General features: G+C 40.4%; 1 protein-coding gene across 2 annotated transcripts; it reads right to left on the bottom strand.

Annotated features, from left to right (window-relative positions):
* Positions 1-7652: 7652 nt before the first annotated feature.
* On the bottom strand, positions 7653-49471 carry ATP6V1C1 (ATPase H+ transporting V1 subunit C1). Of its 2 annotated transcripts, XM_080803016.1 has the most exons (14): positions 49308-49471; positions 33209-33379; positions 32151-32218; positions 25680-25765; positions 24954-25048; positions 23283-23374; positions 22172-22270; positions 20327-20395; positions 13236-13328; positions 13053-13146; positions 11337-11434; positions 10405-10531; positions 8995-9086; positions 7653-8128 (listed from the first exon to the last, which is right to left on the bottom strand). In XM_080803016.1, exons 2-14 carry the CDS (start codon positions 33338-33340, stop codon positions 8119-8121), a joined length of 1155 nt encoding a protein of 384 aa, XP_080659142.1. In that variant the 5' UTR covers positions 33341-33379; positions 49308-49471; the 3' UTR covers positions 7653-8118. The 2 variants fall into 2 exon arrangements, with proteins under 2 accessions (XP_080659142.1, XP_080659143.1); XM_080803017.1 differs by lacking the exon at positions 7653-8128 and having other exon boundaries at positions 8176-9086.
* Positions 49472-72089: the final 22618 nt, after the last annotated feature.

The following is a 72089-nucleotide window of genomic DNA, read 5'->3' on the forward strand; positions in this document are numbered from 1 at the left end:
ACAGTTCAGTGACTTTTGGTATATCTACAGGGTTGTCCAGTCATCACCATTATCTAACCCCAGAACATGTTTATTCTCCCAAAAAGAGACCCTGCATCCATTAGCAGCTGCTCTAAATTTCTTCCCTCTCTGCTCCCCACCAACCACTCATCTGTTCTGTGTATCTTTGGATTTGCCTAATCCTATCATCTCATGTAATGGGAATCAGACACTATGTGACCTTCTCTCTGGCTTCTTTCACTCAGCACAATGTCCTCAAGGTTTAGCCGTGTTGTGGCATGGATCAGGACTTCATTCCTTTTCATGGCTGAGTAATATTCCCTTGTAGGGACATACCATCTTTTTTTACCCATTTATTCATCATAGGTGGATGGCGACTTGGGTCTCCACTTTTCAATTATTATAAATAATTCTGCTACACACTTTCATGTACAAGCTTTTGTGTGAATCTATGTTTTCAATTCTTTTGGGGAAACACACACCCACACACTCCTTGGAATCTGCCCATCATAGCTATTATCCTGGTGGGTTTTTAATGAAGGAATTTGCCTTCTAAATAGATATAGTTAAAGGGAAACTAATTTCAATTCACATAAGCTAGAGAAACCAAGAAACAAAAGAGAAACAAAAATCAAGTAGTATAAAAAATACTAACAAAAGTGGCCGTTAGCATGTTGAACTCCCTCTTCGAGGCATGTATCTTGTCAAAAAATCTGAACACACCATGAGGTTGAACCCTCACAATATTCCTACACTGTTATCCTCACCCCTACAAATGAGGAAAAGGAGTCAGACCCAGGGTGGGAGGCTGCCTAGATCACAGTCGGACCCGACCCAGCAGACAGGGCCTGCTCCAAGGGGCCAGAAGAGAAAGGCAGACCCTTAGAGCATTCATAACAATTACCCATGGTCTAAATTCCCCCATCAAAGAAACTGCAGACAAAATTAAAAACAAACATTGAACAATATCCTTTCAGAAAACACACAGAGAGGCTAAATTAAAAAGAAGGGAACAATCCCCTTTGAACAAAGGGACTTTCTTCTGTGGGTAAATGAGGAGGAGCTCTTCAGGCTTTGTGAGCTGTGACCTGACAGGCCTCTGGCAGCGTTGCGAGGTGATAGGAAGGTTAGTAGAGAGAGGACAAGGCCAGTTAGGAGGCTCTCAAAACAAGCTGGGGAGAGAAGGGCCTGGGAAGGGGAGACAGGAGAGGAACTCCAGAAGGCCTGAGTGCCTGGCCGCAATGAGACAATGTGGGAGAGACAATGAGCACACAGCAGAGGGGGAGCCCAGGGCTCGGGGGAGGGGCTGGCTTTTTGACCACGCCCCCCTCCTTGGGCCAGCTGTCCTGCAGAGCGCTGCCACGGAGCCAAGATCCAGGCCAACACACCACCAACGAAAACAACCCGCAGACGGGTGCTATCCTTTCACATACAACTCTCCCCTTTCCAAGGTTCCCTGGAACTTGTCACTCTTCTTGCTAGAGAAGTTTCTAGCAAGAGCTTCTAGCTTGGACCGCTTCACTAGTCTATGAATTTCTTAAATTCCTAAGGGAGTCAACAGAGACCAAACAGATGTCGTTCAAGAACGCGTGCTGAGCATCTCCTTGAAGTCTCCCTACAGAGCCTGGCGAGCGAATGCCGTGCACACAATGAGTGCTCAGTGAGCACTGACTGACGGGAGAAATTACATCCCCTTCAGAACCACACAGCTGTGTTTCCAATTCTGCTGATTCAATATTTCCCATCAGAAACAGCTTTTGGTCTTTCAATATTGCAACCAGTTTACCCTCATGCACAAAAAGGCACAAAGTGTATGTGGTCGTCTCTTGTGACTGAAGTGAAAGCTGTCTGTGTAGCAATCTGAGCCCCGTCAATAGTGACTCAGAAAGCAATCCCGTCCTCGTGTCTCAGGCTGGCAGGGAAATAAAATCTGACACTCAGGGCGAACAGAAGCCAGGCTGGCTCTTCCAGTTACAGGAACACAAAAAGCCAAAGGACATGGGGCATATTGGGAACTCAAAGACAAGACAGCTCACGATTCAAACACGACCAGCTAGGCCTGTGCTGGCCAGTGCAGTAGCCACCGGCCACAGGTAGCTCTCTGCATTAATTAAAGATTAAGAACGCACTTCCTCAATCACAGCAGCCACATTTCAAGTGGACTACGGCCCCATGTGGCAGAGGCTACCACAATGGGTGGCAGAGATACAGAATGTCCATCATCATGGAAAACTGTTTTGGGCAGTGCTGAACCAGGCCAACTGTACGGTTGTATTCGGGGCTGGGGAGAGGGGTGTAAATAAAGTCTATTCTTCACTCATTGATATTACAGGTTGATTTTCTGGACAGATATCCTCAGGGATGTTTTCAGACATCTGATTTCACAGGCCAGTAACTACAGTACTTTTTCTCATTTCCCGCTTCTCACTGTGCCTTTTGACTGCTCAGCATCACACCCCCAGTAACTGAAACCATGCCTGATTCATAGTATGTGCTCAATTTGCTGAATAAATGAACACAGGTGCACAAAGATGGACAGACATATCGAGATAGCCTTACATTTTTCATTTTGTCTTTGGGGAAAATTGTCACTGGCTGGCACCAGTGTTTGGGTTCTAAACACTGCTTCTATACACACACTCACACGGGATGGATTCAGTCACAATGAATATAAGTTATCTAAAACTTTCCGAGAACTTTATATTAGTAACATTAATTTGTAACAAAATATCCCAAATCAGAATACTATCTAGTGTTTGTGGGCTTCTCTAAAGACTGTATGTTTCATAACCAACCACGAGGGGGCGTGGGGAGGTTAAACTACTTGTTTGCTTCTAAATGGCACGAGGGCGCCCTCTTGTGGTGAAATGTAGTACCCGTAAACAGAATTCCCTTTTTTTTTTTTTTTTTTAAAGATTTATTTATTTATTTATTTAACAGACAGAGATCACAAGTAGGCAGAGAGGCAGGCAGAGAGAGAGGAGAAAGCAGGCTCCCCGCGGAGCAGAGAGCCCGACGCAGGGCTCTATCCGAGGATCCTGGGATCATGACCTGAGCCAAAGGCGGAGGCTTTAACTCACTGAGCCACCCAGGCGCCCTCACAATTCCTTTTTAAAGAAACAAGTAACTTCAGGCTTCTATCAATTCATTAAAACCTGTACTGACCTGTAACTATTCTGAGAATCAGCTCAAATAGGTACCTAGTTAAATATAAAATCTGACAAGTTGTATTGGTGAAAAAGATAATTAAGAATGATCTGTCAGAGAATTATCCAGAGAGGTCATCCACATACAACTAGAAAAACCCCAAAATACATCAAAGCTGCTCTTTGGATTTGATATTCTAGAGAGATTCTGTTCATCCTCTGGTTTAAAAAAAAAATGATTTGCAAGTTCAAATCTATACAGTTTTTCCTTTTTTGGTCTAACATCAACAATAACCTTTGCTGCACCCAACTTTTTTCACTTTTGACTTAATACCCTTTTGTTTTTTCATGCAAACCATTCTTCGAAAATCTGTTCTGGTTGTTTTCCACTTTTATAAGGAAAATAAATCACACCCAAACTGGGTTTTCAAAAAAGTATAGGAATGTGATTTGGGTCACTTTTGTTTTTGCAAATTCCAATTTGATATTCTACAGCCTTGCAAGGGTAGAGGACATCTACGCTGATGAGTTTCTGCTGAGACAGAACTTTCTGGTTCTGCTGATTAATACTGTAGAATGCTTCTTTAGGTGGCAGAGCTGGAGAAGCTGATTTATTCATAATGATCCTACTGAACACTGTCTGTGTGAATGAGAAATCACTATTTGAATGAGACCTCAAGATGCTCCCAAATCCTAATCCAACGATCCTATATCTGGGGGTTCCTGGGAAGATTCTCTCAAAGGCCGTCTCATTTAACTGGCTCACCACCAACATCTGAGTCTCCTGGGTGTTTGTTAAAAATGTAGGTTATTCCTTCGATCTACACAGGACTTACAAACCACATCCCTGTGGAGCTGGGCAACGAATCTGCATTTTTATTAAATTCCCCAAGGAAGAACCACTGTAGATCTAATCAATTTCAATTTTAAACTGTCGGAAAATCTGTTCGTGTTTGCTCACGAACTTCTTCGTTTTAAATTTTCTTCTTGTATTATCTTAACCATTCCTGGTGTGGAGGATGTTGCCCTGTTTCTCCTGTTCCACTTTCTTCTCCAACTAAACCATCGCTATTCCTACTGCTGATCACTTCCATGGTTTTACCTTGTTCCCTTTTTTTCCCACAAGTCATGGGGCCCAGATCCAAAACTAGTCTAAAGGTGAATCTGCTGGTAAATAAAATAGTCCTGGTGGGCAAAAAAACCCCAGAATTACATTCATATATTAATCTAAAGCTATCCAGGTTAGAAAAATAAAGGCCCTAAATAAGTTTACATTACTGAAATGGGTAAACTTCAGATTACAGACAAGTAAATTAGGGAAGCTTTCAATGCACTTCCTTTAGAACGTAATACTGTTACAGACCTAGGATAAACCATCTTTCACTGATGTTAACAGAAAAAAAGAACCACTTTTTTTTTTTCTAGACAATAGCAAGTTTCTCATTATTAGCTATTCTATATTTGTATATGTGGTTTTTAACCTAGTGCATCTGACACTCTGATTTTTTTCAAGATTATCTTAGAGAGAGAGAAAGAGAAAGAACAGGAGTGGGTGGCAGGAAGGGGCAGAGGGAGAGGGAGAGAATGTCTTAAGCAGACTTCACGTTGAGCATGGAGCCCAGTATGGGGCTTGATCTCACAACCTCAAGGATCATGACCTGAACTGAAACCAAGAGTCAGAGACAAGTGACTGCACCGCCCAGGCACCCTGTTACTCTAAGGAAAAAAAAAGGAAAGAAAGGAAGGAAGGAAGACGGGAACGAGGAATGAGGAGAGAGAGGGAAGAGGCAAGAAGAGAGGAGAGCTAAGAGGAGAGGGCAGAGGAGAGGAGAGAGGAGAGGGCAGAGAGGCAAGAGAATTCGAGAGGGGAGAGGAGGGGTGTGATGGAAAGGAAAAGCAGAAGCAGCTGAGAATAAAAATAAAGTAAAAAAATAAACATCTAGATCAATTTATATTTTATTTCTAACATTTGGACTATTTAAATTTGAAGTGAGAGCAAAGAAAAGTTCATGTCTGCAGAGTATCTGTGATGCACAAAGTATTACTTGAAAGGTATTACTTGATATATGCTTGTTTGCAAAGCTACATGGGGGGGCGCCTGGGTGGCTCAGTGGGTTAAGCCTCTGCCTTCAGCTCAGGTCAGGATCCCAGGGTCCTGGGATCGAGCCCCACATCAGGCTCTCTGGTCAGCGGGGAGCCTGCTTCCTCCTCTTTCTCTGCCTGTGTCTCTGCCTACTTGTGTTCTGTCTGTCAAATAAATAAATTTTAAAAAAAGAAAAAAGAAAAGCTACATGGGAGTCTTCCTCCCAGACCACACAGTGTCTGCCCAAGAGCAACTTCAGGAGGCAGGAAAATGCTCCAGGTTGAGGAACTCGGGCTCCTGAAATTAGCCAGCAAGAGCTAGGCGCATCATCACCCACCACCACCAAGAACGTCTGTGCTCCTACGTTCCTGCCAAATACCAGCACAATTTAATATCTCAAGAACCACATCTAATGACTTTTCTTTTTCTATATCACAGTATTTCTTGGATTAAGTTGAAGGAAAATGTTGGCTCACTCATACAGGACCCCGTAGAGGGCAGGAGGCATGATATGGACAAAAGAGCCCAGCAGTCAGAAACCTTGGGTTTGAAGGCTTACTCTAACCAAAAATCTGTGAGATCTAAGAAAAGAAATTCACTAAGCCTCCACTAGTAGAATGGGGACCACCAGTCCCCCCAATGCAAACAACATGGGGAAGGGATGAGGCAACAGGTACTAAGAACGCTGGCAGAGTGGTTTCGAACAGACGCCCAATAAATGTCTAATGAATCTCAAAGTGACCTGAGCCCCGTCCTAGAGGAGAACCAGTAGACTCTGAACAAAGCAAGAAGAGTCGGAAGAGTCCCTTTCCAGTAACGGCAGCTCCCATCAACAATTTGTATAAAAAATCCAACATGGACTGAAGCTCAGAGATACTCAAACTGCTTTAACATTATGCTACATACACAAAGTCTACTCTACACACACATTACTTCCTTCTAACCTTCAAACTCCACAATGTCATGAATCTTGATAGTGAAAAGAAGCTGGAGGCACTCATCTAGGATTCTGAGTACATGCCTCAAGCACTCAGTCAGCACCATTTCAAAGCACTACACGTGCAGGTGGGATCTCTTTCACTCAGAACAGCAGCCCTGTTGGGCGGGCACTCTAGTTACCCCCATTCTATGAAGGAGGGCTGGGGCGTGGAGATCACAGGGCTCGTCAGCAGCAGAACTGGGCTTGGGCTCTGTTGGGTCCATGGTCAAACGAGCGAGACTGATACAAAGCGAAGGTCAAGCAAAGCTTTATTTCGCGCCAAGCATCGAGAATCAAACTGACCGGCCAGGGCCGTCTCTTGCACAGAGGCGACCCCTCCCAGCCTCACAGACTTAACTTTTATAGAGTAAAGGCCATGTGGTTGAGCCTGGCCACACACAGGTGGCCAATTGAATTACAATTCACCCTACAGTAGCTATTTGAACTAGCCTACCACTCTGGTCAGAATTGGCGCCCAAAAGGCAGGACCCACATTCTTGGGTGGTTAGGGAGGTGCTTTCCTGATTGGATGTCTCCACCTGGCTTGACTCATCCTTGTATTCTGGGCTCTGTTACCTCCCCCTGACCTGACACGTCCTGGTATATGGGCTCTGTTATCAGGGGCTAGTCAGTCATATTTTACTGGTTTCCTAGACTTGTTTCTAAGAAAGTTCCTCTGGGGAGGCAGTGTCAATCTAAGTTTACGGCATAAACAACAAAATGGCTTGCTCTGGCTAAGCAGGCCCTTACAAACTCCACAAGAGCTGGACGGCTACATCTCAGCCACTCTGCGTCCCTGAGATACTACAGTGAAAGTCCTGGCACACACTGGGATTTTAAACTTGAAGCAACCCTACCTACCCGCATTGGAACAATGTTACCATCCAGGTAAAACCCGGAGGTCACCACGCAACCCACCAGCTTGCTCTTCAATGCCAAAAACACAGCCTCCAGCCTAGATTATGCCCACTGTCCAGAGACGAGATGCAAAATACACTTGCAAAAAAAGACAGAAAACTACAATTTTCTGACACCAAAACCAAAAACCTTCAGCTACCTCTTATCCAAAGGAAAACTGAAAATAAAATCTGCATCCTCAAAATGTCTTAAATTTAGAATTCTGACAGGGAACTTGGCAGTATGTGTCAAAACTTTAAATATGCATCCCCTATGACCTATGAAGTCTACTTCCAGGGTCCCTCTTACAGAAATACTAACATGTTTCCATACTAAAGATACCTGCAGAAGGAGGTTTACTGCAGCAGTGTTTGTCAAGAGCAAAAACAAAAAATAACGTGAATATCCAGCCAGTCAGTCATCTTATGGCAGAAATACAAGATGGAAAACCATGCAGCCAGTGGGGAAAAAAGAGGAAACTCTAGACAGACTGCCATCTAGTGATTCTGGACATGCTAGCAAGCAAAACAGCCAGTGACAGAATATATGCAGTCTGATCCTACATTTATTTAAAAATAAGCTAGGTTTGCACATATGTGATATATACATAGAAAAAGGCCTGGAAGAATACATCAACTCCCTTGAGAAGAAATCGGGGGGTGGCGGGGGGCAGGAAGGATCATCTCTCATTTTTTACCTTCTAGAAGTCTGAATATGTTTGAAGTTAATTTCTTTTGAAATAACAACATAAATTTGTGAAGTAAAAAGGATTTGGGAGGCTAATTTCTAGAAGGAATAGAATAGTTCAGAAATGCCCTTAAAACAGAAACTCCCTTCTCCCATCCGCAGGCCTGGGAGTGCACAGGAAAGGGAGCACGGTCACAGAACCTCCCAGAAAAGCTCCTTCAGGATGCTAAACGCAGTCGTCCAGTTCAGAGATCTTTACAGCAAACAATGCCTCCTTTCAGACGACATCATAAATGACATACAGGTCCAAACGAAGGCTTGTCTAGTTAAAAAATCCTAGGAAGGAAACATGTAAAATCAGGACTTACACAGAACAAATGACTGAAGCCGCACGGTTTCACTACACTTTATTCGAAGTCAGCCCTACTTTCTAATTATTCGAGGGAACTCAAAATCTAGTGTCCAGACGTAAATACCCATCATGTACTGAAAAATAATCTTTACATTTGTGCTGTGACCCAAAACTGGCACGCTGACATCCTACGTGAGGCAGACACGAATGGTCGGCCCCCAGTACAGAGCAGAAGTCTGGAAGCGGCCCAGCAAGTGCGCTCTGCTCTCCTTTATTACCTCTCAACCCGGACCGTTATCTTGCAAAGTTACACACACCACAATACACCTTTGCACAGGTAATTTTATTCTCTCCTGTGGGTGTCAACAGTGCTCACAGATTGGAATTTGAAACATTCAGAAAGCACATACCTGAATATCGTCACATTTCGTTACATCATGATTCAGTAACTATTAAACAGTTATGTCTACTAAATACAGTGAACAAAATGGTACAAACGTTTACCATTCCCTTGTAAACAAGGCTTTTGTGCACAACAGTAACAAATGGAATTAATGCATACCACAATATCAATGAAGAAAGACCTTCTTTTTAAATAAACTATTCTGTTTATAAATAAACTCTGATTTTTTTTTTTAGTACACATTTACAGACCTGATCAATAAAAAGAAATAAGACATTTAAGAAGAAAATATTGAGAGATGGACCACTATGAAGAACTCACTAGGAAAAGTGGTCAGAAGCAAGCAAAGGACAACAGGGAATTAAAAGTACTGTCATACTGCAGCCTAGTTCTGTTAGATTACACCAACACAAGGACAGGATTGTCTGGGAAGGAGCTCATTTTTACTTGAATTCCAGCAAGTTGCAATCAATCTTGTAGTACACATAGGGGTAGTATTCCTGTTGACTCAGGTTTAAGCCTGGAATATCCATAGGAGCCTACAGAAAAACAGGAAAGTTATCCAAATGAGTACTTACAGAAACCAAAGAGAAGAAAAAATTAAGTATTACCATTTACCTTCTGATTGAACACCTACGCTGGCGCTAGGTGTAGATGTTTATGCTAATTTAATCCGACTTACACATTATTACTCCTATTTTGCCAATGAGGAAACACAGTGGGTAATAAAGCCAGATTTAAGCCCTCACGGACTCCAAACCCTGTATGTGTTTAACCATGACCCTATGATCCTTTTTTATACATAATGTATAAAATTACTTTTTAAATCTCAGGCTTGGGGTCTTCAGTTAACGGGGCACGTGGCTTCTTAAAATGTTGACTAGAAGAAAACCAAGTACAATTTTAATGATATCACTTACTATTTATGAATGTTTTAAGAATATACTGGTGGGAGGGGTGCCTGGGTGACTCAATTGGCTGGGTGTCTGCCTTTGGCTTGGGTTGTGATTTCGGGGTCCTGGGATCAAGCCCCGAGTTGGCTCCCAGATCAGTGGGAAGTCTGCTTCTCCCTTTTCTCTGCCTCTCTCCTACACTCATGCTCTCTCCCCCTCTCTCAAATAAAATCTTAAACGAAAAAAGAATATACTGGTAGGAAATTATGTATCAGATAGTTGAACCTCATGTATTTTCTTGACAATTACATGAAAACGTAGAAAGTAATTTCCTGCATTTTCTTCTTCTATCAAGAAGAACTGTTGTGTCATGGGTTCTAACTAATGCAAATGTAAGGTACTACCATCCTAAAAAGGAAAAAAATCAAGATTATTTGAAATAAAAACCCACTACAGTTTTAAACATCAGCAAGAGTTTGGTTATACTCTGTTTGAAAACACACTTTGCTTACACCCACTGTCTGAAATAAGATAGAAACATACCAGTATAGAAAAATGGTAGCTCCCTTTAAAATACTCCTATACTGACTTTGCTACTTGTCCCAAATACAACTGAATTCACTACTTATTATCTTCTTCTCTGAAATTTATTAACTTCGGTAAACAAGTAGGATAGTATCGCTGCTTGCTTCTTTACTTCTGCAGCTATAAACATCTGATCTATAGCAACACAATGACTGGCGTAGAAGCAAAAGCACTGCTCTAACTAGTATAAAACAGGGTAAACAATGTAAATTACCTGCTGTGTTTATCTAACAAATTAACTGAGGACCTCAAAGTAATAAAAAAATAGATTAAATAAACAATATTTACTATCCCTTTTCCATTTATCTCCTTCCAATAATTTTTTTCTGAAATTCATTCCAGTTCCTACTCCTCCAAGGCACCTAAATTAAGTGCTTACATCAATAATGGCCGCCGCGCTGCTGTCTAGATGTTTGTACAATTCGTGTAATACTTCTCTTAGTTTCTTCACTGTTTTCTTATTGGGCTGAAGGAGCATTGCTTGGAAGTTCACTGGCAAGCCATACCTTTTCAGGAAGCAAATGTTCAGTATGTAACACAAGTAAACATATAAAGAGATTTTCTTTTCAAAGCAAATATTCTTGTAGTCTTCTTTAATCAGTTAATAGAGAGAGAGGGTACATCATTTTAAGGACAAGTTCAACTAATATACAGAGAAACTCTGATCTTCTCTGGTCCTCACTGTCCACTAGAAATCTTACCTTAAAATGAGAGCCCACTGCCTTAGGATTTACTTTTAATTACTCTTCAATTTTTAATCTATGAATACCCTCAGTAATAATACGTACACCTAGGAGACACCTTCATGATAAGGAAACAATACAATTACATCTTTAAAAGTCAATGAAATTTACAGCTACAGATAAGTATTTTGAACTACTTTTAATATGAGCAAAATATACAGAGGATCACAAGATGATTGAGATTTTTAAGTATCTCAAAATAATAAACTATTTTAGGTTAATATGAAACAGAGATTTCAAATAAATCATCAGTATACTATGTACCAAACTACATGTAAAGTATGTGAAAGATCTTCTTTTAAACAAATATTAGCTAAATACTTTATAATCTACTTTTAACTTCACACCAGCAACGAACCAGGGAGTACAGCAGTAAGGATTGCTTTTTCCAAACCTGGCATCAAGGACAAGACTAATATGAAGGTAGGATACTGACAATCTCTCCCTCATGGTTGTCCTTTTGGTTTCTCTGCATCAATTTCCTATTACGACTGTTGTAACAAAGAGATCTAATGTAAAGGGATCCATAAACCCTTCATTTCCAAGTTTCTTGATCAACTTTCTTTACCTTAAAACAGACTCAACAAAAACCCTCAACGCTTTCACATGAATCCACGCAATAAACGCCTCACTGAAATTTACTTTCAGCCACCGTACAAGTGGTCCCTATAAAAAGGAAAAAGAAAATCACCACAAATTTGGTCTTGAAAATGGCCATTAGAAATAAATAAATCAAATATTTTAAAAGGAGTGACTATCCAGTAAGAATTTACAGGAGAATTAAATCACGTAATAATTCACTTTAAAAATGTTTCATACATTTCATCTTAAATAAGATTAAAAGGTTAGCCACTACACTATAACCTCAGTAGACACCAAAATTCATGGAACCTATTTCACTACACAGAAAAAGGCATAAATTTTAATGGAAGCAGTTTAAACTGATATACAATATAGATATGCCCTAGATCTGAAAACCAAAATATAAAAAACTTAGTATGCAATACATGTCAGACAATTAAAATAGAATTCAACTTATAAACAACTTCTCAGGAACAGGATAAACAGTTACGTATTAAGTTATTTAATACATATCTCTAGGTCTTAATTTTTTCATAAAATATCAGGTGTGTTGATCTAGATCCCTTAAACCTCTTCACATTCTGAACTTTTAATGATTCTATTATGTAGGATAACTTCTCTTTGAACTTAAAATATTTGGTATAATTTCCAGTACTAAATAAAAACACTCCTTTAAACAGATTTTAAAATAACTTAATACTGCCTTTCAGTACATAAAAGATATACGTGATCAGTTCAGCTGAATTATTTAGTGAACATCATTAGGTTCATTTGACGTACCAACCAATTAATTGAAGCAAAAAGGACAAGACAATGTGAAAATCTTTGGTTAAAGTATCTGTTCTTTAAAAAGGCTCTGGACCTTCTTAATAAGTTGGTTCTACTGGGCTTTACTTGGTTAGGATTAGTTTTCTCCCAACGGAGATGATATGGTTTATAAGTACTTAGGAACAATTTTAAATGGGATTTGCTTTTATTTTCTCTTGCATTACAAGAGAAATAAATTTTCACTCATCACCCCTTTCATGCAAGCTTCTAGCCTTCACAGTAATCCAGCACTCAAAGATGACAAGGAAGTTGACACCATCTTCCCTTGTCACTTTTCCACCCCCTTTCCCAATTTTGCCTCAAACATTCGAACTCTCCAGTGGTTTAAAAAGAAATTGCTTCAGTATAATATTGCAGCATTAAAAAAATTTGCCTCAAGGAAACGAAAATTCTTCCTGAAAGAACTATTACTTAGTTAAAATAATACCTCACTACATTGCATTTAAAAATTAATTCCTGGGACGCCTGGGTGGCTCAGTTGGTTAAGCGGCTGCCTTCGGCTCAGGTCATGATCCCAGCGCCCTGGGATCGAGTCCCACATCGGGCTCCTTGCTCCGCAGGGAGCCTGCTTCTCCCTCTGCCACTCTGTCTGCCTGTGCGCTCTCTCTCTCTCTCTCTGACAAATAAATAAATAAAATCTTTAAAAAAAAAAAATTAATTCCTGATACAGATTTGGATGGAGTAATTAACTGTAAGGCATGGATTTTCAAGATCTAAGTTTGCTTAGAGAAAATTCATTTTGGTTAACAGAAAAAGTAACTAAAATCAAATGTCTTACAGTAAAATCAGTTTTCTCTTTTAAATAAAAAGGAAAAAGCAATACTGTCTTTTCTTCTGCTTAACACTGATAATACTAAATATTAAGAACACATACAAACTGCTTTTTCTTGTCGGTAGAAAGCCTGTTCATTTCTTCTTTATCTGCTTTCATCTCCTCTTCATTATACTGGAAGTCACGAACGATGAATCTAAATTTGGAGTGGGGGAGAAACAAAATTGTCCACCCTGTGTATACAGGAGATCCAACAAATTAAAAAACAAAAAATAATAATCTTACTTGTTCTCCCTGGCTTTGTGTCTGAAGTCATCAACTGCCTTCCTGAACAAGGTGACATTACAGAGATAACTGTCTTGGTCCTCGGAAAGAACACTATGGGGAAAAAACCCAAAAAAGTCCATTTAAAGCTTCATATTGATTGCTCTCTTTCACACCGAGGGCAGAATTCACAAACAGGAGGAGGAGGAACAGTACGGTGTGGCAGCCCTTCCCAAACCACCTCCAGGCCAACCACCTGTACTGCCTCGGGCACTGGGGGCGCTCCATGTTTCCGATGTGTTACTTTACAATGCCTTAACAGCCCTATGCCATCTACCTCTTCCTAACCCAACGAAATCCAACATTTAATCAAGTAAAATGTCCAAACTCTCAAAACCACGCTTTCCCATCTATCAGTGCCAGGCCGGATGAGGCAAAATCAGTAACTACTTTATTCCAGAGGCTCTCTGCCTCCTCGCTAATAAGCACCTTCTTCTCTTCTGGAAACCAAATTCTCTCTACCACTCTCCAGCCCAGCCCTGCCCAGCCCACGAAGGCCTGGCTCACCCTCTCTGCACTGCCAATACCTCCTACCCCGGATCCTTCCTTCTCCACTGCCCCCAACATCTTAACTCAGAAACAGACCAAGGCAATGGTCTAAATATCCTCTGACAAAACACTTTTCTGCATCTCAGGGCTTCCTCCTAGGCTCCAGAAGAATCCCAGTGAGGTGAGAACTTCTATCCAGTCATGGGTCTCATGGACATCACCGGAAAGACTTTCCCAGACATAACTGTAGGGAAATTTGAACTGTCATATAAATTCCTATGGGGAAAAGCCGTTTGGAAAGGCAAATTGTTCTGTTCGTGCATACGAGGACTCTCGCTTGGCTCTCAAGTTACCTACAGCTACTCATGTAGAGAATCCCACAGGCGGGGCCTACAAAGCCATACACTGAATTGTTCAACAGTGATGAGGCTGGGGCAGGAGCATCACTTAATTTTGTATGGAGGGGTCTCTTTTCCCTTCTATTTTCCAAGTATTAGGGTTTTTTGTTTGTTTAGTTTTTATTTACAATGTGGTACTTCTGAAATCCCAAAAAATAATATTTTACAAACCTGAGTGCTTGTGGAATTCAAAGATACTTTACTAAATATGAGGGAGAAAAAAAAAAAAAGCAAGTTTAGTTTTTCCAAGAAGTCTAAGAACTGCCTGGTTAGCAGTCAACGCAGGTAAATTCAGGAGGCAGTGACAATACTTAATGGCAGAACGGCTATAAGAACTGAGGCCACCTGGCTCTCGGTCTACCTGTCCAGCAGCAGGACCAGCAGACGCCTCTGGGAGGACTGATCACTGTCATCGCTGACAGAGAGAAACTCAGCTACTCTGGATCTGGAACAATAAAACTTCCTTTTCAAAGAGGTGCCCTCTTGGGGCACCTGTGTGGCTCAGTCAGTTAAGTGTCCAACTCCCGATTTCGGCTCAGGTCACAATCTCAGGATTGCCGAGAACAAGCCCCCTACTGGGCTCTGAGCTGGGAGTGGAGCCTGCTTAAGAGTCTCTGGGTTCCTTCTCTCTCTTCCTCTGCCACCTCCACCCTCACTCTCTTTAAAAAAAAAAAAAAAAGGTGTCCTCTCTGGCTGGCTCTGTCAGTAAAGCTAGAGTGTATGACTCTGGATCTTGTGAGTTCAAGCCACACACTGGGTGTGGAGAGTATTTAAAAATAAATTATTTTGAAAACTTAAGAATTAGGGTGCTTGGGTGGCTCAGTTAGTTAAGCCTCTGCCTTCAGCTCATGTCATGACCCAGGGATCCTGGAATCGAGTCAGGCGTCAGGCTCCCTGCTCAGTAGGGAGTCTGCTTCTCCCTCTGCCTCTGTCTCTGCCTACTGCTTCCCCTGCTAGTGCTCTCTCTCACTCACTCACTCTCAAATAAAATCTCTAAAAAAAACCAAACCACACACACTTAAAATTTAATAAATAAATAAATAAATAAATAAAAGGTGCTCTCTCAAAACTGTTACCCTTAGTTCTTACTCCTGGTGCCTATCAAATCCAAGGCAAGGCAGCTACCAAGCGAACAAAACTCAGTAACAAATCTTTAATGATCTTCAGGTCTTCCAGGCTTACCTCTGTAAAATGCACACTGTGATCCAACAAATCCAAAGCCAATCTGACAGGTGAGTGCAGACCCCTAACAATATTCCTCCACTACCATAGTTATCTTCTAAATTCACACAGTACTTTGCCGTTTTAAAGACCACCTGAAAAGCATTTGATGTCTGACACAGCTCTGTGACAATGAGCAGCATGTCTATCATGTAGAGACCTGGGTCACAGCAAAGTTGTTTGGCTTATTCAAAACCCTTATGGTGAAGAACCCAAGATTAAAAATTCAGTCTTAGGACTAAATCCTGCTGTGCTACCTTATTAAGTAAAAATAAATGAAACCATTTGCTTTTCCTTCCTACCCCCAGAAAAAGATATTCCTTAAAACATTATAAAAAACAAACCATGAGTCCTTGGTATAATGGACTTTCAATCATTTAACATGTACTGAGCCTCTATAAATGTGACCGGTTCTTGTTACGTATTGGGAATAAAACTAAGACAACTTGGTTCACTGACCTCAAAGCATGGGTCTAATCCAGGAAACAGAAATAAATGATACAATACAGAATTGCAAATGTTACAACAGAAGATATATGTGACATATTAGGGCAAAAAGGTAACTGATACCATCTCAGGGGAGATCAAAGAGTTTCACAAAAGCAGTGATGCCAACCGGAATTGTGAAAGACAGGCAAAGGAGAAAACATGCCAGTAGAGCCCCACATGCAAATGCACACAGGTGTGGAAGAACACGGCGCATTTGGGGCTCTGCCAGAAATAGCCACAGCTGAACAGAGTACAGGGATGGGTGTGTGTGCACGCTTGTGTGCGTAATAGACTGGTACACCACAAAAGTGAAAATGGCAGCAATGCGGGAGACTGATGAGAGGGAAGAGAAGAGCGGAGATAAAGGAGACCAACTAATGGCAATTCCACCAGTCCAGGCAAGAGATGGAGAAGCAGCAGCTGTAGCTGGGGGCGGGTGGGGGGAGTTAAAGTCAGTTGAAACATAAGAAGTTGTTGGTATCTGACCATTTTTTACCTACAAAACAGCAATTTTGTATGAGTCAACCAAATGCTACTGAAGGTAGAAATAACACAGCTGTTAGACTGGGTCATGGGAGGGCAGGTGGGGAGGGAGAGGTACGAGTCCAAAATGACTGACTACCACGGTCTGGTTTGGTAACTAGGCACATGTTGCTGCCACACACTACAAGGGAGGGGGCGACCGAGGCTGAGATTCGGGGGGATAATGTCCTATCCATAGCTACCTGTGGCGCAGACATGTACAGTGCCCAGAAGGAACCCAGGTGTGGGAGTCTGAAACTATAGGGTTAGCCAGGCTACGAAAGGAGATTTCAGAGTCCCAAAGCTGCAGGCAGCGGTCAGAGCCCTGGGTGTGGCTGAAAAGGCGCTGACAGAAGAATAAGCTGTCCCACTAAGACAGAAGAGTCCACGTCTAGACTTGCCAATACTCAGGGCTACCAGATTCTCTCAAGCTCACTCAGGCAATTCAGGCGTAGAAGCCCGCAGGCTGCATTACAGATTAGTTCAGGGAGGGAATGTGCAGGAGGTCACAGGGGCAGAGATGATGGTGCCAGCAAGACAACAGCTAAAGTGATCACTTGAGAGTCCAGGCTCAGCGGGAGAGGAAGCATGGCTGGAGGAAATCAACAATGTCAGAGCAAAGGGGTGGGGACTAGAGATGTGGACAAGGTCAAAGAGCAGATTCTGGGACAGTAGAAAAGATGGAAACAGGTCTCAAGTCATGATCCCTGGGTCATGGGACTGAGTCCCACACGTCAGGCTCCTTGCTCAGCGGGAAGCCTGCTTCTCCCTCTGCCTGCTGTTTCCCCTGCCTATGTGCTCTCTCTGACAAATAAACAAATCAAATCTTTTCAAAAATAACAAAGAAATAAACAATGACAACAAAAAACTCAAGTGGACGTGATGATTTGTGAGCTGCAGGGATAGGGGAGATGAGAAGCCAGAAGCTGGAGGCATTTCAAATCAAGCCAAAACCAGCATGACTTTAAGTGACATTATGAAATCAAGGCACAGAAACAAAATGAAAGCCAGGAGAGGAGAGAGTTAAAAGAGTGCCATCTTTTCATCTTGGACTGTGCCTAGAAGGGAGCTTAGTTTAGCTTAACCCAGGCTACATCAGTCCTACTACGTTCAAATAAATGACCCAAATGCACTGCTTTAGTTCTGCTGTTACACACTAGAAGCACCATCCTCACGCAGGTATAACCATGCCTGAAGGAAACAGCCATGTCTTCCAGACATTTCACGGCATTTTCAGTCGCCCATGTGGGTAGCCATGCTTCTGGAGCTCAGCAGCTCTGCCCACCACTTCGGATTTCTTAGCTCGGGTCCTAAAACTCAGAACTGCCATGTTCTCTGTCCCTTAATTAATCTTCCTATGTCACTGCCAAGGCATCTCTCCTGCCTTTCTTCATAAAAGTTATCTTTGCAATCCCTGCTCTGAAACACAGGGGAAACTTATCTCTGCACAATGGCAAGTACAGGTTTTCCTAGGCTTTTGTAGCTGGGTTCCTCTAGCTCCCTCACCAAAAACCTCTGGGGAGCACCAATGTGTCTGTGGTACTGTTTCCAATAACACAGAAAAGGCCAAAGTTAACTAGTGATCGGACCTGGTCAGACTACCTTCACAAGGAAAAGCAGACAAAAAGGAAAGTGGTGATCCTGAGTACAAGTGAAAAACACCTGTCTCTGAACAGTTTTTCCAACAAGAAGCAGAACAGCAGCCCAGCCTCCACTTCCTTGGCCATAACTGTGCACAGCACTGACACACAGCCTTGCGCTTCTCCATACAACAATGCTGGGAGTTCAAAGTGTCCAATGATTTTAAGACTTAAGTAGAATATTTTACAAATAGCTGGATTCTAAGCATTTTTTAAGTGAAATTATCTCCTTGAGATTTGAAGACCGTATTTTTCAATTCATTATTCTACCTCACAATTCCACTTTCATCTTCACTGCTCCCAAGAGTAAGGACTCAAGTGCCAAAAAGCAACAAGTAAAGTACTACTACTTACAAGTGACTTCAAAATGAAGCACTCTGAACAATTACTAGCATACAGAAGCAACTCAAAATTGTTAGTTATTATGATAAGCTAAAAATCCAGCATCAAGTCTTAGAGATACTTCCTGAACAGTGGACAAAATTCCAAATTAAGCCACCCCAACCTGTCTGCCCCACATGAGTGAACCAGCCTGTCACAGGGCTAGGGGAGCTGTGCTGTTCTCGTGGACTAAATTTTAACAGCTAAACTTCCATGTCAGTGGTTCCAAGTGTCTTCTGAATGGAGACGCAAGCAAAACAGAGGTTCTCACAGACGGGTGGTCAGGGAGCACTTATTCGTCATTTAGAAGACAGGTGTTGTCTATACTGAACTCTTACTGGTTGGGATTTCTTTCCTTTAAGCTACTAGAGTAATGTTCAAGAGATGCAAATCTCTGAAGTAATATTTTAAAAGTCCTTCTTTCAGAGTAAATCTGAAACTTATCTACACACCACTCCCTTGGACCTTGGGTCTGGCATATGTACAACCTGTGAGGACACTCTGTATACACTGGGTCCTTGGGTCTCCTCCCTCCCCGCCTCTCAGATATAAAGTCAACCTCTATGGCTTTAATGTTCTACAGAGTACAAAGGTATAAGAAGTTGTCATCTGTCAAGATAAACAGCTTCAGTGGGAAACTAATATGAAGATTAAGGCTTTCCCTTAGTCTTCAGCTGGTGTGAACTGAAGGTATTTCCCAAACTGGGGGGGGGGGGGGACTGTGATGGGCAGAGGTTTGCGGTTTAGTTCTCAAAAAAAAAATCAACATTTGTGAAACTACAACAATCATATTACCTTATATTTTGTATAACTTATCAAGCCTTAAAATAGTCTCATAATGTGTACTGGGAAGGTGCTATGTGCATTTTACAGACAAAGAAAAATGAGGCCCAGAGAAGGTAAAAGACTTACCCCAAGTCACACAGCAAGTTGGTAGCAGAACCAGCAACAGAACTCAAATCCCTGGATCCAGCACTCTTTCCATTATACTAAGCTACCTCCCATATGACACAATGAAACTGGAAAAGAAAATATTGCATGGGCCTAACCTTACTAATACCACCTCTTTACTATCTGCTATATCTTTTTCTCCCCACATGTTGCCACCTCTTGAGGCACAGCCATACAGAAGAACCCTGGGGGGCTGCATATACACTGTATTTAATATTTTCTCAAAGAACATCTCACAGTACAAGACCCAACATTTAAAAACCTGACTTTTAGTCCTAATTTTGTCATTGGACACTGGCACAGCCAATGCAGTCAAATGCCTTGGGCAACTATTGAATTCTTCTGAATTTTTACTTCTTTATCCACAAGAATAACTGCCCCAACTCTTCACAGAATTGTAAATATCAAATTAGACAATGTATATCAAGCCATAAATTTAAACACTTAGTTCAAGTTTTTTTTCAATGCAAAATAAGATTAGGTAGAATCCACGCTCACTGGAAAGTGAGATCAACATGATACTCTAGCAGCCATTTTGGTATACTTCCTTTGCAAGAGAAATGAAGAATTATAGACATGGAGTAGATATACAATAAATATCGAACAAAGAATTTTCAGAAGGTGGCACAGCATGGCAGAAAAAGTACCACACCAGTGACCTGGGTTCTAATTCTAGCCCTGCCATTAATGAGATGTGTGACTCTGGGCAAACCCCTTCACCACTGTGGCCTCAAACTTCTCCATCTATAAACATGAGACAGTACAGATCAGACTGTACAAGGTCCCTTCCAGTGGTATGTAACTGTAATAACTAAAGTTAACTTCTTTATAAGGTGAAAAAGATGATCCTGAAACCGTAAATTTACCACAAAGAAAAGATAAAGCTATTTCCTAACCCAACATCCCAATTATAAAAAGGAATTCTAGGAAAGAAATGGGTTTTACAAAGACTACTACTTACTTGCTAGACCTTGGAACTACCATTTCAGCTAGTGTTTCATACTGCTTAATCCAGTCATTGTGGTTTAACCTGCAGAAAAGATACAGTAAGTAGTGGAAAAGAAAAAACAATCCCTGCCACATCCAAAAAAAGAGAAAAAAATATGGGACAAACAGGAAATTCAACTAAGTATACCTCAAATCTATGTAACCAAAAACAAAAAAAAACCATTTTTTGAGTTTCCTACTGAGAATGAATTTCAAACACAGTGAGTGGTGAAGCAAGAAATACAGTTCACCACTCTTATATCCAGTAACTATTGCAAAAGAGGCACATCCTAGAACTAAGTTTGGAAAGGAAATAAGCAAAGTACAGATTTTAAATGACTTTTAAACTTCAGAGTTAATATGCATTACCTTATTAAAAATAAATTAATTTAAAGGCCATATTGAAATCTCTATCATGTCTATTCACTGGCCGGATCAAACTGTATTTACTAAAAGCACAGCGTACCAGGAAGGATTGAGTAAATTAAGTGACAGCAAACCATGCTGTACAGAACATTGTGCAACAACCCTTCGTAGAGACCAATGGTTTTGGGTGTGTGCAGAGAGACAGTTACGTTTGCAATTTAATGAACTTCAGTATTTGTAGGTCACAGAGTGAATAATTCAACATGTAAGGTATCCTAGGTCCTATGTTTCAATTACAATGTACAGAAAACTAAAAATTTCTGATCTTAAACACAAACTTTCAATAAAGATTGCGGCAAATCTTTCACCCGAGCAATGTTATTTTCCTACACAGTATAAAGACACAGATATACAGAAGTTTATTATAAATAATCAGTGTTCTAGTATTCTGCAGTAAAGGGAGAAAAGCAGAAGTCAGATAATATTGCAGACACAATAAATTCAATGCAGGTGCTTTTTCCCAATATTTCCAGTCTCCTAACCAGATAAAAAATGCAGAGCAAAGCAAAGGATGAATTTGTGCAATGATACTAGGAAGAATCCCCAAATCTCTCACCTCAGTTCGGATCCTCCAAAGATTTCCTGACAGCGAGACTTTAATCCAAGTCAGAAATGAAACCATTAACAGTGTTTCTCTCTCATACACACACGTGCAGTGCGCACAGAGTTCTAATCCTTCCTATGAGTGTCCAAAGGTTTCATTTTACCAAGATTAACTATGATCAAACACTAACACAGAAGACCTAATCTGAGGATTTCAAAGGGTTCTCTAATCTAGCAAACCATGCCCAGAGCCTAGGCCTGTTTTCGTAAAGACAGTTTTCCGGAAACACAGCCACATCCATTCCGTAGGTACTGCGTACAGCTGCTTTCAGCTACAACCACAGAGTTGACATGGCAGAGTTGAACAGCTGTTAAGAGACCCTTGGGCTTGCAAAATGTATAAAATATTGACTATATGGCCCTTTAAAAAATAAATTTGCTAACCCCTGGCCTAATCCAGCCTTTGCTTCTTAAAGGGTTTAATTCATCCTAACCAATCACGAAGATTTTTCAGAAAAACAAATACAAAGAGCTTCCTACTTTGAAAAATCTAAAATCTGTATTTTTAAAAATCCAATAATTTAGCATTATTTAATTTTTAAATAAGCCCACTCTACTAACCTGCTAAATTGGATTAGAATTTCAATTTGTAACTGATGTCTCCATTACCAGATTATGAACTCAATTCTACTACGTGTGCCATAGGAATACATGTTGGTTCACAGAATGAAGGACAATGTAATAGTCCCTTTACAACTGGGTTCCAGGGGACACTTCAAATTACAGTATCAGATACTAACATTTTTCTTACATTTCAACAAGTAAAAAACTTTTGTAATAAAGGACATACTTGGGAACTACAACCAGTAACGTGACGAGATACTCTGAATCAAGAACAAAGTCATCCTTCTTCACAATTTCCGCTAAACTTCTAGTTAGCAAACTTCCTCTGAGGAATAAGAAAAAAATAATCAGGCTGATAATGCCTCCATAACACAAGTAAAGAAACAGCAGGTTAATTACATTCACATATATACTATATATACATCTTGTGAAATGGATTAATCTTATTAATGTCTTTACTTTGTAAGAAGTCAAAATTTAACTATTTCCCAACCCCACTATTAAAGAAATGTCAACATTTATCAAAATTTGCCTCTAGTATCTCCCTTTGTGTTTGCTTTAATTATTATAACTCAGCTCTTCTCTTGATTACATGTATAATACCTCGACTGGGCAAGTGTTATTCATTATATGTCAATTAAAGTCTATTTCACGATAATTACAAAATTATATCATCTAAGGACAACCTCTGATTTTCCTCCCTCTCCCTGGGTATCATCTGATACTAGGCAATTTTGGTTAGTTAACCCAATAATCAACTCTTTCAAATCAGTCTTCATTTGGTCTCCCAGTACATTTCATAATGAAAATGACTTGCCCTGTTTGTACCACTGATGGTATCCAACCAATTTTCCCTCTGGAATATGAACACGTAACTTTAATAGTTAAATTCTTAAAGCTACATTTGCAGTAGTCACAGTAGAATGAGATCATGAAAACATGTTCTAGTTTTTAAAAACCTAACAGGTAAAAAAGCTAAACCTGCAAAACAGAAAAGCACATAAATTACACTGTAAAAGGATTCTTCAGTAGAATTCTTTTAAGCAGCAGGTAATTGTTATGCAATTAAACTATGATTTAATTTAAAACAATTTCAGACAGTTTTTCAGTAAAAACTCAAATGCATAAAGGGATAAACTAAACAAGTACAATAAATCAGCCTTGCATCTGTTTTGACTAGCCTGACTTAATAAACTTTTCTCCAGAAGTAAACAAACACCATTTTGATTACAGAAACAGCATAAACTGGAATTCACTAAACCCCAACAAGAGCTCGTTCAGAGCATGCTAGAGTGCTTCCCCAATTCTGAATATTAACATATACTTGATGTGCTTACGCATTCTTCCGTTCCAAATTCTGAAGATTTCCTTTCAAGTTATTATATGCGGATGCTCTAGATTTCAGGTCATTGTCAATTTGAGTCACTCCCTTTAAAAAAAAAGAAAAATAGGCAAAATTTTCCTAAATCTGCCTATACTAACACAAATAATGTAGCCGTACCTCAACATTTACTTTAAAAAACACCATCCCTGGTTGCTGATGTAAGAACTATTATTTTAAAAGCACAACTTTAAAAGGTCATTTTAAAAAAATAACCTACTTCATTTTTAATAACCCTGATAATTTCCATATGAATCTTTTCTACCAAAGATAAAGTTTTAGTCCACATATATTTTAATTACTGTTATGACATTACCTCTTAAAACACGTAAATGGAATCTAGGCCACTGGGTACAGAGATTATTGATTAAAAGGCTTTAACTTCACAAGGCTGAAGGATGAATTTCCCAAAAGTAATAAACTACACAGTTTTGTTGTTCACAACACCAGTATTCTTACACAAACTATTTTTGCAATTAAATTACAACTGTGGATGAATATATTTATAAATGTTACAGATGCTGATTTTTCAAAAAGAGGCCATTTCTAAAGCTACAAACAATTTAGGAACAAAGTACAAATCACAGATTTAACATTTGAAGAACTAGTTTCAACTCAGCTCTACTATTATTAGCTGTGTGGCACCGGGGTAAATCAATTCACCTGTGTGAGCCTCTTTCCTCATATATACTAGTATCAGATAATGATGATTAGATCCTTGATAAGGATCAAAAGAAAATAAGGCTCAGTCATACTAAGAGCACCATATTATATAATCAAACTACTCATTTTCATTAAATTAAAATGATGACTTCAGTTTTTAAATCCTTAATAATCTACTTATTTATATATTTAACTATAGAGCATACTGTTCAAATAGTCATTGGGAGCCAGGAATAAAATCTGTCCAAGTGATTTAAACCACAGTTTTCACCCAGATGATAACAATGTTGACAATTAAAAGGGCACTATTTGCCCTGTTTATAGCTTCAGGTAAGACTTTTACGTTTTCTCTCAAGTTCAAAGACTACAATATAAAAGGAACTCTTAACATGGTGAGTTCATGGATGAGCTTCACAGATCTGTGCACTCCCTGAAACTGTACATAAAATCATGTGTATGCGAATACATGCATTTTGGGGGGGCGGGTAGAGGACTGATATACTGAATGTCAAAAGGTGTCAGAGAACCCATAAAGTTTACTATCTAATTCAGACTATACATAACCATGCTAAAGTAATCATTCTCATCTACCTGAATGACTACTAAATCTTTGATCCCAATTTCCTGTTCTACACAATCTCAATTTCCCTTAAATTTGTATAAATAATAAACACAGAATTTTAGAGTTTACTTTCTTAAACACTGTTGAATACAATATTTAAGTTAACCACTTGAGTAAGTAAACACCACAACTTGGATAATGTACACAGCAAAAGTGTTACATTTTAACATCTTTCTTTTTTGGTAAAGTTGTACTAAGGGTGGCTCCCATTTGCATCAATCATGTATCATTTAGCTGCTTTGTCAAAGCCTAAAGAGTATTTCCCAGCTAAATACTTACAAAATAAATAAAGCCATTATAAATCAGTGTGTCCTACCTACCTGTGTCATTTTTTAATCTTACCTTGGCAATTATTTCAGAAATATTTTTCAGGGACTGCTTGATTGGATACTTAGCCATGTCCCACTGAAACCTTGTTATATAAGTAACCAAGTCAACTGAAATAAGGAAATAAATTAATCACTGAGAAGCAACAGACTGTTTATAGTTTCCAACACAGCAGTAACTTTTTAATGCTGAAATTTGCTTTGATAAAATCAGTAAAGATGTCATCATTACTGGAGAGTCCTGATTTTAAAAATGTGGAACTGTATTAAGTAACATGGATTAATCAACATTTTTACCTTGTAATCTGACTAGATCTCTTCTTACTCAAAATTCTGTATTTTTATATATACACGTGTATGTGTGTATTAATGCTCCTTCTAATGTGATGGCTTAAAAAACAGAAAATGCATATACCCATAATATGCCTCATATGTAGGAGAAAGAGACACAAAGATAAGAAACTACTGCAAACTGTCTCCTCAGTAAGTAGAATTTGACAAAAGTATGTTCCTTCTTTGCCAACTTACTCCAAATGAAACTAAATCTTTTAAAACCAGGTGATAATTGTTTCTAGGAGTCTAAACTTCAACGATCTACAAAACACAAAACCTTCCACATTCAAATGAAAAGAATAAAAAATGCATAGTCAAAGAGACACTCAACAACTATTCCCTGTTTTTGTAGCTAAGTCATTCATTCACCTTATGTAAGTCAGTATCAAATCCTGAAATATTAGCTTACCTCCATTGGCCAACAGATTCTCTTGAACTTTATCTTTACTATCCTCCAATACATCAGCCATATACTGAGCCACTTTTTTAACCACCCTTGGGAGGGGAAAGAAAAAAAAATCAACAACCATTTTCAGGAAAAAGACCTAAATTCCATGCTATACAATGAACATACCTCATATACACATGAATCTGACTATGTATGTTCCCATTATACCTATCTGTATAATACAGAACAAATGAGTCATAACTTCTATAAATAAGGTTTTAAGGATAAAAGGGACAAAGATTTTATTATATATGTGAAGATCAACTGAGTAAATGTAGAGTTTTAAAGAGACTACATGCAGTATGTTTATTAAGTTCGGAAAGAAAGTAATGACAAACTAGTGAGAAAAATACATTATATGACAAAAATGCGTCAATGAATCTGACTGCAAGGACCAACAACAAAGGACGGTGGCTGGGAGCTAGCATTCACCACTTAACGTGTTTTCACTTAGGAAAAAAGAGATCTGACAGGCAACAGAATACAAGCAACAGTAATGATGAGTTGCTGTATTATTTATTCATTAAATATTTAATGAGCATCTACTATGTGCAAGGAACAATGTTAATACCCTAACTACTGAGGCACCTAGATATCACCTTGTCAATCCCTTCATTTTATGTAAGTAAAGATGCCAAGATATGAAGAAAACAAATGACTTAATCACAAAAAGTCACAAAGTCACAAAACCAGCTAATGGCACAGCTGGGAGTAGAAACATGCTGTCTGGACTTTGGTGTTCTTTCTCCAGTTCCATGTCTGCCTCTAGCCCTGGTTGGGATACAAAAGTAAACAAGACAAAAAACAAACAAACAAAAAAACCACACACACACACAAACACACACACAAAACCCCCCACTAGTTTCATACTGCTTAAAATCAAAATGGAGAGATACCAAAAGACACAAATGACTAAACACAAAGCAATCTATGGTTAATTGTCAGCTGAGAATACCAGATTACAGAGAGAGAAGCATAAAGGAAAAAGGGACCACTTCCAACTACTGTAATCAAGAAAAGCATAATGACTCATGAGCAGGGCAATGAAGGACAGGAATGGTTTTGAAAAGATGATCAGATGGGAAGAAAGTATATTTTTGCTGCAGGGCATCCTCTGAGTCAAGATCAGGAGGGGAAGAAAAGAAAAGGCATTCAGAGGATGACAAGGGATCCAGAACTGCCCAGAGTGCTGTGTTGAGAAGGGAAGTTAGGCTGGCAAGGTAGCCTGGAGCCAGACTGCAGATAGCTAGCCTCCGACGTCAGACTTTAGAGAGAAGTGTAACATGGTCAAAACAGGGCTTTAATCTGAGGACCACAAGTTCAATGGCAGGGAGGGCAGACAAATTAAACTCCTGCAAGGGAAAGGGTGCCTCAAGCATCCGACTCTTGGTTTCGGTTGAGGTCATGGTCTCATGGGTCCTGGGGACGAGTCCCGTGTCTGGCTCCGTGCTCAGTGGGGAGTCTGCTTGAGATTCTCTCCCTCTGCCCCTCCCCTAACTTGCACACATGCCGCCCTCACTCCCTCTCAAATAAATAAATAAATCTTTAGAGGAAAAAAAGAGAAAAGAAAAAGAAAACTCCTGTAACACGAACCAATAAGGGCCAGAAAAAATCCTATGCTAAATGAACTCAAACCTAATAAAGTACAACTACAGAAAAAATTATGTAAGCTGCTAAGTCTTCAACACATTTAACTTGGGATCTGTACATACACTTGGCTGTGTCTCCAAAATTCACTTATCCCTTTAGAGGAGACAAGCCATTATTCCCATGTAACTTCACAAGCGTCTTTTAAACAGAACCATTTGCTATGAACATGCAAAAATGGTCATATGTTTACCACAGAAATAGTTCAGAGTGTAGAATTGCCTTGTGTCAAATTTATAAACTGAGTGTGTAATTCAGAACGTCCCAATTTCCCTGTGCATCTCTACAAGAGTATCTATGTCAAAGTACACACGGTCGCCTTGAAAACTGCTCTGATGATTAGATTACTTGATAAGTAAAAACTGTAATTTACTCCACGTATCACAGTGTTCAGACTTTAAAAACTGGAACATTTAAGTCATTTAGCTACCATCTGTCAATTTTACCAAGGTCTAACAGCTACAGAATTTTTAAATTCCTCATACGTTTCAGAAAAACTGACAAAGACAAGATTGCCTAAAAGTGCAGAAAAGAAAAGTGGACAAACAGCATAGGTAACTTTTTAATTCCACAACCAAATGAACTACATTTAACCTAAAAACTTTCCAGATTCCTTCCCTAAAAAACGTGAGCAAACCCTACACTCTATTCAGGACATTGCAACGGTGACTTAAAGACCTATATAGCGCCACTGAGGTGATTAATAAGGATCCAAATAATTACGTTCTCAGGGACCTCCCTTCCTCACTGTGATGAGGGGATGGGACTGCAGGGAAGCTCATCAGCTCAGAGATGACAACTACAAAGGGTTTCCTCAAACTTTTCTGAACTAAAAATGTCTCATCAAGAAACCAAGAATGTTCATACCATCAATTATTTTCACATTTGCCCTACAATGAATGCATGGACTCACTAACTGCAAAGTTACTTTTTCTTTCATCCTTTCACTCATTCTTTTTGCCAAGTCCCTTGTCTTATATAAGGCTTTTAATATCTCTTGCTTAATCCACTGTACACCTGTCTCCTAACTAGCTTTTTTGCCTTTGATATTAAAGACCATCAGTCCATCTTTAGGTCTACTTACTTACTACACACTGCTATGTTCAAAGGTCTCTTTGCAACATCAGCCTCTATTAACCAGAGACATTGCATTATGGTGGTTCTATCAGAAAAGCCTAATAGCAAACATAGGAAACCCTTCCAAGCAGACTCAAGAATAAGTTCCCTTACAGCGCCAGTCAAATATACATTTCTAAGACTCTCCAAAATTCCGTATCTTACAAAATTGTACTTATTTACTCAACCCCTAAGTATTTAAATGCTCCATATCCCAAGAGTCAAAGGGATTGCAGACAAAGGCCAATCAATCAAAATGCAAAAAGTGATCAAGGATCCCATTTCCATCTTCAGCTGAAATAAAGAGCAAGTAGGTATCAGGAGTGACTAAAACTGTAGTTTAGAAAAACTCTTTTACTATAACTGAATTTTAAAGACAAGAGTATTACTCTTGTCTTTAAAATAAATGGCATAACATTTTATTGGGTCAAAGACTTAAAATTGTTAGGGTGCCAAAACTCCCCAAACTGACCTACAGATTCAACACGATCCCCATCAAAATTCCATCTGACTTCTTCCCAGTAATTTGACATGATCCTAAAATTCATATGAAAATGAAAGGAGTTTAAGAACACCCTTTAAGAACAGTTCTTAACAGGAGTTAAGAACGGTTTAAGAAAAACAGAGAATTCACACTTCCTGATTTCCAAACTTACTACAAAACTGCAATAATAAAGACAACGTGGTGCTGGCATAAAGACAGAAATAAGGATTAGAAAGAAATGTAAAATAAAACTGAGAGACCATCACATTTATGTTTAGCTGGTTTTCAGAAGGGGGCCAGGACAATTCAATGGAGAAAAAAGTCTTTTCAACAAATGGTGCTAGGACAACTAGATACCCACATGCAAAAAAAAAAAAACCAAAAAAAAAAAAAAAAAACGAATTTGGGACTCCCACCTCACATCATACACCAAAATTAAAAAGGATGTAATAAGACCTGTGGCCCCTGGGTGGCTCAGTCAGTTAAGTGCCCAACTGCTGATTTTGGCTTAGGTCATGATCTCAGCCCCTAGAGTGGGCTCCATGCTCGGTGCTATCTGCTTGAGATTCTCTCTCTCCCCCTGCTACTTCCCCTGCTCACACGCATGCACTCTCTCTCTAATAAAATCTTAAAGAAAAAAAGGGGGGGGGATGTAAGACCTAATATAAAAGCTAAAACTATAAAACTCATGGAAGAAAATAAAGCTATAAAACTATGTCACCTTGAATTAGGCAATGGTTTCTCAGACATGGCATCAAAAACACAAGCAACAAAAAACAGATACATTGCACATTAAAATTAAAAATTTTATGATTCAGGGGCACCTTGTTGGCTCAGTCAGTGGAGCACCGACTCTTGATCTTGGGATTGTGAGTTTGAGCCCTACACTGGGTGTAGAGATTACTTAAAAATAAAATCTTTTAAAAAATTTTTGGGAGGCACCTGGGTGGCTTAATCGGTTAAGCATCCAACTCTTGATTTTAGCTCAGGTCATGATCTCAGGGTCTACGGAGCCCCACATCAGGCTCTGTGGTCAGCGGGGAGTGTGCTTGAGATTCTATTCCTCTCCCTTTGCCCCTTCCTCTGTTCGCATGTGTGCACTCTCTCTCTCCCTTTAAAATAAGTAAATTTTAAAAAATAAAAAAATTGTGCCTTGAAGGACATTATCAAGACAGTGAAGACAACGCACAAAATGAAAGAAAATATGTGCAATTCACATCTGATAAGTGATTTGTCTCTAGAATATATAAAGAATTCTTATAATTCAATGATAATAAGACAATTAAAAAATGGGCAAAGGATCCAACAGACATTTCTCAAAAGAAGAAACACAAATGGCCAGTGCAAATGCATGAAAAGATGCTCCACACATCACTAATCATTGGGGAAATGCAAACTGAAAATGCAATGAAATAATACTACATCACATCCACTAGAATGGCTATAATAAAAAAAATGACTGGTAAAAAGTTTGTCAATAATGTGGCGCAATTAGAACCTCTATACACTGTTAGTGGGATTATAAAATGGTGCAGCCACTTAGGAAAAATTCGGCAGTTCCTCAAAATGTTAAAAATAGAGCTACCATATGACCCAGTAACCCCACACACCTAGGCACATACCCAAGAGAAATGAAAACATAGGAATTACACAAAAATTTGTTCACAAGGGGCGCCTGGGTGGCTCAGTGGGTTAAAGCCTCTGCCTTCAGCTCAGGTCATGATCCCAGGGTCCTGGGATCAAGCCCCGCATCGGGCTCTCTGCTCAGTGGGGAAACTGCTTCCTCCTTTCTCTCTGCCTGCCTGTCAAATAAATAAATAAAATCTTTAAAAAAAATTTGTACACAAATATTCATACCAGCATTAATCTTATTAGCCAAAAAATGGAAATAAACAACCTAAATGTCCACCAACTGATAAAGTGATTAATAAAATATGGTATGTCTGGGGGTGCCTGGGTGGCTCAGTGGGTTAAGCCGCTGCCTTCGGCTCAGGTCATGATCTCAGGGTCCTGGGATTGAGTCCCGCATCGGGCTCTCTGCTCAGTGGGGGGCCTGCTTCCCTTTCTCTCTCTCTGCCTGCCTCTCTGCCTACTTGTGATCTCTCTCTGTCAAATTAAAAAAAAAAAAAATCTTTAAAAAAAAATATGGTATGTCTCTACAATGGAATATCCTTTGGTAGTAAAAAGAATTATCGATACATGCTACAACACGGATAAACCTTGAAACACTATGCCAAGGAAAAGAAGCCAGTCATAAGAGGCCACATATTGTATGATTCCATTTATATGAAATGTCCAGAATAAGCAAATCTTATACATACATCAGAAAATAAAATAGCGGACAGGGAATAAGGGGGACAAGAAACAGGAGGTTTGTGATGGTGGCCGTGGGAGAATGATGAAAATGTACTGTACTGACTGTGGCAATGGCTGCACAACTCTTTGACCTTAACTAAAAATCACTGTACAGGGGCGCCTGGGTGGCTCAGTGGGTTAAAGCCTCTGCCTTCAGCTCAGGTCATGATCTCAGGGTCCTGGGATCGAGCCCCACATCTCTGCACAGGGGGGAGCCTGCTTCCTCCTCTCTCTGCCTGCCTCTCTGCCTACTTGTGATCTCTGTATGTCAAATAAAATCTTTAAAAAAAAAAATCACTGTACATTGTACATGTGAATTGCATGGCACATAAGTTATATTTCAGTATCAATATTAAAAAGACAGTCACCATTTTCATACTTCCAACAGCTGTATTTTATTGTACATAAATTGTACCTTCATGGGGTGCCTGGGTGGCTCAGTCAGTTAAGCATCTGCCTTCAGCTCAGCTCATGATCCCAGGGTCCTGGGATCAAGACCGACATTGGGCTCCTTGCTCAGCAAGGGAGCCTGCTTCTCCCTCTCCCTCTGCCCCTGCTACTGTGTGCACGCTCGCTCTCTTTCTCTCAAATAAATAAGATCTTTAAAAGTAAAAAATTTTTAAAAAATTTAAAAAGAATCTCCATTAAAAAAAAAAAACTATACCTTCATAAAGAAGATTTACAAAGAAAAAAGTCCTTATTTTCTAAAACCATTCCAATAAGCAGAGTATTACATGTGATAATAAACCCAATGTCCAGGTAGCCTGATAACAGTGACCCTCATGTGGCTCCGCATGAGGGTCATGTGGCTACGCATACAAGTACATTACCCTTCTACAAAGGCATCCAGTTTAGCCAGTTCATCGGACAAACCAACCAAGACATCCAGTGTGCCAACCTAGAAGGGAAATATACCATTTTACTACCCAGGTTTCATTACCCCCCTTTTGTTTTACAAGGCAATACAACATCTTGATTTAGAGATCACAAATCTTAAGTTTTCTGTATTTTAATTTCATAATGTGCAAGTGTGGTTAAAAAATGTTTGTCAGATGTTTCAAAGCTATTTATATGTATAAGATAATCCTCTAATTCATGGATACAACCACTATTTAAGATGTGCAGATTCCATAATGGGAGGCCTATGCCTCTGCCTGTACTGCCCAGTGACAAGTGGCTCACCTGAGGTCATGGTTACAACAGCAGCACTTAAATAGGGGTTCATGACTATCAGTGTCCCAAAGGAATTTATAACTCCCCAAATATTAAGAACCATCAGTTTTAAGTATTTCTTAAATGAATATGATGTATAACTGTCTGCTAAGTTAACCAGCAACATAAAAATATGATTTTTTCCATTCTGTAAAATTACTGACAGCCTGCTTCCCTTTGAGGCTGTTAGATTAAAGACCTTCAAGAAATGTTAAATAAATTAACTACATTAAATAACTAGGTAAGATTTGCCAAGTATGATTAAAGAGGTACAGTGGTAAAACACATTACTAAATATTATATGAATTCAATTAACAAAACATTGGGTTTACTGCGAAATTTAATATATATTACTAAGACTTTTCACTTCTGAAGATCATATTTGTAAATGTAATGTATCAAATATTTTCATAAGATTTCGCATCACAATTTAAATTACAATTTAGAAAAGCACAAAAGTCTTAAAAAATGTCCTCTCATTTTGATAGTTTACTTCTAAAATCTCAATTTCCTCATTATTTAAAAACTAAAGATCAAAGAGACAAGTTTTCAATTATGCCAAGAGCTAGAAATGAGCTTTTTTTTGAAGGAACCCAGATATCTCATTTCTTTTCAAAGGTAAGCAGAGACCTCTTTGTGATGAACTCATATGCTATTCTGCACCATGCAGTTTTACCTTTAAGTCAGGAATGTTAAACTTTGAAGCAAGAGCAAGATTGTTGTTCTTTGTAGTTGCCGCGTGCAGTTTCTCCCAAGTTTGCTGACATGTTTTCTCTCCAGGAGCAGATATGAGCCAGAACTCAGTCATATTTGTTACCAAGTAATTTTTCCAAAACCAAGAGTGACTCTGAAAGGTAAACAAAACAAAAATACCTTCAATACCATTTGTTTCTAAAGTATCTCAGAGTCACAGGATAAGATAAATATTAACTTGTTTCAAAATTAATCCAACACTGGCAGATGATCCCAAGCAAAGTCAAATTTACTTACCTGGAAGTAAATCCACATATATATGGTAGAAGGGTATTTATTTATGATACTAGAAAAAAAAATGACAGACTTTACACATGAAGTATCTATTTTTTTTTAATTACAGAACATCTAAAATGGGAATTACTCAAAGAAGTGAAACTGAAAATACCAGCTACCCACAGTTTCATTACACTAAAGAAGTAGAAGAGTCACAAATTTATAGGTTTATCTTAAACTTTTAAGATGTAAAACCAAAATAGGAAATTTAAAAACATGCGTAACTTTTACCTTTGAGAAGGAACTGAATCACTGCATTTGAACAGTACCCACTAAATAAATTTGTCACATCTGGCTTAGCAACTCCTACAAAGTTAGCCAAATTGGTTGTTAAATTTAATCCATATTCAACCTAAAGGAACCTCTTCAAATCCCTGGCATATACTTAGTTGCCATCAAACATTTATAAATTTGCAAAAAAATCTTGCCAATTGCCTTACACATAAAAAATATGATGGGGGGGGGGGGTGATACACCACCACTGGATCTGAGTGAGAGGCTTCCAAAGATTCCATTAAGACAAAACGAACCATCGGGTGCCTGGGTGGCTTAGTCTGTTAAGCTTTTGCCTTCGGCTCAGGTCATGATCTCAGGGTCCTTGGATCAAGCCCCACACTGGGGTTCCTGCTCAGCAGAGAAGTGGCCTCTCCCTCAACCTGCTGCCCCCCCCACTTGTGCTGTCAAATAAATTAATTAATTAAATCTTAAAAAAATAAAGACACAACCACCCTCTTTCTACAGCTTCCCTCCCTTCCTCACTCCCTCACACAGAAAAATAAAAGTCTAGAGTCAAATCTATTCAGAATCTAAGTAGGTAAAGTACCAAACTCCTAAAAATGAAAATGTTACCATATCATTATTTCCACTTTAATATGTCTTCATTAGAACCACCATAAACTTTCCTACTACCAGTGATTGTTGACGCTCTCCTGAATAGAAAATAACTACCTTACAACATTGTCCTAATAACAAAATCATATGAATGTGGAAAGACTCTGTAAATTTAAATTTCCTTTAAAATGTAAAATATTACAGCTAATCATAATGGACTTTTATCAATTTCATAATTTCACTCAACCTATTTTCAGGTTTATAACTGAAGTAATCCCATGCAATTATTATACAACTGAAAGTGCATTCTATATATTTATCTTTTTCCAACTTCTGTATCTATTATATACCAGGTACTATTGTAAATGTTTTATACATTATTATCTCGATCTTCCCAACACCTCTGAGATACATACCATCCTCCCCACTTGCAGATAAGAAATTCAGACAGGTTAAACTGGTATAAATATAGATGGTGGTATTACTATCTCAGAAATTTTACTCTAAAATGATTTTTCCAACATTAATGATAAAGATGCATTTAAGAGCTACACTCTATCAAATGATCAACAAAACAAACACAAGACTTGTTTGTGATGGCAAGCCCTGACAAAGCATTTGGTCTGGCCAGAAAACAGTACAGATTAACTGGCCATCCATGGAAGGAAGCCACTCAGAGCACCAACTTCTAAAGAAGCCATCCAGAAGTAAGCTTTTTTTTTTTTTTTTAAGATTTTATTTATTTACTTGGCAGACAGAGGTCACAAGTAGGCAGAGAGACAGGCAGAGAGAGAGGAGGAAGCAGGCTTCCCGCTGAGCAGAGAGCCGGATGCAGGGCTTGATCCCAGGACCCTGAGATCATGACCCGAGCCGAAGGCAGAGGCTTTAACCCACTGAGCCACCCAGGCGCCCCCAGAAGTAAGCTTTGACTTGAAAACAAAACCATCACTAGAATACCTGAGAAACTTCAGATGTTAAATTTTAAAGCTATTATATAAATACCATTCTACCCATATTCTTTTCCAACTTAATTTTTTCATTCAACCTGTTTTTTGGGATTATTCATGGTGATCCATATATTGTAGTTCATTCATTTTAAGTGCTATAAGGTATTTTATGAATAACCTAAAATTTATTATACATTTTCTTCTGGAAGGATAGTTACATTTTACTTTTTTGGCTATTATAAACAATTTGCAGTGAACAACCTTGTGCATGTCTGTTTTTGTGAAAGAGTTTCTCCAGAACAGAGAGAAGTAAAACAGCTGAATTGAGTATGATAATATGGTAGACCATCTTCAAATATGGAGATGACAAGTCTTTCCATGCTTCAATACAATGTGACTGCCACTCCTCCCATCAAAAGGTGGACTCTATTTCTCCTCACCTACAATCTGGGATGGTCTTGTGACTTGCTCTGACCAACAAAACTCAAGGAAGCCACACTATGTGAGCTCAGGGCCCAGGCCTCAAGAGGCCTTGCAACTTCTACTTCTGTTTCTCGGAAGGTCCCCAGATCACCATGGAAGGAAGCATGTAGTCTAGTCTATGGGAAAATAAGAGGCCACAAGGCAGAGAACCAGCAACATGAGGGCTGACAACCAGAATACGCTGTGAAACAGCTGAGTTTCTTGAAACGTCCAGCATAGTGAATGTTCCAGCTGAATGCAGCCCTATCAAGCCCAAATGAAACAATCAGAAAAAGCACTGAGAAAACCCAAAGAATCAGGGGAAATAAGAAATCACCATTTTAAGCCACTAAAGTTTGGGGTGGTTTGTTACATATCATGAGATAACGGACAAAACCATCATCAACTTTGCTGGGTACTGTCAAACCGTTCTCCGAAGCAGTTACCAACTGAAGTTCCCATACAACAGTATACATTGTTCATAAATAGATATTTACAGGAAAATAAAGAAACATGTATAGGAGAAAGGTACATCAGCTATGTATTTAAGATTTCTTTAAAAAAATATCTGGGGCAAATATGGCAAAATGGTAATACTGTTAAAAATCTGAGTAGTGGGTACATGGATGTCTGCTGATGTGAAATAGTCGAGCTTTTCTAAATACTTGAAATATTTCAAAATTAAGCATTTTAACTGTTATAAGAACATAATTACCTTATGATAAAATAAAACAATACCTAGAAAATTTATAAAAATTAAATTTTATTAAACTTTCAAATGAAATATCCAGAAGAATAAAGTAGTCTTATTACTATGCTAATCCTCTGACCACAATTTTCTGTTTTAGTACCAGTAGATGCTTTCTAACCTGTTTAGGTTATGACCAAGCATAATAATATCCTGAGCAGAAACCTTTTTGATGTTCTGGAATTTTTAAAAAATATTTTAGGGTCGACATATTCAGCAACTCTCATCACATAAGGTTGTAAGGTAAGAGCTTGGGCTACACCTATATTAACTACAGGATCCATTTCAGTTAAGTTGCTTTTTAAATTAAATTCCTGATGAAATGTTGTGGGTCAATCTCCTGCTTTCCTGTCATTGCCTAATCCTGTCCTCTACTGCCTAAATTCCTGGGTCACCTCACCTAAGCTGCTCCAAACCTTGCTATCTTTTCACTTGTCTTTGGCCACTTCAGCATTGGCTTTTCCCTATCTCCTCCATCTAATATTCTTACATTTATCAAATCTAGCTTTTTTAGCCCAAACACCAATTACAGGACTACCTTGAATTTTAAAATTCTTGGTTGATTAGAAAATCCAATAACATCTTTCAACCTCTTTTAATAATTCAGATCTTCTACATAACAGTAGTTTTTGGAAATTTGAGGTTTTATTGTAATTATTTATACAAATGATTCAGTTAAATTATATCTGATGACATTTTATATGTCCTCTCCACTCGAAATAGATGATTAAATTCTTCCTGAGATTTTAAAATTATCCAAACTGCAGCTTCTTCAAAGACTGTAATAATATGAGCTATTACAGTAGATGTCACTATCATACCATTTAGAGTTCTAGAAAATCTCTTTCATCCAATAGGTTTCCAAAGTATTTCAAGAAATAAAAAAAAGAACCCCATTTCTTATTTATAAATACCTGCCCTGCCCTATTTCACTGAGCTTTTATCAGGATCAAATGAAATAATGTTATAATAATTCTAAGCAAAAGTAGAGTCCGGTATTGTCTAGGAAACAGTTACCTGAGTTTGAGCCCCACATTAGTTGCCGAGATTACTAAAAACAACAACAACAACAACAACAAAAACACCTTAAAAAATGTCTAGGGAACTTACAGAAAGTATTCTGATTCAATTTTTCTTTCTTTTTTTGTTTTTTAAAATATTCCAGCCTTTGAGATTCATATTTTTTTGCATTTTACATGGTTTGTTTCCTTATTTTATTTATTTATTTGACAAAGATCACAAGTAGGCAGAGAGGCAGGCAGAGAGAGGAGGAAGCAGGCTCCCTGCTGAGCAGAGAGGCCGATGTGGGGCTCGATTGCAGGACCCTGGGATCACGACCTGAGCCGAAGGCAGAGGCTTTAACCCACTGAGCCACCTAGGCGGCCCTCTTTTTTTTTTTTAATTTTATTTATTTATTTGACACAGAGAGAGGGAGATCACAAGTTGGCAGAGAGACAGGAGAGAGGGAGAAGCAGACTCCCTGCTGAGCAGAGAGAGTCTGATGTGGGCCTGGATCCCAGGACCCTGAGATCATGACCTGAGTCGAAGGCAGAAGCTTAACCCACTGAGCCAAGCCAGGCGCCCTCTAATTCCATTTTTCCAACTAGAGCCCTCTCCAGGGTCTTTTTGGCGATGGGGAGGAAGAGGTGTCCTCTGTTTGGTACTCTGTTATACACATCTCCTATACTATCTCATTTAATTCTCAAGACAGCCCTATGAGCGAGGCAATAATACTTGGAGAGGTTACTAATTTACCAAGGTTACACAAGTGGCAAATGGGGTTCAAATCTCACTGTGTTTGACTGTAAAGCCTATGTTCTTTCTATTGTGTCATGCTAGAAGAAAATGTTCTGCACTCAGACCCACCTGAGCTCTCCTATTTGGAGAGATCCACTTGTAACCTTAAACCCCTTAAACCCCTGTTTCCTTCTAGGCTCCCAGCAACCTGTCGCCCAAAGAATTCTGCTAGATAAAGGGACCTGATTTGAGCTTCCTTTCCCTTTTCGTTTCAGCAGGATCATCACAATTTCAAAAACAGCAACACCCAGCATCCCAAACTATCCTAGCTGCTAGAAGAAACAATGGTATCTCCAAACAGAAAAGGAAAGTAAAGTAAAATAAAATAAAATAGTCAAAAGACCTAGAGATAGAATTTAAATTAAATTTAAAAAGAGACCTGGATTTCTGAAAGAAAAAGTCACAAACTCTGAAGTCCATAAGAGTTACAATCTTAACTTTATCCATTCTCATTAGTTGCCTCATCTGTGGAATACTACAAATCTCTTCACAGAGCTGCTGGAAGGAGTCAACAAAATGATGAATGTAAGAAATGCCCATGAAAACAGCATCAATAAGTCTCTTGCAAAATCCTCTTTTCTCTGTTTCTGAACAACGTCCACTGTTATCCTGTGGACACAAGTGACATAAAAAATTTCTCCTTGGGTGCCTGGATGGTTCAGTGGGTTAAGCCTCTGCCTTCAGCTCAGGTCACGATCTTACGGTCCTGGGATCGAGCCCCGCATCAGGCTCTCTGCTCGGCAGGGAGCCTGCTTCTCCCTCTCTCTCTGCCTGCCTCTCTGCTTACTTGTGATTTCTCTCTATATATCAAATAAATAAATAAAATCTTTAAAAAAATTTCTACTTGAGGGGCACCTGGCTGGTTCACTTGGTAGAGATGTGACACTACATCTTGGGGTCACTGAGTTCAAGCCCCATGCTGAGTGTAGAGTTTACTTAATTAAAAAAAAAAAAAAACAAACTTGAAATTTAAGAAACTTTAGACTCAGTTCCAAATAAAATTTATCTTTGCAGACAAATATACGTACATGCTTTTTAGATCAGCAAATGAAATCCATTTTGCTAAACACCTTTCCCCTTTTATCTCAGCTGCATGGAAACAGTCAAAACTAGGTGTCCACTGGTTATCTTCTCATCACAATCTAGACACTTCCACCTCCTCTGTATGCTTCAAATGACTTCTGTTTTTATTCCTAATAATTTCCCTTTATGTCACTGAATATACTGGAAGTCAGGCATATATACAAATTGTATGTTAAACAAAAGAGAAAATTAAAAGGCACTCCAATCAAATGTTGAGCTCCTCAAGACTAAGATCTAGGTCTAAGTCCTTCTGCTATATGTGGGTATAAATGTGTGTATACAGGGTGCCTGGGTGGCTCAGTCAGTTAAGCGTCTGACTCTTGATTTCAGCTCAGGTCATGATCTCAGTGTCGTGGGATCAAGCCCTGCAATGGGCTCCACGCTCAGCTGGGAGTCCACTTTTCTTTCTCTGCCCCAAATTCTGCTTGCACGTTCTCTCTCGAAAATAATTTTTTCTAATCTTAAAAAAAAATGTTTTTTAAATGTGTGTATAGTTTTGCTCTTGAAGATGTTATCTATACTCAAGGGAATTCCAGGCTAGATGCTAAACATTCTCCCAAATTTTTATCTCCAGCCCAGGCCCTCCATTGCCTTGAGAGCTATACCCAACAAGCCTCCTCAACTAAGTACAAGATGTCTCCACTTGGATGTCTCAAAAGCACCTAAAACCCAACATTTCTAGTCAAAACTCATGATCTCTTCCCCAAAACCATGTCCTACTCCAGTGTTTCCTGAGTCAGTCAGGTGTACCCCTGCAACATTAGACAATTAGAATTATCAAATGCCATCAAGGTAACAGCCAATACCTATCGGCCACTTCCTATTTAGTAGCACTAGTCAAAACCCTCCATACATGTGAACTCATTTCAAACAAAGTTATCAGACAGGTAGTAGTTAAAAATGAAGAAACAAAGGCACAGAAAGTGCCTCATACATTAGGAGATAAATCATATAATATGTAACATGATTTGCTAAGATGGTATCATATCATTAAATACTAAGAATGAAATGTATTTTATGTTTTCATAGTACCTTCTTTTCAGTATTTCCCTGAGGGACACTTTTTATTAATGTCTTTCTTCCAAATAAAGTGCCCCTTCGGGTAGGTGGTAGTTTTTGCTCACAACTCAGTATCCTCCGTACCTAGCACAGAGGTCAGTATGTAGGACCTCAAAAAGTATCTGGCAAATATTCTCTTTTTTTAAAGATTTTATTTCTCTGAGAGAGAAAGTGTGCACACATGCACTCATGAGTGGGGGGAGGGTCAGAGAGAGAGGGACAAGCAGACACCCTGAAAAGCAGGGAGCCCTACACAGGGCTTGATCTCAAGCCCTGAGACCATGACCTGAGCCAGAGTCAGATGCTTAAATGACTGAGCCATGAAGGAGCCCCTGAATATTCTTGAATGAATAAATCACTATGCAGATCAAATGAGATAATACAGTTAAAGTACCTGGTTTATCACTGGTTAACTCCCTTCACTTCTCTGGTATTTTTAAAAATCAACTTCATTGAAATATACTTCATATACAATAAAATGCACTCATTATAAAGGTACTGTTTAATGAGCTGACAAACGTACACACTTGTGTAGCCACCACCACAACCAAGATTAAAAACATTTCTGTGATCCCAAAGCCTTTCCTCACACCCAGTCCCGGTCAATTCCTATTGCACTGTCAGCCTGGACAGAGGGTGATCTGCTGTCACACTATAGTTTTGACTGTCTAGAAATCATCGTAAATAGAAAATATATTATATATTCTTGGCATCTGACTCCTTTTGCTCACAAATCTTTGATGTTAATCCATGTTATATGATGAGTAGAAGTACACCATTTCATTGCTTATACTTCATTACATGAATGTACTACAGTTTGCTTATTTATTTGTCTGGTGATGGACACTTAGACTGTTTCTGGTTTGGGGCCTTTGACAATAGAGCTGCTGTGAACATTGCACTACAAAGCTTCCTGTGAAAATGGATTTTCACTTCTCTTGGATAAACATCAAGAAATGGAATTCCTGAGTTGAATAATTAGCATATATTTAACTTCATAAGAAGCTGCCAAACTGTTTTCCAAAGTAGATATGTTAACAAAGTATGCAAGTTCCAGCTGTTATGCGGGCTCACCAACACTTACTGCTGTGAAGCTCAATTCTGCTAATTTACCAATTTCTTCTTTTATAATATATGCTGTGGTGTAAGAAAAATTTGCCTACTCTACAGCTTGAACCACACTGAGTTTCTTGAATCTATGTTTAGTTTTCAACAAATTTGAAAAAATTTCATCCATTATCATTTTCAGGGTTTTTTTCAGCTTCCCTTTCCCTTCTTTTGAGACAAAATTCACATGTTAAACTACCCAATACTGTCACACAGGTCAAAAGGTTCTATCCATTTTTTTCAGTTGCTTTTCCAGGCTTCAGTTTGGGTACTTCTGGCTCCCTCTTCTAGATTGCTGAATTCTTCTTTACAGTATTCTGCTATTCATCTCACAAGGTGAATTTTTCACTTTATATGTGTTTTTCAGCTTTTTAAGTTCCATTTTTTCTTTTAAAGTAGGCTTCAAAGCAGGGCTTGACTGTAGTAATACTGTGAGCACAACAACGAAAATGTATTTCTTTGATAATAAGGGGACAACTGTTCACTTTTATTTAAAAAAAAAAAAAAGAACAGATAGAGCTTGAATAAATGCCCTACACATTCATACATGTGTCATTAATTTAGAAATATATGGCATGGTTACATGATGGATAAAATATAAATTCACTTTAAAGCATTAAAAAGACATAATTTGCCATTATTAATGCTAGTTCTATAATACACAAATGATTTTTGTTCCGTGGCACTGAGAAACATATACCAACCCACTTTTTCACATGCTTTCTACGGCAGGTTACAAACTTAAAATGTGAAAAGCAGTATGAAATATGAAATCAGGTACAGAACAAAACAAAATAAGTGAACTCTTGCTGTGCTCAAGAAATGCAAATTCTTACTTAATTTTTGAAGGACAGAATGCAGAGGATTTTAAATGCCCTACATAAACATAGCAGGTGGCCTTTGTGACCACAGTGTATAGAGTTCTGACTCATTCCCAAAACATCCCCTTGAAAACTTTCTGCAGCTCTAAAAATATTGGTAATAGAAGGCTTAACAACTCACATAAATGTACACTCCTAGTTTGCTTCTTTCTTGGAAGTTAAGACTCAAATCTGCCTGTCCTCACTGTCATCACCACTAATGTATTTTTCTTAGTTTTTCTGCCTTACCTTCACAATCTTCCCGACCTCTATCAACCTTGACCTCAGGCCTGCCTGCCTTTAGTTCTCTTCCTCCTTGCCTCTGCTCAGACAGTCCATTCTGCACAAAACTTCTCTTCTTGTCTAAACCAACTCAAACTTCCCTTAACAAACAGATTTTCCCAACTAAGCCTAACCATGCACTAAATCCACTATTATGACCCCAAACCAGTATGTTCCCCTCAGTATATTCCCCCCAACCCATTTAAACCCATGTAATTAACCACATTAAATAAAGCAGACACCTATTTGGTGTTTTGTCTCATATCTCTTGTTGAGTGTAACTGTTTTCAGGGCCATATCATTCATGTCACCAAATGTTGTGGGTGCTTAAGTTTTCAGAACTGTGATAGGATCTAAGAAGCAAAACAAATGAAATGAACTCCCTCTCTTGAAGGAACTTACAATCATGTGCACACAGGTCTATATGAGCAGATAGGTCTGTGTGTGCCATTAGAGGTAGGAGGAAAACTTAACACAAGTGACAAGACAAAAAAGAAAAATCAAGGCAGGATACATTGGAAGGGTGCCTGAGTGGCTCAGTCTATTAAGTATCTAACTCTCAATTTCAGCTCAGGTCATGATCTCCGGGCACGCAGCTCATGCCCCGAGTCAGGCTCCAAGTTAGGCTCTGAGTCAGGCTCCGAGTCAGGCTCCATGCTCAGGGCAAAGCCTGATTGCAATTCTCTCCCTCTCCCTCTACCCCACCCCGCTGCTTGTGTACACCCACACTCTTTCTCTAATAATAAATAAAATCTTAAAAAAAGAAAAATACATTGGAGCAAAAGAGAAACACAAAAGAAAAAGAAAAAGGAAAACCTGGGTACAAAGCTCTGAGATCGTTTATTTACTGTGTCAACTCACTACTGGGAATTTGAAGGCTGTAGATTATTTGCCTACCATAACTGATCTGAATATAAAAAAACAGTAAAGCAGTAACTATTACAACATAAAAGGGTAGGATAATAAGGTCAAAGAGAGACCTGCTGTCATGTCTTCTTGAAGGTGTGACCCTGACCCAACATAGGGGCAACCACAGACAACAGTACAGCACCCCAGTAAGTGTCCCAATACTTAACTGATTTCAATGCTTTCAACAAACCAATAGTCTCTGAAATGCAACCACTTTCCACAGTAAATAAAATTTCTCAACAACTTAAGACAGAAGGTGGTTTACATGCAAAACAACCTCCTTTTCAGTCCTTGAAAATACTAAGTTTACTAAGTAGCCTATCGTTTACAACAAGTGCAAGAAGAAACACCTCAGATGTCAGTGAAATTTCACACAGCCTTCCAACTGTGACACATCAACCTTTAAGAGAATTCATCAGTGCAAAAGATTTACCACAATCCATTCATTTTTAAAAAAGGTGCCACATCCTACCCCAGAAACTGTTAACACCATAAAAATAAAAAGTAAGAACAACTGTTTCCTCTTTGAATGTTGAAAGTCCACCCTTCAAAACAGAAGCATCTTAATTGAGATTGTGGGAAGGGCTTACTGGTAATAAAACTTGTTTAAAAGTTTCCAATAACTAAAAGGGGAATTTTACCTTTCAAGGAGTAGTTTCATGATTCATACAGAACAAAACTTAGAAATTGTCAGAACATATACCTTCTTCAAATAAATCTTAATCTCTGACTTTTTGTTTTCAACTGCAATATTTTAAATTGTTCTATAATCCCATTACAGATTACCTGAATTTCATGCCAAAAATACATTTAAAGATGGAAGACAATTTTATCTTTAGCAGACATATTTTATAAACTACCATCTTTTTTGGTATGAGCAAATCCATGAGCATGAGCAAGGGAGTGCATGAGCAGGGGAGCACGGGGGCAGGGTGAGGGGTGGGGGTGGGGTGGAGCCAGGCAGAGGGAGAGAATCTCAAGCAGCCTCCCTACTGAAAGCAGAACCCAAAGCAGGACTCAATCCCAAGACCTACCAGATCACGAACTGAGCTGAAATCAAGAGTTGGAAGCTTAACTGACTGAGCCACCCAGGCGTCCCTAAAACACTGTGTTTTTATTTCACAGTTGGCTAAAAATAAATTTGTAAAAGCCAAGCCTTAACTCTTACATAAATATCACTTATAAAAACTGAAATGTTGGGGGTGGGGTGGTGGATTGTGTTCGGGCATGTTAGGGAAAATTTCTTGCAATTTCTGGTAAAGCTAGGTGAATTGGTAGACATGGTAGGAGGACACTGTATACTTATTACTGAAAGTAATCATCAGGACCTTCTGAGCTCCCAGAGACTTCCTCTCTGCCACAGGCAACTCAGCAATGACCCAAGGAACGAACAATTCCTTCCATGCGAGGGGAATCCCTGAATCTACACTCATGGCTCCCAAAGTGTTACTTCCTTTTCATTTTGGGCTGGTATTTTGTAACACTGATTGGACCACAATACCACATTCCACCAGAAGGTGCTTTTATCTCTAACACAATGTAGCCTGAAACTCACCAAGCTACAGACTTTCAAGTTAGTTTTTCCCAATTCATCACTCCAGTAAGCTTGAGACTCTGTTTATTGATAGTGACAACCACTTACTGAATATGCACTATGTGATAAGCATGTCAATATGCTAAGCAATTTTGCATTTAACTTCTTCAAAGATGTTATTATCACCCCCAGCTGCAGATGGAAGAACAGTTAATGAAATCATCTGTCCAAGATCACATGACTGGAGACTATACACATTTTAAAGCTAGTTTATTAAAATACTACTCTTAACTTCTATACCCTCAACATCTAACAGAGTATCTGTCACTTAACAAGCACTCAAATTTCTGTCCAACAAATAAATGGTAGCAGCACATGCAAGTGTTTCGTAACCAAATGGTACGTCTCTCCTCCAAGAGCTTGGAAATGTATGGGAACATTTTAGGTTGTCCCAACGTGGAGGCTACTAACTGCATTTAGTGGATGGGGACCAAACAATAGACCGTCCTGTCCAAAATGCCAGTAACACCTGTACAGAAACAATAAGCTATATCCTGGTTCATAAAGAAAACCTTCACGGTAGTTAATCCACCTGTTAATCAGCTTAATTTACAAATAACTTCCTATTCACTGATAGCTTGCTTCCAGTATCTTCAAAACTACACCAGCTTCTTTTTATAAAACACCATTTTTTGCACTTACCTGGCATTTTATTTTCAAATATACACACACCCCATTTTAGACAAAGAGCTAATGCTCTTTTACCCACTGATGTAACCAAAGCACTTCTCTTCCACGGCTCACCTGGCTCCTTTTGGAACTCAATAAGTGTACAGCAGATTACACTGTGATATAACATTAGAAGTAGATTACCACTAGAAAATAATTGTGCTTCATTATCAAGAACATAGTTTGAAATTTCTTGATCCAAGGCTCACTCGTGTCAATAAGGAATTTTAGAATGCCATGGGTCCTGACCCAAGCTATCTTTCCAAGGGCACTATATTAATAGTTTCTATTTCTACTATGTCTTAAAAGTGTTGTTGAAATGGGAATCTAAAATGAATTAGTTTACATCTGAAATAGCATATAATTCCACATCCAAAGGGTGAAAAAGATTTACTTCTGCAGACAGATCAAAATATGCACAAGAACAAAATTTAACTAGGAGATACTAAGGCAAAACTGTAGCTACCCCTAAACAGACTCCAGTTCAATAGGAAAATGCTGTGAACTGGTGGACTACAAGGAGATCCCTCTGCAAACATTTATTTTGGCATTCCAGTTTTGCTCTTTGGCCAATGCAATTATTTCACAAGTTATGGAAATAACCACAGAATAGTATTTTTGAAGCCCTAAATTTTTTTGGTCGTAAAAGCCAATGTCAATGAGGTTCCCTAAAACTGATACGCCAAAAATTAAAAACAAGCATCTCCTGCCCAGTTCTAAAAGCAGAATTACACTACCTACCTACCTCTCAGCATTTGCTTTTGTCAGATCCCGAGTACTGTTTCTTTAGATTTTATCTAGTCCCTGCAAGATACACCAAAAGAGAAAAAGATCCGGGAGTTCGGAGACACAACCCCAAGGCACAGTCTTCAGCACCACCGGAGACTTGCTTGTTGCCAAAGAACCGTGATTGACAACCTGAGCGTGGTGAGCTCCACTCTGCTGCTCTTTATCTCCTCCAGCGCAACTGTAAATTGACTAGCTTGACCCAAGCTTACAGAAAAGCAGTTTTGAAAGCACTGACCACCAATGCCAAATCCCTTGAAGGTGTCCTATGAGAAAAAGTTCACCAAAAGTGCTAACGTGCTGAATCAGGAAATTCATCCTCTCTAGATATGGCTGTGGTTAAGTATTATGTAGGTAATCAGCAGGAAAAGTACACCAGCAGTCAGCACCCTGTGTGAAAGTTCTGCCAGACTGAGACAAATCTGTTTCTAGTTCCAAGGGTCTGGATAGGTTCCTATCTATAAAATGAAATGTATTTTCATCTACTCTCTCTCAAAGACCTGTCAGGACAAAATAAACATGAAAGGTAAGCGAGTCCACCCTGTTACTACTATTCAATAAAAGGTATTCTGGAGGAGTAACATTACCAAAGGGTAAGTCTGGAAGGCCAAAACAGATTTTTGCAAAGGAACCTTCAGTCAACCCCCAAAAGATCCAGCCTCCCCTGTCCTCAGGACTGCTTAGGGGGTAGTTGTAACTACCTTCAGTGAAGGATCAAAATAGAATCTAATCATTCTTTCCCTTTCCCAACTCCTTAGCTCCTCTAAAAGTGAATATGGTTAAACTTTCTCCTTAATTCCTTGGTGGAAAGAGAAGGTATCCCACCTTCAAATCCTTCCGTGGCTCTCCATTTCCTACGGGAGGAAACTACTAAATTGCCTTACCATCTCTTGGAATTACAACAGTGTCCTCCTGAAGTGGTTTCCCCTCATTCAGTTTTGCACCCTCTACGTTCTCACTAAATGTTATTTTTAAAAACCACGTCTAACTCACTCTACTGCCTATCATCTTCACTGGTTTCCCTTTGCTTTTAGGATAAAAAGCCCTGCGGGGCCTGATCCCAGCGTTCCCCAACCTGCCTCTCTCACACATTTCTCTCCGGATTCGACCCTGCTAGTCTTCCTACTTTTCAAAAGCTTTATTCCTCTTCACATCTCAGGGCACTGACATATGCTGTTCCTTCTGTTTTGAACGTTTTTTACTCACACTTTCACACCCTTTTTAGCCTCTTTTCAGATGTCAGTTTGAAAGTCAGATGCTCCAAAAAGCCTCCTTTGAACTTCCTCTAAAGGCCATGTCCTTTACAAACTCCTTCACACCACTGTTATTCCTCCCAAACACATTTCACACTTGCATAATTATTAAGACCCATCTTCTCCACTCGACTGGAAACCCTATGAGAGTGTTTTCTAAACCTTCTAGACCTTCCTACCAGCATAGTACTTGGTATATAGCTCAATATATATCAGTTGAATGAATGAGTAAATATCAAAGTCTTCATTATCTGACCCCACTTTATTTCTCACTTCTCTGAAATTCAAAATCACCACAAACCTGGACTCCCCTAGAAGCACTCTTTCTTTTCATCTTCAGGCGTTCAAATCCTGCCTAGATGTCTTTCCCTACCTAGACAGTTCTCATTTCTCTCCACCTGTTCAAATCCCACTGGCTTGCAGAGATTCAACCCCAGTTACCTTTCCTCCAGGATATTTCCTGATACTGTCAGTTCATACCTCTGTCCCTGCTTCACAATTCCAAAGCACTTAGCATTTCTTTTGATAATTACATACAGCCTCATTGTACTTCAATGTGTCGTGTGTGTGATTTATTTCTACAACATTGGTTCGAACTCCTAAGGCTGGACTGTTTACAGCCCCGTTCCTGCACTCCCAGAGTAGTGCTAAGTACTGAGTTCTCGCTGAAACATTTGATTTTTCCCTATCATACCAGAATTTTCCTCTGAAAAGAGTATCTGCTTCTCTTTACCCATTTCTCAGGTGATTCAATTTGCCCTACGTGATTCCCCCCTCAAGTTCCTTTCCAGGGGTTTCTTGCCTATCTTTCCCCCATCTAAAAAAAAAACAGTTTGAGTTCTCTGGATTCTTGTTCTTCCCCCTGCTTACAAAGACCCTGCATCCTCTGGGAGAGTCCCCTGCCTGTAGTGAAGGGTTCCTAGGCCCTTTAAACTGCCATCTCCCTACTCATAAGCGCGTATGCCCAGTGAAGACTCCTGAGCTCGCTGTGACCTCACACACACCACCCTAGATCCTCAACTGGGCCACTCTGTCGCATTTCATCCCTCTAAATCAAGGGGCGTGGATTCGCTCCCCTCACCCTTTCCAAGGAGAAATGTCCCAGACCTGCAGTGTTTCTCCTTCCTGTCTCGGCTATTCAGTACACCCTAGGGCCATTTCTTTTTCCCTTCTTCCTCTTCCTTAGAAACAGAACCCACGCCCAAGGTTTCAACGAACCAACGCCGAGAAACCAGACACAACGATGCAGCCAGCTCCAACGCCACAGCCTCGCCCCCTGCGCCCACCCCCATCCCTCCCAGACGCCGACCGCAGCGCAAGGTTCGGCCTGGCCATCCGGGGTAACCATCGCTCACTGACCCAGGAAGGTGTCAAACGACGAAGTGGCTGCACTAACAGGTACGGAGGCGGTCAGCCTTGCAGACGTTAACGGCTCAGCGCTCCATCCCTGCCGGACCTAAGCTCCGGCCTCACGGCTTTCTCGACCCCAGCGCCTACGGAGCAAGTCACGTGCCAGCTGGAGCAGTCAGCTGACCGCGGCGCGCGCCGCTTCGCCTTCGCGCGCGCCAGTGCGCAGCCGCAGCTGCCGTCGCAGCGGCGACCTCCGCGGAGGGGCGGGGCCGGGAGATTCTCATCGGAGCCCGGGAGACCCGGGAGAGCTGGCGGCCGTGGTTCCGGGTTGGGTGGGTTTTGCCGCCTCTGCTAGTGTCCTGACGCCGTCTGGTCCGCCTCCTGTGAACGTCATCGCCACCATCCCTAATGTTATCCCACTTTTTCGGGTTTCTGTGGGTCAGAATTTGTTTCCAGCCCACTACACAGGCTGCTCCACTCGGGGTTTTCTCCAGGCAGTCCTGTTCTCTGAGTAATACCCTTCACAGTTTACTTTAGTTGATTCACATTTTCCTTCCAGTCCATTCCAGTTAATTCCGTAAATGTTCGTGGAACATACTGTGCACTAGGCATTCTGTTAAATTTTTTTAGGATTTATCTACCAGAGCGAATCACTCCTTGCCATGAGAGGGCACGTTATCTAGTTCAGGAGTATGTGTGGCGTGTGATAAACATTATAATAGTTGAAACCATATTACATAATGAGAAACCAAAAAAGGTTTCAGAACAAAGGTATGGACGGGGGAAAAGCATATTCTTTGGGACAAAGAGGTAGCAAGCCGCTCTTCTGAACCCTGCATATTTCATTGGCTTGGGAAAATAAGGGGGTATTATTCTAATTTAGAACATAGTTTTAGAAACGGTAGAGAACTTTGGAATTTTCTAATTTAGTCCTTTTAGATTTACAGATGAGGAAAGTGAAGAACCAGAGGTCACAGAGCTGTTTAGCACAAAAGCATAAACATGCCTCGTTTTAAATCCTCGTTTTACTACTATCTGTGTGACCTTAGGCCTCTAAAGTTCAGCTTCTTTCCCTGTGAAATGGTAGTAATGATACACACCTTTTAGAGGTATTGTGAGGATTGAAGGAAGTGTGCATTTAGCACAGTCGCTGGCACACAGAAAACACCCAGTAAATGATCACCAGGATTACTGTACATTAGGGAGACCCAGGTTTTCTGAGCTACCCCATACCTTTCCCGCTCCTGTGTCCCTGTAGAAATTCTCCCCAAAATTTCTTAAAACCTCAGTATTAAATTGGCCAGAAAGTAACAGCAAACCAAGCTATCTACAAACTGATTTTTTTTTTTTTTACCAATTCTGGATGAAGTTCAGGCAATTCTGACAACCAGTTCTATAACACAGCTTTGGAAACTTGTCAGGAATTCCAAAAGCTTTATCTGTGATCACAAAAATGGGCCTAAAGGCAATATTTTGTTGGTACTGTACTGTCCAATAAAACTTTAGTGCATGATAGAAGTGTTATTCTGTGCTATGGATATGGTAATATCCTTACGTGGCTACTGAGCCCTTGAAATGTGGTTAGGGTGACCAAAACTGAATTTTAAATTTTATTTCACTTTAACGAAACTTAATTACAGACGGAAGGTTAATAGTAACTGCTTTGGATAGTGCAATTTTAGGGTCTGCATTTGAAATCTTTTGGGGTTTTTTGTTTGTTTGTTTGTTTGTTTGTGGCCCTGAAGCGGAATTCGCATCTCAGTTTTTTAAATTTTAAATTCAAGTGCATCCACTTCTGACCTCCTGACACTTTCCAATGTTTTAAATACCATGCTATACTTGAGAGACAGTGTAATGTAGTCAGCTCTAAATATTACTAGATCTATCATATCTCATTCCAAAATTAGCAAGCATATTTAATATAAGCAGGGTATAATTGCTTTCTAATGGCTTCTAATAGTAAGAGAATGTGTTTTACAGAAAGAGAAGCAGCTCATTTTTCTATACTGCACGTAGGAGCATGCTAAGTTTGTCAGTGTGTATAACAGACATGCCATACTTTTCCCTCCATTTCCAACTATCTATATACTCCCCACCAGGAAGTACCTTTTAAGCTTAAAGTCACCAAAAAAATGCTTAGAGAACATCTATTTTTCCTCACAATTTCTTCAAAGGAAAAAGATAAGTGTTTTTATTAAACAAAGTGGGGAAAGTATTTGAAACTAACAGCACAATAGAAATCAAAATCACTTCGCCCTCCTATAATATTAAAAATATCTTGAAAGTTGGTACTGGTATTCCCCTGGGAAAGGAGATGTTCTTGCTTAGGAAAACACCTTGATAAACTAGCAAAATGTAAGATAAACTGAGCTTGGGTAAATGGAGACAAACCAAGACATAACTAAACTAGTTTCCGGGTTGGAAAGAAACAGAATTGGGGTGAAGAGGTGGGAGGAAAGCACAGGGAAGAGAAGAGAGAAGAGAAAGGAAGCAACATGGTAAAGGGCTTCCAAAAACAGGATTGCTGAGAACTCCATTTGAGATTGCTGGCATGTAAATCTTTTGCCATCTGCCCAAATTTTTGATAAAGTCTAAGTTCAAATGCTTCATATAAGCTTTTATTTTGTCAAAATTTCTGCCATCAAGTTCCATTACATAAAGAGCTCAGACAAATGAATAAAAACAATCAGTAAGATCCCAACACACAAACGAAGAAAGGCACAATTAGGAAAAGAAGAAACCACTGGCTAAAACATATAGGAAAACATTCACCCTTACTAGTGTTCAAAAATATAAATAAGACAAGGGTGTCTGGGTGCAGTTGGTTGAGTGCCTGACTCCTGGTTTCAGCCCAAGTCATGATCTCCATGTCCTGAGATTGAGCCCTACGTGGAGCTCTGCACTCAGCGTGGAGTCTACTTAGAGTTTCTCTCTCCCTCTCCTTCTGCCCCTCCCCTCTACGTCCACATGTGCACGTGCGCTTTCTCTCTCAATAAATAAGTCTTTAATATATATATATAAGTATCTACAAAAATAATATATATAAAGGAGAAACTTTATTAGCAAAGATAGAAATATATACATAATAGCCAATCTGCTGAAAACGCAGTGAGAAAGACTCATACTGCTAGCGGAAATGTAAACTGGTACAACTTTTACAGTCAGTAATTTGACTTAATTTGAAGGTGAAGGTTTAAAAATGTTCATTTATTTGCTCTACATTAGGTTGGAAGTAATTCACAAGATAGTAAAATATTTATGCAAAATATGTTCATTATATCATAAAGTCTGTTTTCGTCAACAACATCAATTAAAGACTTAGTTGAAGACCTAAGTCCCCTATGAAGGTGAAGTGTTGAACATGGTTTGAGGTTTACATCTTGAATGTTTGGAGTTTAATATTCATAATTAATGAATAGAAGACACTAAACCAGTGGTTCTCAATCAGAGGATATTTGGCCGTATCTGGAGATATTTTTGCTTGTCACAACCTGTGAGGAAAGGGATATTACAGGTATTTAGTAAGTAGAAACTAGGAATGTTGCTAAACATCCTACAGTGCACAGGACAAGCCCCACAGCAAAGAATTATCTGGTCCAAAATGTCAATAGTGCTAAGGAGTGAGAACACTGACTGGTACTAGACCCATGATATTCTCAGATTCCAAAGGCTTTTTTTTTTTTTTTAAAGATTGATTGATTGATTGACTGATGTTAGAGAGAGAAAGATAGAGGGCATGGGGGGAGGGGCAAAGAGAAAGGGAGAGAGAAATTTTAGCAGACTCCGTGCTGAGTGCGGAGGCTCGCACCATGCTCAATCCCATGACCCTGAGATCACAACCTGAGCCAAAACCAAGAGTTGGATGCTTAACCGATGGCACCTCCCAAGCACCCCCCAAAGTTTTTCTTAACTTTTATTTTTTTAAGTAATCTCTATGCCCAATATAGGGCTCAAACACATGACCCTGAGATTGAGAGTCACATGTTCTACCGACTAAGCCAGCCAGGCATCCCATGAGATTCCCAAATTCTTGATTACCAACATGATACATAATACTCTCAGTTTTTTGTCTTTTTGTTTTTTGTCTTTTTGATACATAATACTTGATTAATACTTAATTAATAATTCTTGATTACCAACATGATACATAATACTCTTGGTTTTTTGTCTTTTTGTTTGTTGTCTTTTTGATACATAATACTTTCAGGTTTTTGTGACTTTAATATCTACCTCTACTGTCGTCATAAGAATCTGGGGTGCCTGGGTGGCTCAGTGGGTTAAGGCCTCTGCCTTCGGCCCGGGTCATGATCTCAGGTTCTCGGGCTCTCTGCTCAGCGGGGAGCCTGCTTCCCCCCTCTCTCTCTCTGCCTGCCTCTCTGCATACTTGTGATCTCTGTCTGTCAAATAAATAAATAAAATCTTTTTAAAAAGAGAATCAAATGGAATCATGTAATAAATTATAGTCACATTGCCACTTTGGGTTATCAACCAGGCTCACTCACCAGCTAAGAAATTGGTTCCCATATGCCAGCCTCATAGTGAATTCTGGACTTGTCACAGTGACAAATTTCTATATACCATGCCCTGTGCTTGAGAAGAATAGAAACAGAAAGTTTTTTTTAAAGATTTATTTAATCAATAAATGCCAACTATTTAATGAATAATGGCTTTCTAAAAATAGATTTATGTTTATTCCTATTATAACAATTAGTAGATCTTAATTATTTCATAATTAGAAAGTATAGATAAGCAAAAAGAAGAAAATGAACATCACCCATCATTCCACAAAGCAGGGAAAATCAATTTGGTACATCCCTCAAGAATATTTCAATTCAGATGTGTGCACATATGCAACCTTTGGCGTAGATTCAGAATAGCAAGTGGGGAGTGTCTGTGTCTGATCATCCCCAGAGCAAGAGTCTAGGACATCCATTCTCCTGGTGCCTCAGCTGGGCTGTCAGCTGAAGGATGTCTGACATTGTCTCCATTCCTTCCCTGCTGTTAACCAGGATCACCTGTATTACTTCCTCATTCATAAAGTTTTTTCTGAGCCCCATAATCATACATATAACAACAGCAATTAGAGCTGGACTTCTAAAGCGCTTAGTTTTGTGCCCAGTACTGTTCTGTGTGCTTTGCATAGATTAATTCATTTAAACCTCAAAACAACCCTTTGATGCGAATATTATTATTAACCCCTTTTTACATATGAGGAAACTGAGGCATGAGGTGATAATGTAATTTTACTAATTAGTAAGGAGCATATCTGAGTTCTGAACCCAAGCTGTCTGGCTTATGAGTCCATGCTCTTAGCCTCTGCAACATAAAGCTTCTTGCATTGTCTCTTAGATGTATTTCTTTTACACTCTGAATTCTCATGGCATTCTTATGGCATTTAGCTAATTTCACTTGCATTACAATTTATCAGTTTTACCAAGACCACCTTTTACTCAGTCTTGAATGTGCAGTGTACACAGTAAGCATCCAATAGATGATTAAATAGGTTCTACAGTTAAAGGAAAGGTTGGATTTTCAAACATTTAATAACAGAGGGGCAGGGAAGAGGTCACTGAGTAATTAAATCTGTCAGTTCCTTTCTTCTGTTCCCTGCGTTATTGGTCCCTGAACTAATAGAAATTATCATCTTTGTCATTATCTCCTTGGAAATGTTATGAAATCTTCTTGGGAGCAGCAAATTATATTCATAGAAGTCGAAAGATAAAATATGTTTTTTTAAAAAAGGAGTTCTGCCCTTTCACCTATATTTCAAGATTTTGTTCACTTTATTATTAATTTCTAATTTGCTCATTTTGGCTTTGAATAACATATAAGGAAAGTTTTGAACAACTACTGTTCTGTACTAAGAAGTGGCTGGCTACAGACTAAATCTTTTCAGTTTTCACCTTACTTACACCAATAGCCTAAAAGTAATAGCACAAGAAGTTAGCATTCAGTAGTTACAAGGAGCCAATCTGTCAAAGAAAAGAAGGAAAAAACATGCAAAATCCAATGATAATAATTATAAACATGTTTTCTTTAGTCGCCCACTTATTGTTACATCTAATTCCTCAATTTACCAACATATATCTTTCAAAACAGTTAATAATACAGTTGATTTACTGAAGGGAAAATGTGTTTAAAACCAAATAATGAACACTCATTTTAAGTACCCTTTCAATACTTTCATCTCAGCCCTTACTATTTTATTAAATTTATTGATTTACGTGACTCCTATAGGCAAACAGTTCTTGATGGATCTCTCACATTGTTGCATGCCCTGTTAGTAGAAGCACTAAATGCCTTTTTAAAAAAAAAAAAAACTTTATTTATTTATTTGACAGACAGAGATCACAAGTAGGCAGAGAGGCAGGCAAAGAGAGAGAAAGGGAAGCAGGCTCCCCGCTGAGCAGAGAGCCCGATATGGGGCTTGATCCCAGGGCCCTGGGATCATGACCTGAGCTGAAGGCAGAGGCTTTAACCCACTGAGCCACCCAGGTGCCCCACTAAATGCCTTTTTCCCGTACTGTCTTTGCAAGGATGTTTGTATAGCACGCAGCATTGAAACATAAAGGTAATGTCTCCCTCTGAAGTACTGGACAGCCATGCTCACTGTACAGTAAGAAAGATCTGGGTTCCCTGCCCATTAAAGGGTTACTCTCCCATAATGAAATCAACTGTGTGTCCCCACATCCATCCAGGCCCATCCATGTCCCCGCCGTGGGGATTGGGGGACATGATGCAAATATGCTGATGCTCCTGTCATGTACTATGCTGTGAGTAAAAGTCCTCTGTCTCTGACCCAGGGTCTTGTGTCTGTGGCTAGCATCCATGAAACTCTGACAGGCCAGGCTACCTTGTAGGGTTAAATCTCAGACACTCCCCAGTTCTTGATAGGGTTTGTGACAGGAAATAATACACCAGAGACACAGTTTTCTGGAAGGGGAAGGATAAGGATCTCATGGGCTGATTAATGGAATTTGCAATATGGCCATGAAAATAGATAATAAGCCAAATTGTACGGTTCCCAGGAATCAGTTGTAGGCTAAATTTTATGTCTGCTGAGCAGTAAATGATCGTCTGCTTTATAGGCTGTTACCGAGGAGGATTTGAGGAGGGGTTGCTAGCCATGCAGTCTCAAAAACTCCAGATAGGGCTATGGTTGCTATGCCGCTAGCTCTTCTCCAGGCAGAGGCCCTTCCTCACCATTCTGGCACTCAGCCTCAGGTCCTTTTATTATAAAAGGACCTTTTATAATGGCTAGTCCTCATACTTGTTCCGGGCGAGCAGAAGGTCACCCCCACCACCACCAATCAAAGAACAGTTATAGAGATCATAAGGATAATGACCGCTAGGTTGAGTACACCACTCACCAAGTCTCCCTAGAGTCAGGACATAATAAATCACAATAAGTTTATAAAAATGTCTTGTCCTTCTTGCGTGGTTCTTGCAGATGAAAGGTCTGGGTGAGAGAGGGAATGACTGGGGAAAAGTCGAAGGGGTAGCCGCTGGAATGGGACACATTGATTTTGTGATGCAGGAAGGAGAATATTACCCAGCTCCTGAGCAGGTAATACCCCAGACCTTAGCAGGGTGTGTGACGGAGGAAGGGCGTTGAGGATCTTTGTCCTGTAGATCATCCCTGGAGCCTTCTTTAGGCAGGAGAACATTTTATTGTGATTCTCCTAAACTGTTATAAGCACTTTCAATTTAATCCACTGCCTTCTCCTGAAAGATGACTCTGAGAACAGTCTGAGGTTTGATCAGAATTTCCCTTAACTTGACCAACATGTTTATCTGAAATAGCAAGGAATGGTCCCAGCTCCCACATGTCCCACACAAAGCTCCTGTCAACAGCTCCAGATGTCTTCCCCAGCCCTATTCCTACAGTCATTGCTCAGGCATTCCACGGGGTGGATAAATGCCACCTGCCTGGTGACATGGACAGACAATTTTAGTCTGACTTCCCTCAGGCAGCTCCTTCTTAAACAGGACTAAACTCAATTATTCAAAGTGATCTGAGAACTCTAAGAATCAACAGCTGGTGGGTGGCCATGTTAGAAGTACTATTGAGTTATGCCCACTGAAAAAAGTAGGTTTAACTTGGTGGGGGGGGCACCCACAATTGTGAACAACACTTTCTTTCCAGGGCTACCATGTACACCCTCAGGACCTCTTTGCTTGCCTGGCTTCCAGGCATTATCTTGACTTACTTCCAGAAACACGGTGATTTGAACCTTAGGAATGATCATGAGGCAATCAAGGGTTTAAGGAAACACAGCTAGTAGTAGCCCGCAAATGCCTGTGAACCCAAAATGAAGTTCAAAATCAAGACTTTGATTACATGGAAGAGCTTCCCAAAGGGATAATGGGCTCATTTTTGGTGCACAGTTGGTGTTCAGTTACTGCTACAATGAAAGACATCCAGTTAGAAAAAGTACAAAATTTGTCCCTGAGTTTAACTGAAGTGACCAGTGACACCAGCTTGGCCCTGGAAAGCAATCAGCTCAGCCTCAACTAACTGGCCAGGGGTATTACTGATGGTAGAATTGCTTTAAACTTCTTCCTCATGGACCAAGGCAGGGTCTATATGGTTATTAATACACCCTATTGTACCTACAATAATGTCTTGGGCCAAGGGAAAAGACCAGTGGAAAAACTTGGGAGAGTCCCTGGACTTCTCTTAAGTTAGACCCTGGGGTTTATGTGATCTATTCAATGGGTTGATTCTAAGATCCTGGGATAATGGCTGAGGCCGTTGCTGTAGGATGGCTGTCTCCTCTTGCTGGGATTGCTTTTCATAGTGGCTTTAATAAGATGCAATATGAGACATATTGAACATATTTGGCCCCATCCCCTGTCAGTTAGGTTAATCAGAGTGGTCAAGGGAATGGCAGACATATTTATGAAAAAATTCACAAGAAATCAAGACGGTGTAGAAAGGAGGGGTAGATATCCTTGGGAGATAATGCTTCATGGGTTTCTTGCATTTCTACTGTAGTTCCAGACTCTCCTTTTTTTTCCCCCTCCATTTTCAGGTCCAGTTGATTCAGCAGGTAAGTTGTTACACACCTTTTAGCAGATTCTGACCTCCACAACAACCATCCCGCTTGGACTCTCTTATTAAGGATGTTTGTGTAACAAACAGTATTGGAAGATAGAGATATCATCTCCCTCTAGAGCAAAGTTCTGGTAAGCATTTTTTTCCCCAAAATTAAAACCTTTACTATTTCAAAGGCACTATCAAGAAAAAAAAAATACAGGGCCCCTGGGTGACTTAGTGGTTAAGCCTCTGCCTTCAGCTCAGGTCATGATCTCAGGGTCATGGGATCGAGCCCCGCGTTGGGCTCTCTGCTCAGCGGGGAGCCTGCTTCCCCCTCTCTCTCTGCCTGCCTCTCTGCCTACTTGTGATCTGTCTCTCTCTCTCTGTCAAATAAATAAATAAAATCTTTTTTTAAAAAAAGAAAGCAAAATACAAACTATAGAAGGGGGAAGATATTTAAAGCATTTTAAAAAGATTTTATTTATTTATTAATTTGAGAGAGAAAGAGCACATGAGAGCAAGGGGAGGGGCAGAGGAGGAGGAAGAGGAAGAGGGAGAGAGAATCTCAAGCAGACTCGTGCTGAGTGCAGAGCCCCACACAGGGCTTGATCTCCTGACCCTGAGATCATGACCTGAGCTGAAACCAAGAGTTGGGCACTTAACCAACTGAGCCACCCAGAAGCCCCTTGGTAAGAAACTTTTAAAACAAATATTTGGGGTGCCTGGGTTACTCAGTTGTTAAGCATCTGCTTTTGGCTCAGGTCATGATCCTGGGGTTCTGGGGCAGAGCCCTGCATTAGGCTCCCCACTCAGCAGGAAGCCTGCTTCTCCCTCTCCCACTCCCCCTGCTTGTATTTCCTTTCCTGCTCTCTCTCTCTCTGTCTCTCTCTCTCTCTGTGTCAAATAAATTAATTAAAAAATCTTTTTAAAAACCCAAATGTTTACTTTAGAATAGTTTCAGATTTGTAGAAACATTGTGAAGACAGCAGAGTTTCCAGGAACACTCAGTTCGCACTGTTATCATTCTATTTTAGTATGGTACATTTGTCTAAGTAAGCTTTTATGCCATCCAGTATGAAAGATTTGGGTGTCTTAAACTCAGTGTCCTCTTCTGTGATGCAACCCGCTGTGTGTCCAGACACCCACCTGGGTCTGCCCACATCACCCCTGAAGTTTAGCAACAGGACTCTGGTCCTGAACTTTATAGCAGCAAAAGGCACCCATGATGTGGGACCTGGATTCCAAAGTAGGGATCCTCAAGGACAGTGAGGATGGACTTTGAAAAGTACAATTAATAGCACTTTGTGGAGTAGGGAAACAGTATGTTGAACACAAATTAACATCTGACGAAATATTCTTGGTAACTGATTGGAGAACGTGAGAGTTTTATGATTTATCAAGAGTGAGCACGGGCTAGATAAGGGGAAGGGGGGCTGTAAGCACGATCTCAGACAGACTGTGTGTTAGGCAGGGACTCAATGCAGCAGGAAAGGTAGTCCTAGTTCTGCCACTTGCTACTGTGTCTGAATCTCAGTTTTCTCATTATAACCCCTGCAAGAGCATCCAAATACAGCTATTGCTGTGTAAAAGCACATAAGATGATCTTTTGGGTTTAAAAAAATAATCCTATAAAATTAAATCCAGCTTATATGACACTACCAAATCCACTATAGTATATAATTTTTTTTCCTGGCTGCATTGTTTACTAGCTGTATGATCCTGGACCAATTTTAAATTCATAACCTGTTACATGATATGAATATTAGCACGTCCTAAGTTTCGAAGTTTGAGATAATGCAAGTGAGAGTGCTTTGAAATCATAGTTGCTATATAGTTTGCATTATAGTTAGGATTATTATATACATTCTCCAACCAGGCTTTACACACACACACACACACACACACATACACACACACACACATACACACCAGAAAAGGAAATGAGTACAATGCAGAGGTAAAAGGGTGAATTAAGAAAAGGAGGTAAAGGGGTGCCTGGGTGGCTCAGTGGGTTAAGGCCTCTGCCTTTGGCTCAGGTCATGATCCCAGGGTCCTGGGATCAAGCCCTGCATTGGGCTCTCTGCTCAGCAGGGAGCCTGCTTCCTCCTCTCTCTCTCTGCCTCTCTGCCTACTTGTGATCTCTGTCTGTCAAATAAATAAAATCTTTTTTAAAAATTTAAAAAAATTTTAAAAAGCAACCTGATAATTATATGTGATTGTATTCTAAAATAGAACAAATACCTCCAAATTTGGAATTTGGAAACACTGTTTAATTCACCTTTTCCTCAGCAGCCAATAAGTTTGGGCCCAAAAGGGAAGAGTTGCACAATAAGTCCCCTTCATACCTATGGTTCTTTGATAAGAACTGTGAAATACTATTTTGTAAATCCTTGCAGCCACTTTACAAATATCAGAAAGTAAATCACTAGCTGTTTAATTTGATGGTTCATTAAATTCTTTTTTAAGAAATTATGCCTACCTACTCCAACCACACCCATCCAGCTACCCTCCCTATCACCCACAGAACTTGTACTAGAAACCCTTAGGCTTCTTGTTAAAAAGACTTGTTAGTGGAGCCATGAAAAAAAACCTGACTTTGAATTCTGGGGGATTGTGGCTTGGTTGTCTGAACTTTATCTTACGTTTTAAGATTTTATTGATTTATTTTGAGAGAGTGAGTGAGCACGAGCATGGGGAGGGGTAGAGGCAGAGGTAGAGAGAGAATCTCAAGCACACTCCACACCAGACACAGAGACCCTGAGATCATGACCTGAGACAAAGCCAAGAGTCAGATACTTAACTGACTGACCACCCAGGTGCCCATTGGGTATGTGTATTTTAATAGAACTTCACTAAATTTGTTAAATCTTTGCACTAGAACTGGTCCAATAACAGATGTGAATCTCTGTGCATGGTTTTATTTTTCATGTAGCATTTAGAGTGTAGTATTTGTGCACCCAACAAATATTCATAAAGTGCCTGCTGTGTGTCAAAACTGTACTAAAAAATCTGCTGTCATTTTTTGGAGTGTCTACCGCCAACTATGTTAAAAGGCCCTTTCAGATAGGGACCATAAGCAAACATTTCTTTGTAATCCTAGAGACTGATAATGTAACCTCCATTTAAGAGTTGCCCACTCAGGGTCCATTCACTCCTCCTTCCTTTCTAACAGAATCCCAGTTTTGTCCAGGGACCCATCCGTAGAGCCAAGTATTTCAGAGGAAATTGTCAGGAATAGATCTGACTCCTCTGAAGGTAATGCCATTACCCTTACCAAGACTGTGCCAGGTGTTTGCATGTGACCTATTTCTGGCCAATGAGGCATGAGGGGAAGTCCGCTGGGATGCTTTGGCAAGTTTTCTGCCTCCTCCAAGGGTGGTACAGGAAAAGGTGGTCTCCTTCCTCCAAGTAGCTATGATTCTGTGATATCTGGAACTGTAGCAACCATCTTGCTACTTCTCTAAGGAAGAAGTTTCCACTGGGCACAGCAGAGAGGAGAAATGGGAAATACTTGGGTCCTTAATTACTTTGTTGAGCCTCTAATCAACCAAAGGCAATTTCTACTCAGCACTTCCAATTCATTGTCAACACCAGTTTGAGTCTGTGTTTCTGTATTTGCAGCCACTGCATCCGGATGGTTCAAGATGATGTTGACAATGACTGGAAAAATAAAACGATAGACTTGCCATATTCACAGATGGTGCTACTGACCACAAATGATGTTTATTTGTGGGGCTGGGAATAAAAACATCAATGTAAGACCTACAGTCTTTACTCCACAGAGCTACCCTCTCTCTCCTAAGTCCCTATAACCTCCACGTATGCCTTTCAGATGCAGGAAGGTCAGGAGAAGGTGAGTGGCTCCCACAAATGTCTAGTGGCCACCACTGTCCTCTTTGGCCACCACCACCCCCAGCTGAATTTGTCTCCTCGCTTGGCTTACCTGACACTTGTTGACTATATCATTTTTCTTCCTTACATATCAAACCTGTTCTCCCTCTCCTTCAATGGCTCTCTTCCTCCTCTATCCACGAAAGATGAATCTTTCCAGAGATGCCTGGGTGGCTCAGTCCGTTAGGCAGCTGCCTTCAGCTCAGGTCATGATCTCAGAGTCGTGAGATTGAGCCCTGCATCAGGGTCTCTGCTCAGCGGGGAGTTTGCTTCACCCTCTGCCTCTCCCCATTGCTCGTGCCTGTTCATGCACCCGCTCTCTCGCGCGCTCTCTCTCTCTCTCTCTCTCTCTCAAATAAATAAATAAATAAAATCTTTTAAAAGAAAAGAAAGATGAGTCTTTCTAAAGAATGGACTCAGGGCACCTGGGTGGCTCAGTAGGTTAAGCCTCTGCCTTTGGCTCAGGTCATGATCTCAGGGTCCTGGGATTGAGCCCCGCGTGGGGCTCTCTGTTCAGCAGGGAACCTGCTTCCCTCTCTCTCTGCCTGCCTCACTGCCTGCTTGTGATCTCTGTCTGTCAAATAAATAAATAAAATCTTTAAAAAAAAAAAAAAGGATGGACTCTCCATTTCCCATTTCTCCCATCTTACTAGACTTTGTGACTGCTTAACAGACAATTTCTCCTGGATATTGCACTCGAATCAAAATCAGTGTGCTCAAAGTCAGACCTACCAATTTATATCTGAACACCATCTCCTTTATCTGGAAATGATACTGTAGTTCTTTCAAGATTAAGATCTTGATTACGATCCTCTTTGATCTCTCCATCTTCCCCACAATCTTCACCTGGCTCCAAGTCCTAACAAGCCCTCTTGCATAATTTCTCTTACACACACCCCTTCCTTCTGTTCTTACAGCCACTACCCTGGTTCAGGCTCTGACTTTATCACTTCAGACCTGGAATACTGCAGTATCTCTAAAATGTACTCCTCTCTGCGCCTTCCCCCTGCCTGGCCCCCGGTCCTTCCCACATACTCCAAAACAGCTTCCCAAATCAGAAACCTTCAGTGAGTTCCCACTGCCTTTAAATTCATGTCCAAACCCCCAGGCCTAGGAAGGTTTCAAAAGGAGATCTAAGTTATCTTTCCAGGCATGGCTCCAAACATGCCTCTCTCCAAACTCTTCAATCCAGACAAGCAAATGTACTCCTCATTTTCCATGTACTCCTTGTACGTGGAAAATGTACGTACGTTTTCCTTCCTTCAGCCTTGGGTGTACACTAGACTCCCCTTTGCCTCCTCCCTGTCTCCCGCTAGCAAAACTGGGCCTAAATGTACTAAGGCCCAAGTAAGAGTCTGAAAGTGTTCTGGTTACCTCATATGGAAGTTATTCATGAAAGTAATAATGATGATTTAAAACAGTAAGTACTCTTCAGGGGCGCCTGGGTGGCTCAGTCGTTAAGCATCTGCCTTCAGCTCAGGTCTTGATCCCCCGGGATCCTGGGATCAAGCTTCCACCCACTCTCTGCTCAGCAGGAGGCCTGCTTCTCCCTCTCGCATTCCCCCCTGCTTGTGTTCCCTCTCTTGCTGTGTCTCTCTCTGTCAAACGGACAAATAAAATCTTTTAAAAAAATAAAAATAAATAAAACAGTAAGTACTCTTCAATGAATGCTTACTCTGTGCCAGCCACTTATAAAATGTGGATGGTAAAACCTACCTAATGGAGTTCCTATGAGGAGTCCACGAGCAGATGTACATATGAGGCTGGGCCCAGACCCTGGTGTATCTGTGGAAGGTGCCCAATACAAATCAGCTGAATTGTCACTAATTACACCATTGAAATGTCGCAATGAGGTTTTGCTTCCTGTCAAAATGCCATGTCTTGTCTGCTCAAAAGAGAATGAATGTGGGGGGAGTGCCTAAGATTACTGCTGGGCTTGGGAAAGGAGAGACCCAGTTCTGGTTCCTCACAGCATCCACAGCACAACTTTCTGAGTCTTGGGCAAATAATTGTGTCGTTGTTCCAAATCACATGTAATGTCTGGTGATATGCTTGTTCTTTATGTTTCATGTTATGTGTGTGTGTGTGAGAGAGAGAGAGAGATTGAGAGAGAGCAATAGCTCTTCACTTCCCTGTTCTAGGCACCAAAATGCAGAAGTCAGATAGCATTAGGGAAAAAGTTCTTTCCAAGATGATTAGAGGAATAAAATCATGCAGGAGACTAAAGAGAAAGCTCTTTTTTGGTGGGCAAGAGCTCCTCATAAATTTTTATCCCGTTTAAAATAAACGACAAAGTTTTCCCCTTGTGCAGTATTTACTCTTGCTGTTTCTCAAACCAAAACACAACTTAAGAGACCCGTTACTACATAGGAATGTTAACTACGAGGTTTGCATGCTAAGTCTGGGACAATCCTTACTCACATTCCAACTCTAGGAAAGAAATTAGCAATTTAAATCCTACTCCAAAACATGCTGTGGATTTACTCCTCGGAACTTTCCCCAAAATCCCAAACTGCATCCAGTCACACCAAGGTTAGGACGTTATGATTTACGTAATAAGGATTTGATAATAAGTAAATATTTCACCCTTTATAAAACTGAGATAGGAAGCATAGTTAGAATTTAGAGCTACTTAAAAAGATTCATTTCGTCCAAGGAAAGCCCCTAATCGACCTGGCGCTTTGAAAAATTTGGCACCATACATTCATGAATGACACAGGATTCAAAATTCCTGGAGGGGGAAGGTCCACTCGCCCCAGCAGGGGCCTGGATTATGACCCACGGGGATGCAATCTCCATCTCTTGGGAAGTCAGGTATAAACTAGCAGGTCAAGGACGGCTGAGTTGTTCCCTGGAAAGCTACAGCATTCTCTTCGATCCCAGCATTCTTATATAGTCAAGACTCCCTGATTAGGTTTTATCCCCAAATCTCCTGCAGTGCTTGTTAAAAATACAGATTCCTAACGCTCAACTCAAGGCCTGAAAATCTATATTTTTAACAAACACCCACGTTTTGGCTGAGCCATCCTTCAACCCACATCACTTTGCAAAGAAGTTTGTTTGTTTGTTGTGGTAACAGATCTTCAGGCTTTCTGTTTTGTGAAGCATGTTCTCCCAGCATGCTGAAGATTCCCCAGGTGGGGGGCTAACATCCAGCTCTGTCCTCTGAAGCAGGTCTTTCTCTCCTTTTTTTTAAATTCATTTTTTATTATTTTATTTTATTATTTATTTATTTATTTATTTGACAGAGAGAGATTAGAAGGAGGCAGAGAGGCAGGCAGAGAGAGAGGGAAGCAGGCTCCCCGCCAAGCAGAGAGCCTGATGTGGGGCTTGATCCCAGGACCCTGAGATCATGACCTGAGCCGAAGGCAGAAGCTTAACCCACTGAGCCGCCCAGGCGCCCCAAGGTCTTTCTCTTCTTTTCCTCTTCATCAATACTCACCTTTTCTGTTGTATCTTTTCTTGGGGGGTGGGGGAGGGGATGAAGCTCTTCCAATGACTGTAAGAGGAAACCAGTAGCAATTACTCATGTGAGCCTTTATCTGTGACTTTCAATGCCCTCATTATTTTTTTTTTCCTTCCATGGATTCCTTTTCAGAATGATGGTTTTAAATTCACAAAATAAAATAAAAAGGAAACCAATTGTATTGAAATACTGCTCTCAAATATGTTCTAAAAGGTGCAAGAGTCACGTGTTCTTCTTAATATACTAGAAAACAAAATCTCGAGGCACGTTTAGTTGTTTTCTGAATTTTAAAGTATAGGGAGTATAAGGGATATTTTGAAATATTCATAGCAACTTGAAAATATCTACAATTTCTATTGATGACAAAGTCTTAGGCAGCGTTAAGGTTTGTTGACTACATTCATAATTAAGCTTTCAGTTTGATGAGAATGAATATAAAGATAAAATTTTTTTCTTCGTGCAAGTTCATGGACCGCCCCCCCCGCCCCGAATTCAAGGTCCTTGTGCCTTGGGTTCAGGTTGGGAAATATTGCCTTAATGAAATGGCTTGATTAATTGTGGAAATTCCAGTCATCATGGTACAGGCTCTTCTTACACATATAGGATGGGGTAGATTTTTTTAGCCATAAGTCTCTGACAGTTACCCACCGTATTACCTGGCAGTTAGTAAGAGATCACAAATGTTTTGGAAGTTTCTCTTCCCTGGGTGTTTATTTGTCCTGTGTCCCCTTGCAGTTTCACCTTTTCTTTTCTTTCTTTTTTTTTTTTAAAGATTTTATTTATTTATTTGACAGAGATCACAAGTAGGCAGAGAGGCAGGCAGAGAGAGAGGGAAGCAGGCTCCCTGCTGAGCAGAGAGCTCAATGCGGGGCTCGATCTCAGGACCCTGAGATCATGACCTGAGCTGAAGGCAGAGGCTTAACCCACTGAGCCACCCAGGTGCCCCAGTTTCACCTTTTCTAGTGATGCCCCCAGGCCTTCCTACCGCCATCCCATCCCACTGTGAAATCTTTCTAGGCTCCCAGGGCCTCACTGGACCAGGCCCCCTGTCCTCTCCCCAGATACAACTCCATGCTCCAGGCTCTGCCTCTTCCACTCCCTCCCCTTTAGCTTCTACTTTCCACCCTGTCCCCTGCATAGCTCCTGTCCCCTCTGAGAGTTATCTGGCTGTGTTTTCCAGTCTGCCAACAAGTGCTTATAAAACCCTTCAGTGGTCTAGTCCCATGAGGGGTGTGAAAAAATATCATTTCTCTTGGCCCACTGATCCACCAGATTTGGAAAACATTTTTTTCACCCTTTAGTCATAGGCATTAGTGACAGACACGTCAGCAAGTTATCTGGCTGTAGTCTCACTGCACACCAAAGCACTGACCTGGCCAGCTTCTCTAATTGAGTGCCAAGCCCCCAATTCACACCCACATAAAAACAGGCAGTTGGGATGGGGGGGAGGGAGGGAGGGAGGAAGGGGAGGGAAGGAAGGAGATGGAGGGTAGGAAGAGAGAAGTTTCCACGTTTACACAGGAGGGAATTTAGATATGAGAGGCTCAATAACATATCCTAAATCGAGAATAATAATAATAATAAATATATTATATTATTATCTTATTAATAAGTCTTGATACAATAATATTATTTCAGAATTGGTGATTTTTCACGTGTATTCCCTGGAAACAGATTCTGGGACCAGGAAAATTCATAGGAAAATGATGTATCAGGGAGTGTTCCCAGGAAAAATCATTAGGAGAATGAGGAAGTGGGACAGGGAAGAAAAGAGGACCATGTAAGGGAGTGACACGAAACAGAGGTGACTTGGGGAGGGGTAAGTCACACCTCAAGGGTTGTCCCATCAGAGGACAGGGATGGGAACAGGTATAACCCATACCTGCCAGTCATAGATTAAGGGCTGCCCTGGTTGGGGGGTGGGGGCGATGCGGGGAGGATCACCAGGGAAATCCGGTTCCCCAGAGTGCAGGTAAGGCTGGCTGTGGCCGAGAAGGTGTGGCTGGCGGTGGAAAGCACACCCAGAGTCAGTGCCCTCTGCTGGCATCCGCTGAAGGGATCTCAAAAAAGGAGCAGCATTATGAAAGAAAAGAAGAGATAGCTCTGATTTTGCTGTTTTATTTCCACATGGATACCAAACTCATCACTCCCTGAAGAAGCAAAAGCAACCTGAAGAGGGTAAAGTGCATTGTTCTCGCAGTTGGGAGGCCTGGGGTTCAGCCCTGGTTTGGGCAGCACCATGACCCTGGGGGGACCCTGGGGGAGCCGGTCAGTCTTGGTGGCCCTCAGCTTCCCCCTCAGGACCCCGCACAACCTCAGAGGCAACAATGGAGATGCCAAGTAAACATTGGTTGGTTGACTAAAATTGTGTTATTTCAGCACCGTAGGAATTTAGGTCGTGGCTAACCTCCAAGCTCCCTTCCTGCTGGGTCTTTAACAGGGAGGCTTCCTCTCCGTTTCCATGTTTCTGTTATTCTTCTAGAGGAGTTTTCTTTTGTGTATGTGATTCAGCTCTTCAGAGGGCCCCGTGACAGTCATATGAGATGTGTTTAATTTTGTACAGTTTAATTGCATATTAGCAACAGGGTTTACTAGATGACTCTGCTCTTCCAAGGAAAAATCATTCAAGATTTTTGTTCTTGGAGACTTAAAAGAGGAAAATATAAATGCCTATTTTCTTTGCTAGTATCCATGTTGTGATAAAGAAATAACAAAAAGTGGCTTTTTCTCCAAAATGTATGAATAAATGACTGTTGTTTTCCATCCTCAGGATGAGATTTATGCTCTTAGACTTGACTCCAGTTCTGTGGTATTCTACGAAAGGTTTACAACTGGAATGAACATCGTCGATGCTGTCAGGTGAGGCAGAGTCTGGAGTGAGGAAGGTCTCTCCCCTGATGGGCAGACACAGAGGTGTGGCCCAGATCCCCCTTTAAGGAAGGATGTGCTACCCAGCTGGGTCAGCTCCTTCTAGGTGGGGCCTCAGCGGCTTAAACTGCTCCATCCAAGGTCATGCCCTGCCCGGGAGAGCCTGAGTCTGGTGACTGAGAAAAGTGGGGATATTAAAACCTAACAGTTTTGGCCTCACTGGGGAAACGATGACAATAAATGCATGCTCCAGATTTTTCTGTTGCATTCCTAAAGGCTTTGTTGGGTAGGTGTGGCAGCTAACTTCTTCCTCAAAGCTGTCCTGCTTCCTCTCACATCCTTTTATAGGTGCTAGTCTCTGCTAAACATCTTGCACCCCAAACTCCCAAAGACTCTTAGCTGTAACAGTTGGTGCTGGGGTTGGTCCCAAAAAGCAGGCAATAAAGTTCAGAAGGTTCAGAAGTGGATCCCATACCACCGGGCTGGCCGTGAGACCCCACCCATCACTGGTGGCCGCTAATACCAATGGCCATTCAGCTGTTATATCTGCCATGGTGGGCGGGGTGGGGGGTGATTTGGGCGTGGGTACCAAGAGGAGCAAATACACTAGTGGGCGCAATGGATAAGTTATTTGAGACTTGGAAGGAAAAGGTAGAGACAAGGGTAAATGGGATTGGGAGGCTACGGCCAAGTCTCACTGACACAATGTTGAGGAGCCACTGAGGTGAAAACCAAGTTTGAAATCGAGGTGTGAAAGCCAGAAGGCTCATGGATATTCGAAGATGCTCCTTCAGTCCGGCAACGTTGGGACAAGAGAAGCGTTGGACTTCTTCAGCTAAGAGATTGGACTTCATAAAAAAATGAAGGCAGGTCTGTGTCAAGATCAGGGCCCAGGTTAGAAAAACCTTTAACCTGAACAGATGGAATGAGACGTTTTGGTGGACGTCTCCAAAGATTTTGACATCTCAGAGTCTGGTCTTCCTAAGCCATTGGCCACCCTAGGACTGGCACGATGGGCTCGTGAATGGAGAGGCCACGGTGACAGAGACGGAGGCGTAGAATATTTCCAAGAACACATAAAGGTGGTTTTTGCCTTGCACAGTAATGTGGGATGGTAAAAATGACCACGCACCCAGGGGCATCTGGGTGGTGCAGTCGGTTAAGTGTCCAGCTCTTGGATTCGGCTAAGGTCGTGATCTCATGTCATAAGATCAAGCCCCGCATCAGGCTCTGTGCTCAGCTCAAAGTCAGCTTGAGACTCTCTTGCCCTCTGCCCCTGCCCCCAGCCTGTGCACGCAATCTCTCTCTCTCTCTCAAATAAATAAGTAAATCTTAAAAAAAAAGACCATGCACCCCAAAACCATGCAAAGCAATGTTAATAATCGACGGGAAAAATTATGATTGTACTCCAACTTTTAAAACTTCTGTCCCAAAAAAATGAATAAAAAAAAGAATAAAAATTAGATTTTAAAATAAAGTTTTGTCAAAATATTAAAAACTGTGTTACTATTGGTTATAAATATATAGAGAACCGGAAAACAATATAACAGCTAATGTATATTTAGTAAACTGTAACTTGAAACATGAGAAAGCCTGGAAATTAGCAGTTTATTCCTGTGTAAGTAAAGTTAGCAGGAATCGTTTGGACAGTGTTTATGTTCTTGCATACTTTTCGACATGGAGAGAGCATCTTTCTCTGCCTCTGTGGAGAACTGTTATATTCCTTTCTAGGTCTGGATCAGCTTTCCACAGTTAACGCTTTGCGGTTCCAATGAAATTGAAATTGAATTGCGTGAAAAATTTCGAAGAGTTGTTTCAGCATGAAGTGTTTGCCAGGTCCCCTTCCTCTGGGACATCTCCATCCTCTCACTCCTCCCACTTTTTTTTTTTTTTTAATTTATTTGACAGACAGAGATCACAAGTAGGCAGAGTGCAGGCAGAGAGAGGGGAAAGCAGGCTCCCCGCTGAGCAGAGAGCCCGATGCAGGCTGGATCCCAGAACCTTAATATTGTGACCTGAGCCGAAGGCAGAGGCTTTAACCCACTGAGCCACCCAGGCGCCCCAACTCCTCCCACTTTCTCAGTCCTTTTGCTACCTTTGGCCTTTCACTAAGTTCCTCTGCTGTACATCTATCTAGAGTCCCCTCTCCCCCAGGGCAGCTGGGCACATGCTCCCACAGTCAGTTCTTTCTTCTACAGTCATTTGACTCAAATTGCACTTCCAGCATTATCCCTTTTGGAACTTCCTGCTGCACTTTCATCTTTGTTGGTCAATTCCCTCTTTCAAGCATCCATTATTGTCAAGTGTACCGTGGGTTTCTCCGGGGAAAACAGGCAACACAACTGGATGCTTGGTTGCCTGTGTGTGAACTGAGCAAAGAAGGGCAGTGAACAATTGCCAAATGACTTTAAAAGAAGGGATGTGATCAGTACTGATCCATGCATCTTCTATTTACATAGTGATTTGTGGACTAAAGAGCGAATGTTGGGTTTGTACTCTATGCACAGTTAACATACTGTTAAAACTGAAATTTGAACCACAGTTGTTGGGGGACTGGTGTCATTCAGCTGAAGTTTGTGCATATTGGAACTACGCAAAGCAAGGACTCGCTGTACTTCCAACACTTGCCAAGACTGATCTAGCGAGGCTACTGTCCAATGGCCAATTTGTCTTCAGCAGAAATCAGTACTGAGGCCCTCATTCCTCAATGAGGCCAACTGGCCACTTGATGGCAAGTTGGCCACATTAGGCCCCTTCCATTTTGGAAGGGCCAACAGTTTGTTCCCACAGGACATATTCTGGGATGAGTTTTCCACTCCTACTTGTACAGCCTCATCCAACACCACTATCTGAGGACTTACACAGTGTTTGACTCACAAGAACCAGATCCCACATTGTGTCAGACAAGGGAACCAACTTAGCCAGAGAAGAGTGGTGGAAACAGGCCATGACTATGGGATCCACTGATCCTATCCCCCAAGACACTGCCAGCCTGGTGGGGACCAGCTGTAGTGATGGGGACAAAATTTGTTTCTCCAAAAGTGTACCTTAAGAAGAGAGGCCACTGGAATCCTGAAAAACCTGCTTTCTCAGTACATATGGAGAACGGATCCAAGCAGCATAAGGAGATGGAGGACGTGGAGATACACGGCCCAGGACCTCCCTTCAAGGAAGGACAGAGGTGCAGCCCAGCTACGGGGAGAGGAGTAATGTAATTTTCATATTTCGATTTTATTTTAGAAGTAATGTAATGTTTTTAAAAAAGTTTATTCTGTGATGGTGAAGATGTTGTCATTGGAAGAAAGCTCTGCTGCCCAAATATAAGATCTCCAGTAAACCAGATTGCAGAGGTCACTATACTAAGTCGTGAATGATAATGCTGTTTATTTATATGATATGTCACAATATACAAAGCATTTTTATATTTACAGGGTTACTCGTTCCAAACAGCCATTCCACGCACTAAGCAAATACTTATGGTCTCTTTTTTAAGAAAAAAAAATTTAAGAAAAACTGCAGAATGTCT

This window comes from Martes martes (genome assembly GCF_963455335.1).
Source record: "Martes martes genome assembly, chromosome: 4".
Lineage (NCBI taxonomy): Eukaryota > Metazoa > Chordata > Mammalia > Carnivora > Mustelidae > Martes > Martes martes.

Excerpts from the sequence above, each read along its gene's own strand:
- ATP6V1C1 (XM_080803016.1), bottom strand. The coding sequence starts at position 33,340 with ATGACTGAGTTCTGGCTCATATCTGCTCCTGGAGAGAAAACATGTCAG. Across the intron at positions 10,532-11,336 it reads TTTGTTGAGTCTGTTTTAAG|GTATGGCTTGCCAGTGAACT; the intron begins GTAAAGAAAGTT and ends CTTCCTGAAAAG. Across the intron at positions 9,087-10,404 it reads GCGCGGCGGCCATTATTGAT|GCTCCTATGGATATTCCAGG; the intron begins GTAAGCACTTAA and ends GTTTTTCTGTAG.